The sequence below is a fragment of the Bidens hawaiensis genome, unplaced genomic scaffold, assembly GCF_021521415.1.
Source record: "Bidens hawaiensis isolate Kalapana, Puna unplaced genomic scaffold, B.hawaiensis_p1.1 tig00011471_1, whole genome shotgun sequence".
NCBI lineage: Eukaryota > Viridiplantae > Streptophyta > Magnoliopsida > Asterales > Asteraceae > Bidens > Bidens hawaiensis.
The window spans coordinates 750859-822947 of NW_027491896.1; the positions used below are offsets into that span (position 1 = coordinate 750859).

The window sequence follows — 72089 nt, forward strand, 5'->3', positions numbered from 1 at the left end:
CCTTCTTCAGCAATTCCAGAATTAACCTCAAGTGTTTTTCGTGGTCGGTCTTGTCCTTGGAGTAGACGAGAATATCATCAATAAAAACAATCACAAACTTGTCGAGTTACGCCTTGCATACTCGATTCATGAGATCCATAAATACGGCTGGTGCGTTGGTTAAGCCAAAAGGCATAACTGAAAACTCGAAGTGTCCGTACCGAGTTCTGAAAGCCGTCTTTGAAATATCTTCTTCGCGCACTCTTAGTTGATGGTAACCAGATCTCAGATCGATCTTCGAGTAGTAACTCGATCCTTGAAGTTGGTCAAACAGATCATCAATTCGGGGTAAGGGATAACGGTTCTTGATCGTCACCTTGTTAAGTTCTCTGTAGTCGATGCACATGCGGAAAGTCCCGTCCTTCTTTCGAACAAATAAGACAGGGGCTCCCCATGGTGATGAGCTAGGTCGGATAAAACCTTTATCCAACAGATCTTGCAATTGGGTGGACAACTCCTGAAGCTCTGCCGGTGCGAGCCGATACGGGGCTCGTGCTATGGGTGCTGCACCGGGGGTCAATTCGATTTGGAATTCGACTTGTCGAATAGGAGGGAGTCCAGGCAAATCCTCCAGGAAAACCTCCGGAAAATATCGCACAATCGGTATATCTTCGATTCGCTTCTCCTACGCGGGTTTCTCAACAATATGGGCTAAAATTGCCGGATGACCCTTTCGTAGATACTTCTGCGCCTTCATGAGGGTGATGACGCTGGTGGTCATGCCGCGCTTCTCGCCCTGAACCGAAATGATCTCGCCGGAAGGGGTAGTTGTAACGCCCTGGAATTTGACTGGTAAACTAAAATCAAGAAATCATCGGAAACTATACACTTTGGGTTCTGGACGATAAGTTCGGAATCCATATCATTGGAAAATCTGTTTATCTCAGCTAAAAATGTTATTTCATAAAAAGAACTTTTATGTTTGAAAAATATTAATTTTTTTGTGTTTTCGAAAAATAAAAGGTTTTTATTTAAAAAGATTCCAAGCGATTACTTGAAAAATGATTTTATAAAAATTTTTACTGGAAAGTTCTAGCTCGTTAAAACTTATGAACTCAGCTAGCCTTGACCCGTAGGTAACCCGAACCCGATAGAACCAAGTATATAAGCGTAGTGCAAGAACAAACTCCACCATTTTTCTTTCATCTCTTCCACACCCAAGCACCCCAATTCTAGAGAGAGAGTAGTGAGAGAAAGTTATTCAATCCAAAATTCGAGTTCACCAATCTGTTTATTGTTGTTTTTGGTAAGATCTTCTTGAAAATCATACGTTTTTATCATCAAATCCGGCCCCGAATCGAGCAAAAACCCCAACTTTTGTTTCAAGTGTGTTCTTGGTCAAAAATCGTCATTTTTGGTGTCAGAAAGCATACTTTTGTTGTTATAAACGTTAGGAATCAATAGCCCTATGGATTCCGAGCATTTCCATGTATAAAACATTGATTTTGGGCAAAAAATCATGAAAATCGTCAAAATCCCGTAGGTTTCTCCGTCATCCGGCTTGAAGGAGTCGAATAGGTCAATTCGGTCGAATAGACCAATCGAACCTGACCATTCGGTCGAACCATCTCCTATTCGGTCGAACAAGAGACCATTCGGTCGAACCAGTGGGCAAACGAACAGACTAACCGAATCAGAATATACATTCGACCTAATACGATTGTATTCGACCGAATGTACATCCTACTCGACCGAACGAGTCCTCAATCGACTGAACTTGTTCATCCCAGCCCCTTTTGACCGAACCAGTACCATATTCGACCGAACAAGTAGCTAATTCGATCGAACCTGCCCTTATTCGACCGAATGTGCCAGAATCAGCTTGTTTTCAACTTTAAAACTTGGTTTTTGCTCGAGGTCGCGTAGGCTTATACTCTTAGACTTAAAGCGTGTTGTTAACCTATTATGTCCTTGTCTAGACTTAGAGGATCGACGTTTGGCAGCACTCGACCACCCTAGCAACCATACTTAGCCAACAAGGTGAGTTCATAGCCCCCTTTTCTTTTAAGCTTTTCAAATCATTGGGATGGAAACATGGTAACTGTACACGTTTTGACAAAACTCATTTATTCAAACATTCTTTATCATAGACATTCTTGGCAAATCTTTTGCAAACAATGAATATTGGGGAAAACAAGTAATCATGGCAGGTTACTCATACCTTAACTTTCTCGGAAGTTGTGTATGTCTAATCAGTTATTCAGGAGTAAACATGGGAATCATTGATCGCTTAGGGAACATTGGACTTTGGAAATCAAAGTCATATGCCCGTTATACATTATCATGAAAACACATCATTCATTGGACAGTCTAGTGGTCGTGTGAACATAGGCAGTATAGGTCATACTAGTGCATATGTTTGGTCTCCAAGTGGTCGATTGGTAGACAGGCCGTCACTAGATGTGGGATTCTAAAGTGTTCGATTTAGAATACACGTGACCTATGGGGTTCTTAAAGTGTTCGATTAAGAATCCGAAGGATTTCCTAAGTGATCGATTAGGAATCCAAGAGATACTAAAGTGGACGCTTTAGAATTCTCTCATGGTATCCAAAGTGATCGATTTGGGTTACCATCATGGAAATCAAGTAGCATCGTGTGGTCTTGTGTGGGTTGATGTCAGGTCTCGTGTGATCATTATGCATTATCACCATTATCATCAAGACATGGTTACATATGATTCTTTGATATCTTTATACATATATCCTTGATATCATTACACCTGTATGCATGGGAACAATACATGGGATCATTATACATAACTCTTGCAGTCTTGGTTGAGTTGATAAGCATACCCACGCATAGTGGGATATGTTGTAGGAGTGGTGGGTTAGCCGATGGTACACCCTATACATAAACCCCTACAACTTAGCCTAGTATGCTTGTGTAGGGCTTATCACTACATTATTAGTTGACCTATCTTTATACCTTGGATTTATAAATATAAATAAGCTTAGCAGAGTGGGTTGTAGGAGTGGTGGGTTAGCCGATGGTACACCCTATGTATAAACCCCTACAACCTAGTCTGGTACGCTTGTCTTGTCTTACAAACCTTTTCAAAACCGGGCTTTATACCCAAGCATGGTAGGATAAGTTGTAGGAGTGGTGGGTTAGCCGATGGTACACCCTATACATAAACCCCTACAACTTAGTCTAGTATGCTTGTGTATAATCCCTTTTTCCTTAAACCTATGAATTCACTCATCTACTTTATGTAGTTGACGTTTTTGTTACATGTTTTCAGGAAGTGAAGCAGGAAGTAGCAAATAGCTGATAGAGGCCTTAGATGGAAGACATTTAGGATTGATGTTAGCATTATCCGTTGTAATGGAATGAATTTGCTACCTGTTGAATTGTTGAAATGTTGACATGTTTTAAATTTATGCATTTAGACTTTTAAATCTATTGTGCTCAATCAATCACGACCCCGTCGCCACGCCTCGGTTTTTCCGCCAATTACGACCGGGGTGTGACAGATTGGTATCAGAGCCAATGGTTATAGGGAATTAGGAAACCGACCTAGACTATAACCTAGGACCCTTGACTCTAGATAATTCATGCATCACTATCACATGCCCACACTTATATGCTTGCTATGTGCTTATGTGTTGCATCATTAACTGTGAATCTAGTAGCGATGTACTCTTTGGCAATTCCTTATCCAGTTATTCTTTATTCTCAATTTTAACTAATGCGCATTCTTATTCTTTTAATAGAATGCCTCCTCGTCGCTCATCCGTCAATGTTGACCCCGCTGACCTCGCTGCCCTCATAGCGCAGCAAATTGCAGCAGTTCTCCCGGGTCTGGTAAACAACATGAGGCAAGAAGGAACCTCGGGTGCACCACAAGCCCCAGAACCGAATCCCACTCTTCAGGCCGATAAGCTCTATAAGGCTTTTACCAACACTAGGCCTACAAGTTTTAGTGGAACCGAGGGAGCCGCTGATCTTTTCCAGTGGTTCGAGAAAGTCGAAGCTTCATTCAACATGTGTTCCTGCCCGGATGAACTCAGGGTAAAATTCGCAACGAGTATGTTCCACAAACGGGCTCTCACGTGGTGGAATAACGAGATAAGAACCAGGGGACGATACCCGGCCCTAGCCCTGCCCTGGGCTGAGTTTGTTGAGCTAGTCACGCAGGAGTTCGTTCCGAGAACCGAGATCCAGAAATTGGAGGCTGAGTTTAGGGCGCACACGATGAAGGGCGCGGATCACATGAAGTACACGGAGAGATTTCATGAACTCTCCTTATTGGTGCCCCATATGGTTACCCCAGCTTCTCGCGCTGTCGAGCAATACATCAGCGGTCTTCCGGACTCCATGAGGGGCATTGCGGTTGGAGTTGACCCCACTACACTTAAGGCAGCGATCGATCTCACTGCCCGTCTGACCAGGGAACAGCTCAAGTCTGGTGTTCTGCATCAGGATAAGGGCAAATCCTCCGAGGGGAAAGCGAAAAAGGGGAGCAATAGGAAGCGGAAGGCGACCAACTTAGCTGCAATCACTGATGCTACGCCTATCAACTCCATAGCCCCCGCTCCAGCCACAACAGCTCAAGGAAGACCAAGAAAGGAATATACGGGGCCTCATCCCAAGTGCAACTTATGTTCTTATCATCACCCAACTAGAGAGTCGTGCCGCAAGTGCACGAATTGTGGACGATTCGGGCACCTGGTGGAGCGATGCAGGAGTCCTGGCAACCAGCTGGCTGTGGGGAATGCTAACCCTCAGCCTAACCCTGCTCGAGGCTGCTTCGAGTGTGGCGCTATGGACCATTACAGAAATCGATGCCCCCGCGTCACCAACATCCCTCCGGCTCGCGGGAGGGCTTTTACCATTGGAGCTGCCGAAGCACGCCAAAACCCCGATGTTATTACTGGTACGTTTATTCTTAACAACAACTGGGTGTCTGTCCTATTTGATACAGGAGCTGATAGGAGCTTTGTTTCTTGCAAATTGGTTCCTTTGCTGAAATTAAAAATTTCCGAGTTGGACCCTGCCTTTTCTGTTGAACTTGCTAGTGGGGAGTCCAAACAAGTGATGTCTGTCATCCGAAATTGCACCCTTACTCTTGTCACCACATCGTTCAGTATTGACCTTATACCTTTTCGTCTTGGAAGCTTCGATCTAGTTGTGGGAATGGACTGGCTGTCCAGCAATCACGCGGAAGTAATCTGCGCTGAGAAACTTATTCGTATCCCTTTACCTTCTGGCGAAATTCTAACTATTCAAGGCGAAAAATCGGGTGGATGCCTAAGGATCGTCTCTTGCTTAAAGGCCAGTCGGTACCTTCGAAAGAAGTATCCCGCATTTCTAGCTCATGTTACTCTCAAGGAATCCGAAGACAAAAGACTGCAGGACTTTCCTGTTGTGCGTGAATTTTCTGATGTTTTTCCCGAAGATCTGCCTGGACTTCCTCCTAGCAGGCAGGTGGAATTTCGTATCGATCTTATTCCTGGTGCTCTCCCTATTGCTAAGGCACCGTATCGTCTAGCTCCGTCGGAACTTCAAGAACTATCAAATCAGCTTCAAGAACTTCTTAGCAAGGGATTCATTCGCCCTAGCTCGTCTCCATGGGGAGCCCCAGTACTCTTCGTCAAAAAGAATGACGGGACTTTCCGTATGTGCATTGACTACCGGGAGCTTAATAAACTCACCATCAAAAATCGGTACCCGTTACCGAGAATTGATGATCTCTTTGATCAGCTCCAGGGTGCTACGTTTTTCTCTAAGATCGATCTGCGTTCTGGTTACCATCAGTTGCGTGTTCTGGAAGAGGATATCCCAAAAACTGCGTTCCGAACTCGTTATGGTCATTACGAGTTCATGGTTATGCCTTTTGGAATGACCAATGCTCCCGCCATCTTCATGGATCTGATGAATCGCGTCTGCCGTCCATATCTTGATCAGTTTGTCATTGTTTTCATAGACGATATTCTCATTTATTCTCGTTCGAGGACCGATCATGAGCTTCATCTCAGGCTTATTTTGGAGCTTCTCAAGAAAGAGCAACTATATGCCAAGTTCTCCAAGTGTGAATTTTGGCTAAGGGAAGTTCAATTCTTGGGACATGTCATCAATGTTGACGGCATTCACGTCGACCCTTCCAAGATAGAAGCCATCAGAAATTGGGTAGCGCCTAAAACACCTACCGAAATCCGTTCATTTCTTGGTCTGGCCGGTTACTACCGCCGATTTATCTCAAACTTCTCCAGGATTGCCTTGCCTTTAACCACTTTGACCCAGAAAGGGGAACCTTTCGTGTGGGGACAAGATCAAGAGGAAGCTTTCCAAACTCTGAAGAATAAGCTTTGCCAAGCACCGATTCTATCACTTCCGGAGGGTGACGATGACTTTACCGTTTATTGCGATGCTTTGAATCAGGGCCTCGGTTGCGTTTTAATGCAACGAGGGAAGGTCATCGCTTACGCTTCTCGACAACTCAAGGTGCACGAGAAGAACTACGCCACACATGACCTGGAGCTGGGTGCAGTGGTGTTTGCCCTAAAAATCTGGAGACATTACCTGTACGGTACGAAGTGTGTCATTTTTACCGATCACAAGAGCTTACAACACATCCTCAATCAGAAAGAGTTGAACATGAGGCAGCGACGCTGGGTCGAACTTCTCAGCGATTACGATTGTGAAATTCGCTACCACCCGGGAAAGGCTAATGTGGTGGCAGACGCATTGAGTCGTAAAGAAAGGACCCAGCTGTACTCTATTCGAATTCAATCCAACCTTCCTTCCTTAATTCGTGAAGCTCAGAATCAAGCGCTTGTGAATGGTGATCTCAAGGGCGTTTTGTCTTGTGGAGCCGAGCAAAAATTCGAAACCAAGTCAGACGGCATCCTCTATTTTCTTGACCGAGCGTGGATCCCGAACTCTGAGCCTCTTCGGACGCTTATTCTAAATGAAGCCCACAAGTCCAGATACTCGATTCATCCAGGCAGCAACAAGATGTATCAAGATCTTAAACCCCATTATTGGTGGCCCGGGATGAAGAAAGATATCGCTTCGTACGTGATGAGATGTTTGACTTGTTCGCGAGTCAAGACAGAGCATCAAAGGCCGTCTGGGCTACTTCAACAACCTATTATTCCTCAGTGGAAGTGGGAAGAGTTAGCTATGGATTTCATCACCAAGCTACCACGGACGCCTAGCGGTCATGACTCAATTTGGGTTATTGTGGACATTCTAACAAAATCCGCCCACTTTATCCCGGTTCGTGAAGACTACACTACGGAAAAGTTGGCGCGGGTATACATTCGTGAGATCGTTTCCCGTCACGGTGTGCCTAAGGGCATCACGTCTGATCGTGACAGCAGTTTTTCTTCCAGGTTCTGGAAATCTTTGCAAAAGGCCTTTGGGACAAGTGTGAAGCTTAGCTCTTCCTATCATCCAGAAACTGATGGGCAGAGCGAGAAGACCATACAAACCCTAGAAGACTTGTTGAGAGCTTGTATCCTCGATTTCGGTAGTAGTTGGGAAGCTCATCTGCCACTGGCAGAATTTTCTTACAACAATAGTTACCACGCTACCATTAAATGCGCACCGTTTGAAGCTCTTTACGGCCGCAAGTGTCGCTCTCCCTTGTGTTGGTCCGAGACCGGGGATTCACAGATCATCGGCCCCGAACTAATACAGGAGACAACCGATCAAATTGCTTTCATTCAACAGCGACTCAAAGACGCTCGTTGCCGGCATAAGTACTACGCCGACAAACGACGCAAGCCACTCGAGTTTCAAGTTGGTGACCGTGTCATGCTGAAAGTTTCCCCCTGGAAGGGCATAGTCCGTTTCGGGAAGAAGGGAAAGTTCGCTCCTAGGTATGTTGGACCATTCAAAATCCTTGAAAGGATCGGACCAGTTGCCTATCGTCTTGAGCTGCCACCGGAACTCAGTAGAGTTCACAACGTTTTTCATGTTTCGCAATTAAAGAAGTGTCTTGTTGACGAGGCCCTTCACTTTCCCGTCGACGAGGTTCGATTTAGCGACAATCTGCTTTTCGTTGAAGAACCCGTCGAGATCATGGATCGCGAGGTCAAGAAGACCAAGCGTAGCCGCATACCGCTTGTGAAAGTTCGATGGAATAACAAACGCGGACCCGAGTTTACATGGGAACGCGAAGATCAGATGAAGGAGAAATACCCTCATCTGTTCTCTTAGTCTATATTCTTGTAATCTAATTGTCTAGAAGTCAATATAAATTTGCAGCATGTATCAAATAACTGTGTTATTCAATGAATATCATGTTGCCTTGTTATGCTTATAAGTATTCTTTTATTTGCATTCACAAATTTTGGCTACTCAGGGCTCATGCTGGAAAGCACAAGTCATATCTACTCAATCATATAAACCTTGGGGAATTTATACATCATTTAAGCCAAAATTTGTCATCATTCTAGCATTCATGGAGCATGGTTGTGTGCATGTGTGTGGTGTCGTGTCAAAATTTTCTAGCCGCACGCAATAGAGTTTATACATTGATACAAGGTGAGCTCGTAATTATAGTCCGGAATATAATTGCATCAAGGTCACAGGTGTATATGTGTATAAGCAATATGCTATTGTGCAACTAGGAGTCGTGAACTCAAGGTTCGTGTAGGGAATTATTCGACAAAGGTTGAAGGAGTGGTGGGTTAGCCGCTGGTACACCCTATATATAAACCCCTTCAGCACGAGTTGAATATGTCTGAAGCGAAACTTGGAATTAGGGACTTATAGTTAGCGTGGCAGCTGTGAGACATTAAATTCAAGAATTATTGAGGGAATTATTCACAGAAGATTGAAGGAGTGGTGGGTTAGCCGCTGGTACACCCTATATATAAACCCCTTCAATCCGAAATGAATATGTCTGATGTAAAGCTTGAGGGTGATGCCTTGTAGTGGAAAATAGTGTGTCGTCCTGTGTGTCATTGACCTAATAGGCGTCGAAGGAAACACTCAAGTAAGGTTGAAGGAGTGGTGGGTTAGCCGCCGGTACACCCTATATATAAGCCCCTTCAGCTTGATTTGGGTGGTATCTGAGACGAATATTAGAAATAGTGGCGCATAGTGGTCATCATGGGATCATGTAATCTTAATCATCGTTGCATCAAGTATACTAAAAATCTAAATTTCGGGACGAAATTCCTCTAAGTTGGGGAGGATGTAACGCCCTGGAATTTGAATGGTAAACTAAAATCAAGAAATCATCGGAAACTATACACTTTGGGTTCTGGACGATAAGTTCGGAATCCATATCATTGGAAAATCTGTTTATCTCAGCTAAAAATGTTATTTCATAAAAAGAACTTTTATGTTTGAAAAATATTAATTTTTTTGTGTTTTCGAAAAATAAAAGGTTTTTATTTAAAAAGATTCCAAGCGATTACTTGAAAAATGATTTTATAAAAATTTTTACTGGAAAGTTCTAGCTCGTTAAAACTTATGAACTCAGCTAGCCTTGACCCGTAGGTAACCGAAACCCGAACCCGATAGAACCAAGTATATAAGCGTAGTGCAAGAACAAACTCCACCATTTTTCTTTCATCTCTTCCACACCCAAGCACCCCAATTCTAGAGAGAGAGTAGTGAGAGAAAGTTATTCAATCCAAAATTCGAGTTCACCAATCTGTTTATTGTTGTTTTTGGTAAGATCTTCTTGAAAATCATACGTTTTTATCATCAAATCCGGCCCCGAATCGAGCAAAAACCCCAACTTTTGTTTCAAGTGTGTTCTTGGTCAAAAATCGTCATTTTTGGTGTCAAAAAGCATACTTTTGTTGTTATAAACGTTAGGAATCAATAGCCCTATGGATTCCGAGCATTTCCATGTATAAAACATTGATTTTGGGCGAAAAATCATGAAAATCGTCAAAATCCCGTAGGTTTCTCCGTCATCCGGCTTGAAGGAGTCGAATAGGTCAATTCGGTCGAATAGACCAATCGAACCTGACCATTCGGTCGAACCATCTCCTATTCGGTCGAACAAGAGACCATTCGGTCGAACCAGTGGGCAAACGAACAGACTAACCGAATCAGAATATACATTCGACCTAATACGATTGTATTCGACCGAATGTACATCCTACTCGACCGAACGAGTCCTCAATCGACTGAACTTGTTCATCCCAGCCCCTTTTGACCGAACCAGTACCATATTCGACCGAACAAGTAGCTAATTCGATCGAACCTGCCCTTATTCGACCGAATGTGCCAGAATCAGCTTGTTTTCAACTTTAAAACTTGGTTTTTGCTCGAGGTCGCGTAGGCTTATACTCTTAGACTTAAAGCGTGTTGTTAACCTATTATGTCCTTGTCTAGACTTAGAGGATCGACGTTTGGCAGCACTCGACCACCCTAGCAACCATACTTAGCCAACAAGGTGAGTTCATAGCCCCCTTTTCTTTTAAGCTTTTCAAATCATTGGGATGGAAACATGGTAACTGTACACGTTTTGACAAAACTCATTTATTCAAACATTCTTTATCATAGACATTCTTGGCAAATCTTTTGCAAACAATGAATATTGGGGAAAACAAGTAATCATGGCAGGTTACTCATACCTTAACTTTCTCGGAAGTTGTGTATGTCTAATCAGTTATTCAGGAGTAAACATGGGAATCATTGATCGCTTAGGGAACATTGGACTTTGGAAATCAAAGTCATATGCCCGTTATACATTATCATGAAAACACATCATTCATTGGACAGTCTAGTGGTCGTGTGAACATAGGCAGTATAGGTCATACTAGTGCATATGTTTGGTCTCCAAGTGGTCGATTGGTAGACAGGCCGTCACTAGATGTGGGATTCTAAAGTGTTCGATTTAGAATACACGTGACCTATGGGGTTCTTAAAGTGTTCGATTAAGAATCCGAAGGATTTCCTAAGTGATCGATTAGGAATCCAAGAGATACTAAAGTGGACGCTTTAGAATTCTCTCATGGTATCCAAAGTGATCGATTTGGGTTACCATCATGGAAATCAAGTAGCATCGTGTGGTCTTGTGTGGGTTGATGTCAGGTCTCGTGTGATCATTATGCATTATCACCATTATCATCAAGACATGGTTACATATGATTCTTTGGTATCTTTATACATATATCCTTGATATCATTACACCTGTATGCATGGGAACAATACATGGGATCATTATACATAACTCTTGCAGTCTTGGTTGAGTTGATAAGCATACCCACGCATAGTGGGATATGTTGTAGGAGTGGTGGGTTAGCCGATGGTACACCCTATACATAAACCCCTACAACTTAGCCTAGTATGCTTGTGTAGGGCTTATCACTACATTATTAGTTGACCTATCTTTATACCTTGGATTTATAAATATAAATAAGCTTAGCAGAGTGGGTTGTAGGAGTGGTGGGTTAGCCGATGGTACACCCTATGTATAAACCCCTACAACCTAGTCTGGTACGCTTGTCTTGTCTTACAAACCTTTTCAAAACCGGGCTTTATACCCAAGCATGGTAGGATAAGTTGTAGGAGTGGTGGGTTAGCCGATGGTACACCCTATACATAAACCCCTACAACTTAGTCTAGTATGCTTGTGTATAATCCCTTTTTCCTTAAACCTATGAATTCACTCATCTACTTTATGTAGTTGACGTTTTTGTTACATGTTTTCAGGAAGTGAAGCAGGAAGTAGCAAATAGCTGATAGAGGCCTTAGATGGAAGACATTTAGGATTGATGTTAGCATTATCCGTTGTAATGGAATGAATTTGCTACCTGTTGAATTGTTGAAATGTTGACATGTTTTAAATTTATGCATTTAGACTTTTAAATCTATTGTGCTCAATCAATCACGACCCCGTCGCCACGCCTCGGTTTTTCCGCCAATTACGACCGGGGTGTGACAGTAGTGATGAGGACTATCTTGTCGTGACATATAATCTCCTCTCGGTTCTCAGATAACCAGTCCATGCCGACAACGACATCGAAACTACCAAGTGTAAAAGGTATGAGGTCGATATCAAAAATATGACCTGACAGTTTCAACTTACATCCCGCAAGTACATGAGTTGTTTCTATAGACTTACCGTCAGCTAATTCAACAGGAAACTTAGCATCTAACGGGGTTGGAGTTAAGTCTAAGAGTTTACTAAAGGCTTTCGACACAAAACTCCTATCAGCTCCAGTGTCAAACAAAACAGAAGCAAAACAGTCGTTCACAGGAAACTTACCAGTCACCACATACGGATCGTTGCGGGCTTGACCCAACCCAATGACGAAAGCTCTTCCTTTACCATTGCTTCAGCCACCGCTGCCGCCTCCATTGTTCTCGTTCTGTTTTAGTTTGGGACAATCCTTCCTAAAATGACCCTCTTGACCACACTCGAAACACCCCTTAGTCGTCGTAGGTGGTTTATGAGCACCCTTTGCCGCTAGGTCTCCCCTACATTCCTTGGCCTGATGACCCATTTTTCCGCATCTCAGACACTTGACACGGTCACACGGGCCAGCATGATGATAGTTGCACCTGTTGCACTTCGGGTGTTTCCCAGCATAGCCGCTCGAACCCTGCCCGCTACCGTTATAATTGTTGTGACCCTGATTATTGAAGCTCCAGGTGAGTTAGGGCTTACGGTAGTGTTGTTGCTGTGGGGGGTTCGAGGATGAGGACCTTACGTTGTCGAACTTTCTCTTTCCATTACTCGGGTTGTTGTTGCTATTGTTATCAGTGCTCGGGTTGTCACGGGCTTTAGTGGTTGAACCTCTAGGTGGTAACGCACCTTGGGTCACTGCTTGATCCGTCAGTTTGTGAGCTAATCAGATCGCTTGTTGAATCGTGGCTGGTCTGGAAGACGTCACCATGCCCTGAATTTGCGGTGCTAACCCGTCAATATACATCTCGATCCTCTTACTCGGTGGATCTACCATCCGTGGACACATCACAGCTAACTCGTGAGAACGGGTGGTGTAGGCTTCAATTTCGGAACCCACCATCTTCAACGACCAAAACTCGGATTCAAACTTTGCTATCTCCTCTCTAGGACAATATTCTTCCCGCATCATATTCTTGAACTCCTCCCAGTTCATAGCGTTTGCCAATTCCAATCCCAGAATTTGCACATTTGAATTCCACCAAGTGAGAGCAGAATCTTCCAGTGTTCCAGCAGCAAATTTGACCCTATTGGCAGGTGGACAATTACACATCTCAAACGCTGATCCGGCCTTCTCAGCCTAACGCAGGAAGCCTATAGCTCCCTCAGTGCCCTTAAACGAACTGGGCTTGCAATCCAGGTAGTTATTGAAAGTACACGTTCCAGTTGGACCTCCAGCTTGATTCTGAACATGTGCGGCTAGAGCGGCCGCCGCGTGGTCGTTCAGCAGAGTTTGGAGTTCTGCTGCAGTCAAGTTGATATTACCGCGACCGTGTCCAGCGTTTCTTCTAGCCATTTCCTAGTATCACAGCATAAAATGTCAGACATGAATTCTCAGTTTCATATGCAACACACCATACATGTAATAAAAAGATAGGTAAGAAATAAATAAAAGGAACAAACATCACATCTCAACCATATATTAATCCAAATAATAATTCATGATTAAAACCATTGTATTCGCTACAAAGTATTTAAAACCAATCCTTAAAATCATGGAAAATAATAGTTTGGATGGAGACAACCCCTCCATCTAGGTGTTATCATCCTTAGATGTCATCGTCTGAGGACACCTCTGAGTGTTCCTCTGGCTCAGCCGGTTCTTCCTCCGGTTCCTCTTCGGGTTCCTCCTCGGGGTCCTCCTCGGGATCCTCCTCGGGATCTTCCTCGGGTTCCTCCTCAGGCTCTGCCTCAGGTTCCGCTGCGTTCTGAGCAATTTGCATTTGTAAGACATCGCAACGCTCTAAAGCTATCTCGGTTCGGGTCCTTGCCACTTGGAGTTGCTCTTGCAAGTCTATCATCTCAGCTTGCATTTTTCTCATAATCTTCATCTGTTGATCACTAGCATCTTGCATTTCCTTCATAGCCGCTGTCAGGCGGGAAATTTCCTCTTTAATTTCGGTTCCATCTTTTAACAGTCCGGAAACGTTCGCTCTCGTATAGCGCATATAACCAACGTCACGCTCCAAACAAGAAACAACAGCTGCGAGAACACGCTCTACAGGTTCGGTTATGGGTGGTAGAGTGTTGGGGTAAGCAGGACGACTCGAGTGAGTTAGTGGGGGAACTTGTTCACGATAGACCATACGCGTGATCATATTCGGGTACCAATCCCAGCTAACTTCGTCTTCGTACATGCCTCCGGATAAGAGATACCACTTCGGCGCAGGGGCTTCCAGTTCCGGGACTACTCGAGGTGGCGATGAGGTAGGTAGCTGCGGTTCCTTCCCATGAGCATGAGTCATCTGATCGGATGATGATGATGATGGTGGCGTCGACATCCCTACAGGTAAGCCGTGTATGCGCGCGTATGAGTGAATGAGGTGAAGAAATAAGATAAAAAAGACTACACAAAACATATGCAGTGCGTATCATTATAACTAATGGGTCGTTGCGGTTATAGTCTAGTATGCATGCAATTTCTAGTTCGCTATAACCAATGGCTCTGATACCAATCTGTCACAACCTCAAAATCCACTAACGGAGTTTTACCGTCAGAGGGTGTGAACTAACAGGATCGGAATCATTATTTATAATCAAACCATAAAAACATTAAGTGAAAATAAGTGCGGAAGCGTAAAAACATAAACCAAGTGTTGCGCCACGCAGGACGACTTAAAAACCCAAATAATAGTTTAAAAACAAGTTTGCATAAACGAAAGCGTTCAAAGTAATGCATGATCCTATACCGCGCGCCCGCCTCGGCTACCTGAGAATAACATACTAAAAGTGTCAACACGAGGTTGGTGAGTTCACAAGTTTATATAAAATAAAGCGTTTTGCGTTTTGCGTTTAGCGTTTTGCGTTTAGCGTTTTGCGTTACCAGATAGTGTTAAATCAATTATATATCGATAGGTAGCTAGCCTATACAACAAGTATTACTAAGTGTTCGACACCGAAGCTGACTGTTTAACATGTGCCTTGCCACCAGGTCTATCCCGACCATGGTAATGTGTTTAGCCAAGATTACACCCACTCGACATCCAGTCGAGCTTAGCGTTGGGTGGGGTTTGTCAAACCCAGTAGTACTACTCAACAGTGACTCGCTATTTTCCAATACTAAACGGTTCGATGTGTGAAGGACTTCAATTGTTTCGTTGCCACTTAGCCTTTACGAGTGATATATAATTTCATAACAAAATCTAAAAGCGTTTCGGAGTATGTTATCTCCCCCAAGTGAAAAGCGTTTAAAGAGTTTAAAAGGGGAAAGTGAAACTCACTGTTTGCTAAGAATTCCCAAAAACAAGTCACCCAAGTGATGCGCGTCACAGAAAACTCTCACTAGCGTTCTATAACAACAAGGAGATTTTCTAAGAGTCAGAACTATTATCGAGTCTCTAGACTCGGCACATAATACCTATGCACAAGATACGTTTCGTGTTTCGTTTGTGAATCGTGTGTGACTTAACAAGCACATTTGTGATACGTTACGTGTGTGAACAACTATCTACGTGTCAAGTGTTAATGGTGTACATTACTAGCAATTATTCCCCGCAAGGGCAATTTGGTCAAAACATAACAATTATCTAGAAATTAGCACGTTTCATGTATTTTCACAAAGTTAGCAGCTAGTTTCATCAAGACAGAATTCTACTTGAAAGATTACTCTATTCAACAGGTCATAGCATCTCAATTAATTCACCAAAAATCGTCACAAAATCATACATGAGTTAGGTTTCCAGAACATATTTTATTGTATTTTTATTATACATAGTTTACTCATAATGATCAAAACATTACAACAAACTCACAGCAGTCAAATTCATGCGCAACAGAAAGTTATTTGTTATTCCCGTTAAATGTAAAATCTAATTAATGCAAGACCAATTGGGTTAGGTTCTTAACTCAATAAGTTAACTTTCAGAAGTGGAACCAACCCATTTGGTCTTGTAGTTCATGAGATATGCTAATTACAAAACAACTTAACAGCAGGTCTCACAACTCAGATTTGCACTTCAGTTTTGTACAATCATAAGGATTAACTTTTACTCATCCAAAAATTACAAACTTGGACTTTATAGAAACTAGACTCAACATAGCACCCTGTAGTGTTAACAACCTCAACCAATTTCCACATTAACAATTCGTTACAGTTGTCTAAACATAACTTACAATCTGTCCAGTACCAGTTTTGACCTTTAATTGCATTTAAATCATTTGACTAACCAAAACATCTCCAAATTAGGCGTGGTTGGACTTTCTGAAAACTAGACTCAGAGTACTACCTTGTAGACTCATAATTATCTCAGTTTGCTTTTATATTTAACAAGTTACAAATCGTTCAAGTTTAACAATCACTGCTATCAAAACTCAGCAAGCATAAACAATCATCTAACATGCATCCTAAGCATACGACATATCTCAAAACATGTAATACACATAATTAATCATAGAAATCAGTAGTAACCCTCTAGGGTTTACAAACAATCAATGATTCAATAATCTTCCAACGTTCAAAATCACATATGATCATCAACATCAATAGCTAACACATAATCAATCATCCTCTAGCAACAATCAATCATATAAACACTTAATACATAATTTGCAAAGTTAGGGTTTCATATTTATACCTTAAAAACGCAGAAACAACCAAGGGAAACGTGAGAGATGCTTAGAAACGAGTGTAGGATGCTCCGATTATGAAGAACAAGGTCAAAACTAGGTGCTATGTGTGTGTGTGTTGGCTGCCGATCGCAAGAGAGGGGAGGGGGGCTGCCGTCGGGTAGAGAGAGAGAGAGGGAAGAGATTAGGGTTTAATATTATTAATAATAATATAATAATATGTTACATCAAGGTCCCTCAACTCTTTAGTATTACTTTTCAAGCTTAAATTAACTCATTTGTATCTTGAGTTAGCGTTTTATACCATGTTATCACATAACACATAAGTCTAACACATAATTATCACATAATTATTGTTTTGATGTTTTTCGTTTATTCACCAATGGTTTGCGTCAACTCGTTTGCGTTTCGGTGTAATCCCGAAAGACTACACATGTAGTAATTGTCAAGCGTCATTTAAAGCCTTAGTTTAAATGTAATGAGTTGTGCGTTATAGATCCAGTGATCTTAAGTTTGAATTGACTGAGTTTGAGTTAACGGAGTTAACCTGAAATTGACGAGTGTCACATAAGAAGCCCTCAACTCCACAGCCCTCTTCTCCATCTCTTCCGCCCGCATCCTGGTCTCCTCTTCAAAAGCTTGAATCAAGTTACTTTAGGTGGTAACCTGAGTCTCTAAAGCAGTGTTAGCTTCGAGGGCTTTAGCCATGTCTGCTTCCTTATGCTGAGTCTCGTCCCGAGCAGCTTTGAGGACAACATTATACTTTTTGCACGCTTCCTCCCATTGGTCAGCGGCAGCAGCTTGCCTATCCTTTTCCGCCTGGAGGGTAATTCCAGCATCCTTCAACCTCCACTCAGCAGTGTTAGCTCTCAAGCGCTGGTCCTCCACGACTTTCTTGGCATCTTCGGTGGCCCGGGACATCTCCCCCCATTGATTGACACTCTCATAAATTTCCTCCCCGTTGGCTACAGTGTTAGCTAGGACAGTGTTGAAATCCAGACCGAGATCATAGCGGGAGCGACCACGCTGAAAGGACTGTTCCGTAGGAGTAACACTGTGGCTGACGAACGCAGCACAGATGTCTGGATCATTGAAACGGGACCCTTGCACGAGAGTCCAGCGAGGGATGTATAAATGGTCATCCTCCCCTGGATTCGTCCCTCCGTAATAATCTGCACTTGAGAATTGAGAGTGGGAAGCCTCTCCACCACCCGTTTGACGCGGTGGTGAGGAAAATGAAATATGGGGAGGAGACTGCAGAGGTGAAGGTGGAGATTGACGCGGTGCTTCCTGCGTCATTGGACCCTCAGTGTTCTTAACTGGTTCCTTCCCTTTTGAACCGGACGCTTCATCAGGTATGACGATTGTTTGTGGAGGAGATGGTGGCTTTTCTGTTGACACACCCTGTTGGGGCGCATCAGCAGTTTCTGCAAATCAAATAAACGACATATTAGGTAAAGGAAAAATATACAAAGCCTGATATTTTATAAGGATCGGTAACTTACGTGTGGAGGCCACCATCAGATCCCTCACACGGTCCGCAAGGCGGACCCTCTGATTTTTAGGGTCATGCGCCCGATGCTTCTTTTTGGTAGGTTCCTCTTCGGCATCCACGTGACTGGATCCCGCATCACCTGCCTTAGAGGACTGTTGTTTCCTCTTCCGCTCCAACTCTGCTAACGCACGCGTAACATATGAAATTTCAGATGCATCGTCAGAATGATATTCCTCGTGAGATGATGATTCGTCACTCGAAGACATAATTACAATCACCCCGTAGGGGGGTTCAGACGATACGTACCTATTTGGAAGATGACCTCTGAAACCACCAGCTCGGCGCGCACCTTGGTGGGGAAGAGGAAGTAATCCCAGGTCTTGTCCAAAATAGGCAGAGCCTTCGCATCGCGAATGCACTTATGTGGACACCCCGCGTCGTCTATTAGGGCATCAATCATTGACCCCTAACCTGAAAAGAATGAAAATCATAAGGAAGAAGATCAAAAATAAAAAATGAGGAAGACGGCAATTACTTACTTTCATCCACATTCTGGAAGAAAGGTTCCAGATCCGGGTATGGCCACCAGCGGCTCATACCTGCCCATACAAGGGCTTCCTCAGAAATGGCCCGCATCGGCATTGGTTTCTGCATTATAGTGCGGAACCATTCCTGACCCTCGAATGGAGCGACGGGTATGTCCGGAAGTTTTTCGTTCGCCGGACGTCGAACCATGGTGATGGGGATGACGTCTTCCCGCATCCAGAAGAACTTAGTTCTCCATTCTTAGACGTTGTGGGGCGGCTCGGTGCCAATGACCCTCTTGGAGACGGAGGCACGGTTGTACCATCCTCTACACCCGTGCATCTTGTAGAACATGGAGAATTTGTTGATTTTGAGCACGATGTTGTTCGCCCGACATACGAATTCGAAGTGACGAATCCGCATAAAGCCAAACGGATGCACCTTTGATAGGTGTATCCCATGGCCGGATAATATGTTCCCAAAGAACTTGGTTATCGGAAACCTTAGATTCCCGTGGGAGAAATAGTCGGCGTATACCGCCATCTTGCCGGATAGAGGTTTGTTGGCAGTAGATCCGGCGGCGGGAAACTCCGGTTCTCATTCCGGTGGAATCCCATATACCATAATAAGTTTCTCGTAGTCAGGACGTTTCCAACTGGCTTTTATGGTCTCTACGCTTGGGGAAGAAGACGTCTTCTTATCACCAGGCATTATTTTTAGAAGTAAAAGAGAAACACTGAGCAATCCTGTAAAACTTGAGTAGTTTAATCAAAGATTCGAGAGAAAAAATTAAGAAGATGGAAGAATGAAAGTGTGAAAGGAAAAAAGAAGGAATGGAACCGCCCTATTTATACTCATCTCAATTAATACGATGGGGGCTGACAGTGGAGAGAGAAATCGAAGAACCAATGGGGATACGCCACGTCACGTGGGAAAACAAAAAAAAAAAGCAAGAAAGGTGAACAGTCGAGTACAGTGACAGCCGGCATTGACGTCGCATTAACTGTTCGAAGCCTGCAAAACGTCCCATCATCCTTTTTTCATAGTTATCCACTCACTTATCCTCACCAACATAAAATATCTACACCAGACGCATGAAATTCAGAAAAAACCCCAAGAAATATCTCTAAGTCCAAAGTTTCACCCGCATAAAACTTCACGTGGAAGAAACAATGAACTGTGGGAACTTATAGAGGTATGGTACCAAAAAGACCCGAATACCCTTGAAGATCACCTGCGGGTAAGAGGGGACCCCCTCATACGTCACCCGCGGGACATATGAATCACCCGCATAACTCAAGATAGAGGAACACCAATAACAAGATCTAGAGACTATACGCGGGAGGATCCAGACGCCCTCAGGAGTCATCCGCAGGGTATTGTTCCCACCCGCAAGGATGACCAGAAGGACGTCATAAGGACAGCTGTAATTAACCAATTCCTTTCTAGAAGATTTACCAAAATCCTTTCTTGGAAAACACGAGACGTGACAGCCAATAGAAAAGACACCTGGCGAGTTTGTTACAACCATGCACATGGCCTATATGGCCCGTCCTATCATATGCGGACACGTGTACATGTAGTTACGAAAGCATCTTCTAGAAAGGGACAGCTGGGCCAATCACATTCCCACACCCTTCGGCTATAAATATCTTCACCATCTTCATGAGGTATTCATTCACACATCACTTCTACTCTCAATACTTTGTACTTTCTTCTCAATCAGAACAAGTACTTATTCTCACGCCGAAAAGTGGTTACGGGAAGACACCCCCCCCCCTCTTGTCCTTCACGTAACGAGCTCACGTTGATTGTTTTGCAGGTTATCGTCATTGGACTTGGGAGATTAGGATTGTATCGTTGTTTAGTAATTATTCAGCCCATACCCTGTGAACTCATTGGATGTAAGCTCTTAGAGGATTGTTTCTTCAACCTTTATTAATCAAGAATGTTGGGTTGTCATTGGTTGAAATAAAGTTAAGCACTTTGTGGTTTTCTGATGAAACCAAATTTAAAACTGGTAAAAAGAAAATCAAATTAACTAACTTTTAGTTAAATATCTTGAATTTTTAAAGGTGTTCTTCAAGATTTTCATATGTTATTGAACTACCGCCTGTAACAAATGTCTGCCACCCTAACCACTGTTTATCGCTAACTAAACACTAATACAAAGCATAAAAGGTAAAGCAAAATGTCGTTGTAGTATAGTGGTAAGTATTGTCACACGGGTTCTGCTGATGAACAAACGTAAGGTAGTAACTGTCATCAGAGATAGTTGTTTGCCGGTACAAGCTTCAGTAGTTTGGCAAGATCATAAGCTTTAAATTCTTTCCCATAACATAGGGCAAGGTCAAGCGGTGTTTTTCCATCCTGAACACACAAAAATAAAAACAATTACTTAATTCACAGAAATAATAATATTACAATAATAATTAATAAATAAATAAGAATAACAGTAATAGCACAGTGGGATAGATTGCTAACCTTATTTCTTCTTGTCTTGTCGGCTCCATTCACGAGCAGAACTTTAGCTATGTCTCGGTTTCTACTTTGCATAGCTACATGCAAGGGAGTCCATCCTTCCTGTTGGGTGTTGTGCACGTATTTAAAAAAACAAAATACTAAAATAAATTCAAAGTTTGACTAGAAACCGAGTTAGTAGTTACATTATCAGCAACGTTCACGTCAACTTTGGATTTAATCAGTAACTTCACAGTTTGCATCGCACTCACTTGAACTGCATAATGAAGTGGAGTAGCACCATCCTGTTATTGATGATATTCAGTAATTATTAAACACAAAAAAAAAGAGAATAATGATGTGAATATTGATGGAGACGGATCCCACCAGATCTTGAAGATGAGGTTTTGCGGCTTTTCTTAACAGATGACTAATGACAGCTTCCTTTTTACCTAACACGGCTTTGTGAAGAGCGGTTTGCCCATCCTGTTTAAAAAAGTCACTGCTTCAGTTATAAAGAGGGGAGCCCGGGGGGTCATTGACTGGTTGGTAACTTACTTTATCAACAGCATCAATATCATATCCATTTGCTAGAAGGTTGTCCATGAACTTTATCTGTCCTGCTAAGGCCAATGTATGCAAAGGGTTCCACTTTCCCTGAGTTAAAAAAAAATAGTTAATTAGAAAATCAAATTTGAAGCTTAAATAACAGTTAAATAGAAACTGAATTCTAACAATCTTTCATAAGTGAGAGCATATATGCATGTAATGATGTAAAACTACGGTTTTTTTCAGATTGTTGAAACATACAGTTGTTATTTTGTGAATATTAGGCACTTCATTCTGTTGCAAGATTGCTCTTTCTTCGGGTGCTAATAGTTGTTCAACCTCTGCAATTATAATATAAATGTTTCAATCAAGATATGTTAAAATTGTGAAATATCATTAGACTATATAACCAAGATATAGCAGTAATCAAGTTTCTTCAGCATTCCTCTAAAGTCACCCACACTTTTTTCTTAACTACAAAACCACACTTTCTTCATATTGTTCCATTGTTGTGAAATTTTTTATGCATGTTAAAACTTTTTATTTAAGTGACCTAAATGAAACGGATATGAAACTTGGTTATTATATAGTGTTACATTTAACCTGAAATAGGAGGTAATAGTGAAGAAAACATGTCACTAAATAATGACAAAGTTTCATAACTCTTCCATTCCGGTCTTTCCATCTAAACAATTATAAAAACTTTCACAATGGAACAATAATGAGTACGAGTGATTTTATTGTAACAATATAATAACTTTTGATTATTAATCTATGATGAGCAGCTGATTCAAGCAGATAATGGAACAAAACGTGTACATCATTAATTAGCATAACTTATGTGTCTGCTTATGGTTTTAATTTCAAGTTTTATTAGTTGATCTGTAAACCTGGCAATTTCAGAAGATCAGTATAAAAGGGCACCTTTTGTGACAGTTTATGCATCCAGATTTTCATCTAAAGTTTATTAAGAATTTATCTTTGGGTTATTTTGCTTCCGCTAAGCGCGAATTAATGATTTTATCCCTTAAAAGATGTTAAAAGATCCAAGTTTCTAATATTTTTCAGGACCAAATGGAATTAAAGGAAAACCTTTGATTAGGTCTTCTTCGATCTGGCTAGTGGACACCTTCTCCCTATTATTTGAAATCTTTGAAGCATCGGTATCTTCCTCCCAATCACTTTCAAAATCCAGATTATTTTCTAACCCGTCCTCCGCATCCTCCTCAGTTTCACTGTCACTATCACTACCACCATCAGGATCTTCCCAATCTTGTAGGCGGCTAGACGAAGAACTTCGGTATGGGTCAATTGCACAAACTTTTGTATGTGAGTTGGCACCGAATGCCAAAAACTTGCAAGTTTTTTGTCTTAAGATAGGATGCCTAGTCATTTGTACATAACTGATGCTGCTGCTGCAGTTACATGGTGATGAAGTTATAGTAACAAAAGAAGAACAATATGCCAATCGTGTTGAAGAAAGTGTTGTCGAGCATGATAGTAGCACCATTTTTGTGTAGATTTAACTGCAAGATTAGAAAAAAGCAAACTTAACTTTGCGTTAAAACAAAATGTTTATATAGGGTGTTAACTCGTTTAATCCATTAAAGGCTTGGGCCTCTTAAATTAGTTTTAGTTTATTTGTTAAAGACTATTTATATTTAATTAGTTGTGTATAAGATGGGCCTTAAGTATTCTGTCTAATAACAGGCCCAGCTTATGATTGTTGTAAATACGTTAAATGGTTTTAGGGTGAATGGCAGTTAAGAAAAAACGGCACTTGAACAAACAGTCGCGACGTTTTTCCTTGGCGCCTCTTCATCTCTATAAGCACCAATTATCAATATCATTTGTAAGACAATCAGTTTATCAATATATATATTGTTATTATTTATTCTCCTTCAATCACACTCATATATCATTGTTATTGCTGCTGTATTATTATTATTGTTTCTGTGCAAACACCAGAATGAAACCAATCTCAAAATACAATCAAAGGAAATCGACCCCTGGGATGCGATACTCTAACATAGGGCTAGAAAAACACGTCTTATCGTGTTTAACAGGTTAGATATGACGCCCTTAACACAAGTATCAAACACAAATACGACTCGTTTAACTACTTTATATTTCAACACAGTTTTAAGTTTCATGTACCAATAAGGAATATTGATGGAGCTTAGCCTACTAATTCCAATTATTTAAAAAAAAATCACAGTGTGCTTTTTTGATTAACAGGTTTAATCGTGTCTTAAACAAACAATAAAGACGATTACAAATATGCACAATTTCAGCTTTCTTTAACCAACAAGACTTAAGAAATGATTTGAATATGCACACTTTTAGATGATGAACTATCTATCATACATATCCCTAAATGAATAAGTAAATCAACGAAAATGATGCCCATGAACACAAAAGTTAAAAGGTGAATGGATGATGAGTGCATCTCTCTTGGGCATTTCATCGAACACCTGGTATGCATTGCTCGTTGGGATTTAAAACTAAAATAAAAAGCTCAATAAGAATATTATGCTAAAACTAACTTACGAATGTAATCTTTATACACAGTCTTACAGAAGTTGAACCCAGAAAAGTAAACAAGCCCATGAGTGTGATAACATACATACCTGTAGGCGCTAGAATTGGCTACCGTTTAATTAGGTAGTCGCAATGCTATAATGGGTTTAGCTATACCCAAAATTCTCTTGCAAAATCTTGTTCGATTCTCACCGGTGTCGTTTGGCCTAGTGAGCAGATTCCAAAAATGATAGGGGTGCGTGTAAAGGAGGAGTGGGTCAGGTCGATAAACATGTTAAGTTTGGTTCAGTGTTTTCATGCTCGGACCCGACAGTGAATCGGGCGTGTTATTGGTTTACTGGCCATACTAGTTGAATCGAATTCAAAAACCGGAATTTCATAATTGTGAAATGATAGCATAATAAGGGCATGTTTGGCTAAGATTTTTGTTTTTGCTTTTTGCTTTTTAGAGGGGTAAAATGTCTAAAATGTCCCTCTAAAAACACCAAATTAAAAGCAAAAACAATTTGCCTCTCCCAAAAGCAAAAAGGAAAAACAAAAAGCTTAGCCAAACATGCCCTAAATATATGTAGTTTTATTTTGTAACTAGTTATGATTCTAACATTGTTAAGAAGTCAGTTAACTTGTTATAAAATGATAAATGGGACATGATTCATACAATAGATAAAAGGATCCAATTACAATAAAGAGTCAGGTAAGTGGGCAACAAGTGCGCCGCCACCCCTTTTTGAATGGAAAAACCGATCCTACTGAAAACAAAGTTATCGTTCTTCGGCGTCGATGACTTACTGTGCACGACCCGCTGAACTCTTTTTAGAAACGCAACAGCATCAGGGGCAAGAGACCCAAAGATCATTTTACTCATAGTTAAATGATAGACTACATAGACTACTTTTTTTAATTTACTTAGGGGTGTTTGGGATTGCTTATTTTCATCAACTTATAACTTATAAACTTTTTGAGAAGTAATAAGGTTTTTGGGATTGCCTATATTTTAAGAGGAAAAGTTTCATAAGTTACACTTTTGTAACTTATTAACTTAATGAAAAATAATAAGGAAGTAAAATTAGGAATCCCGATCCCTAACACCCCTTTAGCTTAAAGTACAAGAAAAAACAATTTTGTAGCATGCACTTAGCTCTCATGTCGATGGCTCTCTCTTTATGTATGTGACCCTATAATCGTCAAACTTCTCTTAGATCGATTAATTATCTCAAGCGTTCATCATTCCATGGTTAATCAATTTTTGGGAGTACTTGTCTTACTAATATATGATTTACCAAATCTCATTTCACTAAGATGTCACTCTTTAAGACGATATTCACTACATAATACAAAAGCCGCTCAAGAATAAATTTAGGTTTGTTCAGTCCATTTAAGAATATTAAAAATTAAATTCTAGTTTTTAATATGTTCACTCCATATTAGAAACTGGTGATCAATTATCCATACATATAGACGAATTTTCATTACAAAGAGGACATATTTGAGATTAACATCCAGGCACGGATAAGTTTTGCTTCAAAGCTTTATACTTCCCAAACATATTTGTGACTAAAATTTAGTCTTAAGAAAAGTGTTAAAATAGAAAGACATGATCATCAGTCACTAATATACGTCGCATAATAATCATTCCTAAATTCTATCAATAACTAATACATCAATTTCCGATATTATATAATCATGACATTTTATCTCGTATTTAATCTTTTTACCTTGTATTTGATCTTCTATTGAGGTCTTGCAACTAACCAGTGATCGATTGCAGACCGTCGTGTCAGTTCTGATTTTTAAAATGTCTCATAAACACAGAAGACTTAGTCCTAATCTTATATCTAAACTTTGGAAAATCTAGAAACCGAATATCATATTCTCACAGGTGATTTTCATATGTCACTTCAATTTGAAATATTAAATATGATGAAATTAAGAGATACACAAGAGAAGAGTGTTGGGTCTTAGATTCTACATAACATGTCTATTTATCATTTACACATTCTTCTAATTTAATCATTAACTACCATTTATATACCAATTTATTTATTAACTTAAACCCTCTGTATGTTTTTTTTCTATAATTAGACGTTTTAACACTAATTAATAAATACATATCAATTTATTTTTTTAGTATCATTATTAACTAACTTTTAGTTAAATACTTAAATGCTCTTGAATTTTTAAAGTTGTTAAAAATTTTAATATGTTATTGAACTGTCATCAGAAACAAATGTCTTACCACCCTGGACCACCATTTATCTTGGTCAAAAGAATAAAACAAAGCATAAATAATAATACAATATGTCGTTGTAGTAAAGTGGTAAGTGTTTCCGCCAGTCACGCGAGTGACCCCTGTTCGATCCCTGGCAACGGCGTTATGAATTTTAGATTCTTTTTCCTGAACTTTTTGACAGACCAATTGTTTGTGTTTATGGGTGAAAGAACTCAGAATCCTTAATTATTATGTACGTGCTGGTTTTAATTATAATGACACATGTTTTTGCTGTATCTTCGGTAGTCTAAATTATTATAACTTCAAACAGTATAAGCACGTCCACACACTACAACATAAGCACGTCAAACACGGATGGTACTAGGTTTGAACCTGTAGAGTCTTTGATGCTATCATATTCAGCAATGAGCTTGACCTCCTAGAAGTAAAATGGTAAAAATATACTAAGTATACACTTATTATTTATACCGAATGGAGATGGTATAATGTACAGGTCAAGCGGGTTGAGTAATATGTAAAAAAGAATGGATAAATGAGTGGTTTTATGCATATTTGATTGAAGTAGAGTTTTATTATTATTTTGTAAATAGTTAATAAGTTAAATATGAAAATAGTCATTATAAACATAATCTTGTGTGTATTTGAAGAGATGATTACGTATGAGAAGAACACAACGTTATCTCTTCCTTGAACAACGAGGTATTATTGTTGATCCCTTTCCTAGGAAGAAGGGGAAAAATGAAATTGTTGATGGTCTATACCATGTTAGAAAAATGATTTGTACATGGTGATCTCTAAAGATTTTGGAAAAACAGTGAAGAACCACTTTTGGTACAAGACCAAAGAGTATACTGTATACATAAGGTGGAATTATAGATGTCCACCTCCCGTCTTTTTATATACTTTTTAAGTTTTTCTAAGAGTTGAACATAAGTTGTGTTAAACTGAAACAAGATCTAAAATTAACTTATTTACATGTGGGTTCTCAGGGTTTTCTTAACACCATATGTTTGTATTATGCTTGCATCAATCTATCTTGAACATAATAGATACTTGACAATCTGAACAAACATTTTTTTATGAAACCTTTTGTTATTAGACGTGGCTTGATAAATTCACGGTTGGAACATGCATCGTCCATCCATCATCTGTTGTTGTGTTTCCCATTGTTAAAGTTGACTGCGCTAAATAGTCTTCACACGGTTGGATCGCTATCTGAGTGCACATTGTCACATTGATCAATGTAACTGTGATTTTGTTGCAACAAACTTTTTCAGTTTGAGCTTACTAGATTTTCTTGGTTTAGGTGAGTGTCACATGTAATACTTTATTTTCATTTCATTCACAAGTTGTTATCTTTGTATAATCGTATTCTTTTGGTGTAATACATGATAATCATTCTTTTATAATCAGCATAGTCTGCATAGAAGGAATAACAATTCATAAGAAATAAGAATAATGATGCTTCATAATTGCATAATGTGTGTAACTTCAACCAATAATTATATTTTTTCTTTAAACTACATCTTTTTCAATTAACATTTATTTTAAAACTAAGCAGCCACTACACTCCACATAAACTTCAAATTAAATAAGTAACTAACTTAAAAAGTATTAGAAGTACGTCAAGTAACTTTCACATTTATTGAGATAAATAAGTTTCTTACAATCAGTAAGTAAAATAAAACTAGAAATAAATGGTTTCTTCTTTCACATGGATAGCCTGTAAACGAACCGAATGTTCGGTGAATTGTTCGTGAATTTTCGGCGGGAAGTTCGTTTATGTTCGTTTATTTTATAAACGAACGAACATGAACAAAAAGTGTGTGTTCGTTTAATTAAACGAACAAACATGAACACATGTCTCATTCGTTCATTTATGTTCATGAACGTTCGTTTATGTTCGTTTATGTCTGTTTATTTATTTTTGCTTATGTATTAATAAAAAATTATTAAATATTATTTGGATGAGTCATTAACTTAAAGTCTTATATTTGTTAATTTGTGTTCATTTAAGTGTTTTCATTTATATTCGTTTATGTTTTTTTTGTTCATATATGTTCATTTATCTTTGTTCGGTTATATTCGTTTGTATTTTAAACAAATGAGCATAAACGAACACAAATGTTCATTTTTTAAATAAACAAACATGAACATAAATATTTGTTCGATTAAGTGTTCGTGTTCGTTTAAAGTTAAATGAACGAACACGAACATGCCCTTGTTCGTGTTCGTTCAATTCGTTTACATGCTTTCATTATTCACATTGATAAATACATCGGTCTTAATATCTAGACTTTGCTGATTTTATTTGTGTTCGTTTATGTTCGTGAACCGTTCATGAACACATTAATTTCCTTAATGAACGAACACGAACATAAAATCTCGTTCGGTAAGTGTTCGTGAATCGTTCGTGAACACATTATTTCCTTAACAAACGAACACGAACAAGGCCATGTTCGTGTTCGTTCGGTTCATTTACAGCCCTACACATGGACAATAAATTCTTAACGAAACATTTCATAAAAATATTAGGTTTGGATTACATGTCATATTCTACATGGCATAACTTTTTTTAACTGTGTACTTTTTATAAACAAAGCGAAATAACATCAATCAAACACCCTCCACCACCTTGAGAGGCATTACAAAATCCACACAACTACAAGAAAATAAAATTACACGAATTCGACCATTTGGTCTTTTTGTTTTCGATCTATGTTTAACCAAAGAAAGCCCAAAGGCTTGATATCACCTATAATCTCTACAATCTTTACTTCTTTACCTCCAAACTTTTTTTCATATCTAGCCTTTCAAATTCTACTTGACATATTTGATTCGCTTAATAAAAGGTCATTCGAGTTGCACTATAATTAAATACATCAATTAACCAACTTTTTTTACAACATAAATATAAAGTTTAACACATTGATAATTGTCAACAAGTGAGTTAAGTGTCACAGAGTTATTCTTCTGACTCTCGTGCAGCCTTAGAACTTCGTCTAAGTAAGCCTGTGTGGTTTGTTTGAACGAGTTTTTGGGCAGCGGAAGTCTTGAAGAGTAGTGTTGATTTCTTGAAGTGACTTGATTGCAAGTATTCAAGACAAGAGTTTTTATATTGCTGGAAGTTAAGCTTACAATGCTTAATTGTTTACAAGAGTTGGGTGATCTCAAATGAGACCCCATGTCACCTATTTATACTAATACAACAAGATCTAGAGAGTTCTATTCTTGATTACTCCATACAAAATATCTAGGTAGGATTTCTAGAGATTTCCTGCATCTTGAAGCTTCTTCATAGGCCTAGAAGGGTCTTGGTTTCTTCTGGGTTGAGGTAGCACGTACTAGGCTGTTCCGGAGGGTACCAGGCTGTTTCATACGCATCTGGGTTGTTCTGGAGAGTTCCGGAGTGCACCGGGCTATTTCGGAGAGTTTCGGAGCGCACTGGGCTGTTCATGATAGTTCCGGAGAGGGCCGGGCAGTTCCAGGATGTTCTGGATCGTTCTTGAGTCTTCCGGGCTGCTCTAGTTTGTTACGGATTGTTTCGGGCAGCCTTTGGTGCTTCTTTATTCCGGAATGATCCGGATGATGCGAAAAATATTGGGTAATTTGGTGGTGTGTGACATCCTCCCCCACCTGATTTCACAACGCCCTCGTTGCGAGTCTTTGGCCTTCTTATGAGTCGTAGTGCAGAGATGGTCTTCCTTTGCCGAGTTTCCGCCTCCATTGGTGCGGTGTAAACTTGTTTTCCCTTCGTAAGGTAAAGGGCATTTAAGCTTGTTGCTACGACAACGTTTGATCTGTGGAAGAACTCCATTCTGAGTACAATGTCGTAGTCATCGAGTGGAGCCACTGAGAAATCAAGTCTTCCTGCCACGGTTTCCTACGGCCATCTTCAAGACGTTAACTTCGCCTTGTAAAGTCTTGTAGAAATCGTGGCAAACAGCGAGCTCTTTTTCAATATTCTCCACGTTTGTTTTGAGTTGACCCAGCTCGTGCATAATCATTTCTTTCATATCGTTTCGCATGACTGCGAGGGCAGCTCTGAAGTTTTCTTCTAATTCAACCACGTCACTACTCAATGGTTCAACTTTCTGTAGTGATTCGTTGGTGTGCGCCTTGAATATGTCGAATTCTGCTTGGAGTGCGTCGACATGGGTTTTGTATTCCACCAGTGACGTCTCCACCTCTTCGACGCGATTCTCTATGCCTAATATGAGTTCTCTTGCAGACTTCTTTCCTTTCTTCGTCTCATCTCCAACGGTGTAGAGAGTGCCTTCGGGTTTTGATTCGGATGCCATCCCGACGAATCGACGTGATCTGATACCAACTGTCACGGAGTTATTCTTCTGACTCTCGTGCGTCCTTAGAACTTCGTCTAAGTAAGCCTGTGTGGTTTATTTGAACGAGTTTTTGGGCAGCGGAAGTCTTGAAGAGTAGTGTTGGTTTCTTGAAGTGACTTGATTGCAAGTATTCAAGACAAGAGTTTTTATATTGCTGGAAGTTAAGCTTACAATGCTTAATTGTTTACAAGAGTTGGGTGATCTCAAATGAGACCCCATGTCGCCTATTTATACTAATACAACAAGATCTAGAGAGTTCTATTCTAGATTACTCCATACAAAATATCTAGGTAGGATTTCTAGAGATTTCCTGCATCTTGAAGCTTCTTCATAGGCTTAGAAGGATCTTGGTTCTTTCGGGTTGATTTAGCACGTACTAGGCTGTTCCGGAGGGTATTGGGTTGTTCCATACGCATCCGGGTTGTTCTGGAGAGTTTCGAAGTGCACCGGGCTGTTTCGAAGAGTTCCGCAGCGCACCGGGCTGTTCCGGATAGTTCCGGAGAGGGCCGGGCAGTTTCAGGATGTTCCTTCTTGAGTCTTCCGGGCTGCTCTAGTTTGTTCTGGATTATTCCGGGCAGCCCTTGGTGCTTCTTTAGGGTTCCGGAATGATCCGGATAACGCGAAAATTATTGGGTAATTTGGTGGTGCGTGACATAAGGGCTAATTAACTTTTGTAGGTAGGATACACGAGCGATTAATATAAACATCTTCTTTAAAAATCTAATTATTTAAAACTATTAAGATTTGCAATCCAAATTGCAAGAAATTATTAGTTTTAAGTACTGCTAGATTCAGAAAGAAATGATGTGAAATTCTATTCGGGTATAAGAAGTGTCAATATGTTGATCAGATTGTACTTGTATTAAAAGTCTTAGGCTATGTACAGTGGAGGGGCTACAAATTGGGGTGAATTGCGACACGTGGCGCCCAGTCAACAAGGGTGAGAATTTGTTTTTGGGGTGTAATGGTGTAGGGGCTACAAACTGGGCCCAATTATCTTTTTATTATTTTCTTTTTATAATTAAAACAAATAAAACATAGAAAATTAAATAATAAAATAAAAATGTATTAAAATTAAAAAAAAATACAAAAAAATACATAACTAAAAAAAATACATAACTAAAAAAAAGCATAACTAAAAAAAAGATACATAACTAAAAAAACATAACTTAAAAAAATACTAATATCCATAATATTCGCGCATTTTTTCAACTCGTCGTCGTTGCAACAATGCGGCCTATTCGTGTGACCCGGCCGCTTTGAGGGATTCGTATTCTTTACTCATTTCCCGCAATTCCATCATAGCGGCAATCTTTTCGTGTTGTTTGTTGGTTTCTCTCATGGTATCGTTGAGTTCATCGGCAAACTTTTCGTGTTTTTTGATGACTTCAGTCATGGTAGCGGTGAGTTCCACGGGATTCGGTTGGTTCGGGTTGTTTGGAGGACTCATTTTGCTAGATTTTTTGAAGAATTTAAGTATGAATTGTGTTTGAAATGGATATGAAATGGAGAAGAAGGCGTATGTTATATATATATATATTGTTTTAATTAACTTTTTTTTTATATTTTTGACCGTTATTAAACGGTATTATTTAATAAAATAATAATATTCTTCACCCTCTCCGGTGACAAAAGGCTCTCGCCCCCGCCCCAATTCGCCCTAAAATCGCCCGGGGACGGGGCTCCCCCCAAAATCGCCCCCGTCTCACCATTTTATCGTCCCGTTACACATTGCCTTATAGATCTCCTTAACTGTTTGCAGAATCCAGATGTACCACATGTTTTGTTAGATTATTTATATAACTCTTACATTGTATTAGTAAAAACTATGACAAAAAGATAACACACACAATATCACCTAAAACTAAATTTACACAATCTATATTAATATACTTAATTATTATGATAATTATGTTCTCTCTCTGCTATCTTCCCGTCTCTAAACACCCATCCGCGACTAATAATATTTGCCACTCTCTTGAGTTTTTTCTGTCTATACCTCTCTTCTCTCTCTTCCACCTAAGCATAATATGTGCACGAAATATGGTCCACCATACTAACCATCCGACTAAAACCAACCATTTTCGTGTTCTAACGATTTTAAAAACCGCAACTTTAACATTTCAGTTAACTTGCTCACCAATTAAATCCAACCCGACCACAAGAAACGACAAACCTTGAAACAACAAAAAATAAAAATGAATCCCATGAGCTGATAAAAGACTTCTAGCAGCAGCAGTTAGCAACAACAATGCAAGTACCACTTCCTTTCTATAAATCCTATTCTTCTTCTTTTCAACAACAATTTGTGTCTCCTGTTCCTTAAGCTTCCCCATCATTTCAAGTCCCGAATCCGATAACCGTCTCTGAATCCTCTCATCATTCAAACCCTTCGATTCGCGTTCACAAAACGCCAACAAATCTGACTCAGACGACCTCCCGGTTTTCTTGGTAACAACCCATTCGTATGCACTTCCGAGCTGAAACAGGCCCGATATCATTGCATTGAATTTGGTTACCGACATTGTGTTTTCGAATAATAAGTATGGCATCAAGAATGGGAATGATTTGGGTGATGGGAGGATGTTTAATATTGACATGGTGACGGGTACGTAACATATTACCCAAATTGGTAATTCGGCTTCGGGTATGAACATTGTTAAGGGTAAGATCACGCAGAAGAGAGTGAACGAGTAAAACGGTAGAATCATTTTTCGCAAAAGGAAGAATAAAAAGATCAAGTTTGCTTTTTTCCATTTTGATATCTGCAAAAAGAAAAGAAAATGGGTCAAAAGTCTAACACAATGTATTATTTTGGGTACAACAGTAACACAAAATTCGTGAATTTGGATTAGTCTAAACAAGATCGGGTCAGTTTTCGTTAATGTAACTGTTATATATACACTGGTACTTTTGTTGTAAATTTATTATATTAGAGTATAAATATGCAAAAATAATAATATTGATAATAATCATAGTAGTAATAAAGTAATAATCATAATTAAAGAAAATAATATTTTGAGCTAAATGGGTCGTGTTTATGTCAACCCGTCAAAACCCATGTCACATTTAGGTTCATGTGTCTGACACGATTTTTTATATCGGGTCAGGTTCAACCGCCAACCAATGAACACCCGTTTAACACCTCTAAACGAACCTTGGAAGAAAGGATAGCAGGAAGGCAGAGACGAAAAAGTTGCATAGGGCCAGAATGCCACCGATGTTGTTGTTTCTTATAAGCTTCATAAGACTCGGGTAACTCACAAAGAACTCTAACATCATTAAGGTAAATGAACTTCCAACCGTTCAAATGGGCTCTAACCGCAATATCCATATCTTCAACCGTTGTTCTTTCAAGCCAACCGCCCGATTCTTCCAAAGCTTTGATCCTCCAAACACCAGCCGTGCCATTGAACCCAAAGAAGTTGAGAAAGTGACCGTTCACTTGTTGCTCAACTTCAAAATGGAAGCACAAGTTTATGTTTTGTAGCCGTGTCAGTAAGTTTTCATCTTTGTTCACAAATGACCATCGAGCTTGAACAAGACCCAAGTCGGGTTTCCCCTGAAATCACGCAAATGTAACACATTTTTAGAATTAAATATTTTTAATATATAACAACATAACCCTATGGGTGTGCATGTGTCCGTTTTAGGGGCTTAAATCGAACCAAAACTTAAAATTTGTTTTTTTTTTAAATTGTTTGGGCCTAATTCGGTTTACGGGCTTTTGAAAACTATAGAAAATGGGCCACATTAGTAAATTTGGGCCTGAAACATTGTGCGTAAATTTTTTGATAATTTCTTATAAATTACTTAAAGTCAATTTTTTGGTTATGAGTCAGATTGATTTTTGATTATTGAAACACTGATACTGAACCAAAACTGAATATTCAATTTTCCGTTGTTTGAAAACGGCCCTAAAATCAGTTTTTGGGTTCTAAATACCAAAAAAATGGCCCTAGATAATAAAGTTGGGCCTAAAAACTTTAGGTCTGAAAATTTCTTATTAGTTAATAGTTAATTGATTAGTACACATATAAAACCTAAGTTTTTTGGCTACACCTTTTATTAAATTCTTATAAATTGCTTAAAATCGGTTCTTTTTGTCGGTTACGGTTCGAGTTTTTCGGTTTTTGGCTATAGAAAAACCAAAACCGAACGACAAAACCGGTTTTTTGATAAACATAAACCAAACAGTCGATTATTTTTCGGGTTCGGTTATTTTGATTTTGTTCACAGCCCCCTTAGTGCGCAATGCTACAAAGAGGCTGTTTACTCACAAAATTTTATTCAACTAAACTCCCAAATGATCTGATTAAAATTAACAATTAAATAAAAGAAACATAAAGATGAAAAAAAGTTACTAAATATAGCAAGTGTGCATTACCCATGATCAATTATTAGGTTTGTTACCTTGAAGTGAGGAACTGTCAGCAACAGGAAATCAGGATTTGGCTGAAAATCAGCATCCAAAATAGCAACAAATTCATAGTTTTTAACATAATCACAGCACATTGCTGAATGCAGATTGCCAGCTTTATATCCTGTTCTAACAAATCTATGTCTGTAGATTATATTCACCCCTTTTTCCTTCCATAAATTCACTTCATTTCTTATCAAAATCTGTATAACTTCATCACTTGAATCATCCAAAACTTGAATCAAGATCCTATCTTTTGGCCAATCCAATTGGCACACAGCTGCAATTGATTGTTGATACACCTAATTACACAAAACCCACAATAATACTCAACAAAAAGATTCATAAAAAACATTAATTTTGTTGTTGACTGTTAGATTTGACCATTTGGTACTTCGTCACCTAAGGGTGCAAACGAGCCAAACTGACCGTGAGCTACTCAAGATGGGCTCGCTAAAAGCTTGACCCTAACAATAAGCTTGTTTAACAGACGAGCCATTTAGCCCGAGCCCGATTTTCACTTGTCGAGCTCGAGCCGGCTCACAATCCTATATTTATATAACTTTTATTTAATATATTAAATATATATATTTTAATAATAATTAATAATTATTATTATATGTAACATTATGATAATAATAAGTAAAAATATATAATGTTATAAAAGTAACAATTAAAATATATGCAAATAAATAAGTATACATATAAGTAAAATAATTAATAAATGACGAGTCGAGCCTGAGCCATTCTCTAGCTTGAAAAATGATTCACGAGCGTAGACGAACCGTACCTCTCTTTCATTGCACATGGGAATCTGAACAAGAACCATGGGGAAAGTTGAAGCCTTTTCAACATCACAAAACCCATCATCATCAATCAGTGGCTTTATTTTCTTGAACTTGATCCAAAAAAACCCAATCCCAAGTATGAATCTATCAACCGACTGGATCAAGAACAGCAAGACACAAAACTGGGACAACATAGTGATGAATGGAGCAATATATTCACCTCTGAATCCAATCCAACTCATGTAACACGAGTGCACAAGTCCCATAGCCTCATTAGGAATATAATTCAAGTCCCAGTTTTGAAAATAAGCAAACAACTCAACACCCAAAATAATAACAGAAATGGCAAGAAATGATTTTACAAATTTGTACATGATCTTTTCTTTGTATTTGACTTCATCTTTGGTTGAATCTGATGAAGCAATGCGGTTTTTAACAGAAAGATATGTTTTTGAAACACCCATTGTTACCCATGGAAAGAAGGATAGGATTCTTTGAGCTTTGAGCAACAGAAGCCATGAGTATTGTTTGGTGCTTGCTGTTCTTTGTTTTTCAGAATCATCAACTTGTAGTAAAGAGAAGTTGGTTGATTTGTCAAGTGTGACTACTACAGAGGTTGGTGGCATGTTCTTGGAGGTGGGGTTTGCAAGAAATTAGTGATGATATTTATGTGAATTGAAGGGCCATGGGAGTTAAGGGTTGTGAAGGGTGAAATGTGTAGAAGGATAATGAAGACTGAAATGATGGAGAAGTTTACTAGTCAAACTATGTATATGTTAAGAGAAAGAGAGAAAGAGATTTGTGCAAAATAGAAGGCTCAGAGAGAGGGGTTTGAGGTATGCAAGTTTAAATGTGGAAACCGGAAGGGACTTATATTATTATCATTATTATATTTTTTTAATCTATTAAGAATGGAGTGACGAAGGTATTAACCTTCTTATATAAGTCATAAAGATATGACTTATAACTTATTCACTTACCACCAACGGTGTCAGGGCGTTGTGGACTAATTTGGCGTCACCAGCGAAATGATGATGTCGTCCCTTAGTAGTAATTTAAAAAAAAAAACAAAAAATATGATTGATGGAGAATTATTAAAAAATTTTGAAGAGATATTAATTCTTTTATTTTATTAAAAAGTTAGAAAAAATTAAAAAATAATAATTGTGTAATGATCGAACGAGGTTTATAGGGCTTTATAACATTATGGCATTACATCATATTTTGTCTTAACTTCCCTTTGATGACATGGCTGACACGTGTCGTATAACATTCATATGGACTTATGACTACACATGGTTTTTGAAAGGGGTTTTCAGGGACACCTAGACACCCCTTATACCTTATACGTTCCGTATAGAACTATACAAGGGTTTATATGGGGCTCTATACACCCCGTATAGGAGGTGTCACTAATCGGACTCTTTAGAAATTTACACCGGAGTTTGCTAGAGATACACCACTTAGCTTATTTACACACCATTCTCCCATCTAATCATAGGCCTCATACGCAACGTATGCTGGCATACGCAACGTATAGAATAATAACTTAAGTTAGTCAAATCAAGGAAGCCATACGAGTCATATGGAAAACCATACGAGTCATATGCTTCAGAAACTATACGAGTCATATGCTTTTGTATACAGTTCGTATTATATGGAAGACGAGACGTATAAAATTTCATACGAAGCATGTAATCTAACATAAACATATGAACCGTATATGAAAGATAGTATGCTTTTAAGTAAAAGTTTAATGTATTGTGTTTATTTACTAATTGGCATCATGCAACATGTTAACATGTTTTTAAGCTTTAATTTAATTTAGATTGTTGTTGAATACTTTTGTTTATATGTATTATTAGGATGGCTTCTAGTGCCCGGAAACGGAGTAGGCAATTAGAGCGTCACCCGTTGCTATAGTTTTCTCCGGGCAGTACTGCTCACTCCCTCCTTGAGGCTCTCGTCGATATGGATATGCACAGGCCTCGCATTATCGATTGGAATATTTTGCGGAATGTATGTTCGCTTGATGAAGCAGAACAAATCATTGGGTTGCCGGGGGCGACCCCCTTTAGGCGGTTGTTTGACATAGTTCTTCCAGCCTACAAGGAGCTTTGTCTTGAGTTCCTTAGTACCTTTTCATTCAATCCGTCTGATAATTTGCATTATAATAAAGCAGTTTGTTTTAGAATGAACAAGGTCCAGCAAGAGTTGTCATTAGCAGAATTTGGCATGCTTATGGGGTTATACACGACGGAAGAGGTTGAGACAACAATGTTTACCGATGGATTGAGAGACATAACTCGCCAACAAATGATAGAGTTTTGGCCTAATATAGGTTATCGTGAGTTTGTAGAAGTTAGGGGTATGAAGCAACGAGTAACGATGATCAGAAAACCATTTCATAGGTACATACAGAGGGTGATTGCATTTACGGTTTGTGCTCGTTACAGGGGTCAAGAGTGGTGCACTAAACATGATTTATTCCATCTTTATTGTTTGCTGACCCCAGCTAACTGCAATCTGGCGTATAGCATGACAATGCATTTCAATTCTTATAAAGTAAGGAAAGGCACCGGCAGCATCTGTGGCGGGCCATACATTACAAAGATTGCAAAATCTTTGGGTTATACAAAAGATATAATGTGGTTGTCCTCCATGACTGTGTTCCCTCCGAAGGAACTCGACAAGAACACAATTACACTCATGGGTATTGCCGATGTTTTCCCCGATATTGATCTGCAGTGGTCCTTGCGGGCAGGACTTTTGTGGTTTCCGGGACAAATGCTAGAGGTGGAGGAGCGGGATATAATAGCTGCAGAGCTGTTGGCGACTAAAAATCAGGGGTTGGGGAGCGGTCAGGTATATCGTGAGGCAGTATTTAATTATATTCTAATACTAACGGTTGAAAATAAACCTTTTTTATGTACCGTATAACATTACATACGAAACGTTTATTAATTTTACTTAAAAGTTGTTCATATGAATCGTATGTTTTTCATATTATTCGTATTGTTTATACAAAACCATATGAACCGTATAATATTATATACGAATCGTATGATATCTGAAAAAGTATTACAACATACTCAACGTAATTAAGATTTGCTTTTAGAATTTGCCTTTACACCCTAGTGCCTTGAATTTGGTGAACTCTATCATGGCCTCAATCATGTGCTGCAACATAATATGCAAATCCTAAGGCCATACGCGTATGTGGTATAAGTTGTAACATAAATTGTAATAAATGATTATATATTTTGTTTTTATTACACATAGATATTTATAATAAACTAGCTTTCGAGTCCGTGTGACGTACGAAATTATCTAAATAATTAAGTTACAAATAAAACAATGCATATAAAAAATGTGTTACATCTATTTTTGTATTATTATACATAAATTGATTTTATTTATATCACAAAATGTTATTTTCCAAAATATAATGAACTTAATAAAAAAAATGTGCGTGCAAAAATACCCAAGAACACTCTGTCTATTGAAAATTTATTCTTAGTATCACATATGTATAATTGAAAGAAACTTGGTTATGAACCAATTTCAGAGAATACTTCTCATATAATATTTGTTTTAAGCTACACCATAAAAAAATGATAAGTTTGAGGGGTTATCGACTTTAATTGGCAAAAAAAAAAAAAAAATCAGATGTTAATCCGTTCAATTTTGTGAATGTTTTGTTTAACTTAAGCCTAATTTTATACGACATGCTTCACAAACAACATTTTGATCACTATTCAATGAAAAATTAATACTGACACAAATGTTTCTAATTTGATAAAAGTTAGAAGCATTGATAGGCTTGAAGGTGACATGTCAGAAGTATTTGTCATTTTTTCTTAAATTTTAATAGTCATGAGAAAAATACTCAATATGCAAAATCCCGAATCTTTTGACTATTTCCAAAGTCCTTAAAAATAAATTTGAAACTCAAGCACATTTAAAATTTAAACTTTCATTTGTTATACATTTTAAGTCAAAACTTTGAACCCATAACAAGTTTTACGATAAATTTATTTGCATTCTCAAATTTTTAAAAATATTCAGATTACCCTTTTAACCCGTAACAAATTTGAGCCAAATGTAGTTAATTAGTACCAAACGATACATTTACCAACTTTTAACCCGTAACAATCAAATTTAAATTTCATAAAAAACCCGAAGCAATCATTGACAAAAAAAAACCAAGAAATTAAATATGATAAGTTTTATTATATTTGAAAGGGATTACTATCCTTACAATGTAACACATATATGTATAGTTTACTAAATTAACTGAAAAATAAATAGATAGATTTAAATCATTTATTTATAATTTATAAATTATATGACAATATACAAAAAAAAAACTAATAGATTAATGGATTTATTTTTAAAAAATGGATAAACTTTTAAGCATATATTTATAATTTAATGTTTAAAAAATTACTTCGTAAACTGAAAGCATATTAGAGTTTTTTTATTTACAATCTTTAACAATATATATAGTATAATATGTTAATAATAACATTTAAAATTATATTTTTTCAGTATTTAACAAACATGGTTTGTTATTAATTTTTGGATTTCACTAAGTATGTTATGAAATATATATTAAAAATGTATAGTACTATAATATGTAAATAATTACTTTTATAGAAGTGTATAGATATAATATAAATATAGTTTAAAAAAATAAATAATTTAATCATGTTAAAGATATAATATAAATGAAGTGTAAAATGAAAGTGAATAATTATCGATTTATGACATATATTAGTTTTGAAGAGAAAAAATTGTGAGGATTAACCAAAAAGCAACATGTATTTACAATTATTTTACTTTATTGGAATAAGTAGATGTGATAAAATATATGTCAAGTAGCTTTTATCTCGCGTATAACGGAGTTGTTTTATATTATTCGTTTCTAATATTTATATATTTTTTGGATTTTAATGTTATTTATTGTAAGAAAGTTAATAATGTAGATATGATTTGACGATGAAAGATTTTCGTAAACAAATGAGATGTTATAACATGTTTTAAAAGCTAGATCGGTTTGGTAAGACTCATGGCCCATTTATTTTTTTACTATAAAATTGTTTCTTAATTATAAATAATTTTACCCCCCCTCGTATTACAGAGTTGTTTTACATTATTCGTTTCTAATATTTATATATATTTTTTGGATCTTTTAATTTTATTTATTGTAAGTAAGTTAATAATGTAATTAAGATTTAGGGGGTGTTTGGGATTGCTTATTTTCACCAACTTATAACTTATAAACTTTTGAAAAAGTAATAAGGTGTTTAAGATTTTTTATATTGTGAGAGAAAAAGTTCTATAAATTACACTTTTGTAACTTATTAACTTAATGAAAAATCGTAAAAAGACAAAATAAGGAATCCCAAACACCTCCTTAATGATGAAAGAGTTTCACACTTTCACGAATATATGAGATGTTATAGTTTAATTTACCAAAGTTTACCATGTATTTAAGTAACACAAAAGAATTTTTGTTTGGCGGAACTTGAATACAAAAGAAAATTAAGATGGATTAAACAAATATGTCTTAAAACAGATAAGAGTTTCTTTCCCTTCCTCGATAGTCGACACTCGACAGTACTTCATTTTTACAAGGTGTTGAAACCTAATGTTGTAATAACTTCACTTTAATAAAGTTCATAAATCATAATAATGTATCTTTAAATTTATTAGAACTATTTAACACATAGATAGTTAATAGTTTAGGGGTCAAGTTATAAAATGAAATGAGTATTAACAGACCCTAAAGCCTCTTATTATTTGGTTGATGTTTGAACACACGCCGGCAATTTCTAACACGATATGAATACGCCACGGTTTTAAGAGTGTCTGAGCTAAGATCGATGTGATTAACACAAATAAATATATAATTTGTTTTGAGTTCACCGTTTGCATATTCAACACATCAATCCAGAATCTTTCTACTCATCAACTAGATACAAGTGAATAGTTAAACCACTGTTTGAATCTTGTCAAATTTGATCGTTAAATTATACCTTTTGAAACCTTATAATTTTAATAACCTATTTGGTAAACAAAAATGTTAAAATTATACCTTTTGAAAACTTATAATTTTATCCAGATGTAGCTCAGGTTGTGTTATATATATAAATTAAAAAATTTAAACATTAAAAAAAATAAAGGTACTAACCAAAGCGTATTTAGGTACCTAAATAGTACTTAACATTTCTTTACCTTCTTTCTAAAATAGTTTTTAGTCTTAAAACATTGGCTATAATCATATTTTTTAGATCCATATATTCAACCTACAAATTAGCACTTTCATCACTTTTTATTTTTGATTTTTTAATCTTAATACATTGACTTTAACAGCTTATTCATACGTATTTATGGGTGGGTATGTTTCCATATGTGGTTTTGGTATCAAACCTTTATTCTGGATAGGATTGTTTTGGTTTGACGATGGGTTTTGGTATCAAACTTTTATGAGTTATCAATCAAACCTCTTCAGCAAAGCTGTATAAAATAATAAGATAAAAGTTTTTTTTTTAGAAAACTTATTCCTATAAAGAAATGAATTAAATATTAAACTTCAAAAATCTGAAATCTGCATGAAACTTATTAAAAACCTACAAACACAATTGATGCGCCTAAAAATAATCATATATATTTCGAGTTTAGCAACAATGACACAATATATTCCTCATCGAGGGGAAACAAATGAAAAGAGAAAAAAAAACACATCATAAAATAATAATAGTAACACCAATCCAACACAAAGTTTAGTTTTTAAGATTCCCATATACACACACATACATACATACATACACACACATATACATATATACATAAAAAAAAAATAAATAAAGTGTTCATATGTTTAAATTTTTCATTTTTAAACGTTTACCAACACATATGTAAAAAGTATATTTTCTAAACTTATTACATACGTACAAATGCCTACAAAATATTTTCACATTCCTACACATGCTTAGGTTCTACAAATAACAAATGTTGTTTATATATTCTTTAGTATGTTAAATGAATAAATGCTGCTTTTCAACCATTTTTCTTTTTGTAATTGAAAACTTTTGAAGTTGGAAAAAATGAATTTTTTATCTTGTCGATCTTTCTGTTTGCTTGAAAAAAACTTATGTTTAGAACCCTCCCCTAAATATGTTGTGTATCAGAAGTTAGTGGGAGACCTTGTTGGTAGAAATTTCCCAGTAAGTTTTTCCTGTAGAGTCAACTTTGTTGGAAAAATGTTGCTAATGGGTGTTTCCTACGTAAAACGATTGTTGCTATAAGAAACGTCCCAGAGTTTTTAATAGTGTTTTAGCATGCCAATCTCGAGTAGCTATGAACAACTCAACTTGTTAATTTACACCCTATATAACATGGTTATTGTTTGGGGATATAGTTTTTATAAATTAACAAGGCAATAATTACAAGCAAGAGTCGTGGTATTTTATTTTTTTTAATGGCAATAAGAGTTGTGGTATACTGTATACATAATGCATATCTATATATTGTAGATCATATTGATATTGAGAAAGTAAAATAAATGGACCGCCCAGCTTGAGCATGTGTAGGTGCAGGAAATGGATTGTGTAATGACAATAGGTGGAGATGTGTATATAGTGATGGATCAGGCTACAAAACAAAGGTGCTCGTGGCAAATGTATGGACTGAATGGTCATCATGCACCCTCGCAACCCAGCAATGCATGATCACTCTCATCCACAAGCCCCATGAATTATGAGTCTTGTTTTAGTATGTTGACTTGTGGATAGGCCTTAAGAAACCAAAGTACATGAACCCTTAAATAATGAATGAATGAATTTTCTTATTTTGTTAATGTATCAACTTATCAACAAAATATTAAAGTATTCATGTTCGTTTACGTTCGGTTTTTAATATACTAGCCAAACGATTCACAAATATAAATGGATATTAAAGAACAAACATAACCAAATCCTAATTAAAAGCATTGGTGAACATTCAATTTAAAGTTTAAAATACTATCATCGTTACATCTATTTTTTAAAATAAACGAAGGTTTTTAACATATGAAATCAAATGAATTTAACTTAATATTAATAATAAAAAAGTTTGAATATATATTTAAACAAATAAACAAGATGCAAGAAAATAAACGTGCGTATATGTTCAGTAACGAATGAGACATGTGTTCATATTTATTTATTTGTTTAATTAAATAAACTTTCCATTAAATGATTTACGAACTGCTAACAAACTATTGCATTGGTTTACGCGCCTAATTTTAGATTGTCGTATAAAAAATAAAAAGAATTTCTTAAATGAATAACTTTATAAAAGTTAGATTTTTTTTAATTACACCTAGTTCCTAAATTCCTAATGTTTTAAGACTTTTTTAACTAAATAGAATGTTAGGTTAAGGATTTTTATAAATTAAAGTTGGATTTTATTTTGAACTCACAATTTAAAATGGGTAACATTGAGTACCTTAATGGTGTCGGCAGGTATAATATACATAGTACAAAACTTTGGCATAATTTGGATAACTGGTTGGTATACCATCGGATCTGTAAAATTTGATACAACATATGATTTTTACCATATGGTAGAACTCGAATATGTATCTAAATTTAAACAGTAAGGCCACTCATTTAGTCATGAGTCACGTGAAATATGACCATAAACGTAATATAGAACAATATTAGAATGAAATGATGAGTAATGACGTCTTGCTTGGTTGTTTATGGCACTGCTTTATATTATTTTCAAATATAGTGATTATTATAATGTGTGATTTTTACAATTTAAGGATTTTTATATCAAGTTGATATATAATAACATCGGTTTTAAATTTAAAGAGTATAAATGAAAACTGATGATTCATAATTGTTATTGAATTGTGAATTATTACAACCTGATATAAATATTACAAAGTTACGCAACTAAACATCACTAATTGAGGTAACTAAATATTCATGACGGGGTAGAATATGTCAAGAATTATCTTCGTATAACTTCTGCTAATAATAAATAATTAGATATTTTGTTTTGAAGATAGTTTGAATTGTAAGTAAAATAATTAAATTTTTTGAGATACTTTGTTTTGTAGGTAGTTTGAATTGTAAAATAATGAGTGATTGGGTGAAGGACAGAGAAATTTTTTTTTGAGAAGAAATAAATACAAATATAAGAGAAAAGCATTTTAAAAGAAATATATATAAACTAGGTTTTATCCCCGTATTACGGGGCTGTTTTTATTTTTCGTTTTTTATATTTATATATATTTTTATTTTTATTTTAATTATTTATTGTAATAAAGTTAATAATGTACTTAGGGTTTGATGATGAAATAGTTCACAAATAAATGAGATGTTATAACACGTTTGAAAACTATTTAGGTTTGGTGAGACATATGACCCGTTTATTTTTTTTACTATAAAATTGTTTCTTAATTATAAGTAATATCTTTTTTTAAAATGAATATTCATTTTTAGTATATTCTTAATTTATAGATTTTTTATATAAAATATTTGGTGAGATTAATTTTTGATATATTAGATGTTATAACCAGTTTAAGGAAAATCTGGGTTTGGTGAGACTCATACCCGTGAATTCGGGACAAATGTATAAGAATCCTCCATTTACAAATAAAACAATTCGGTGGCTTGAAAGAATGTATGAAACAACCAGAGAGCTTTTAAAAGTGTCGTGTATATATATTTTTTAAGATATAAGAGAAAAGTATTTTAAAAGAAATAAATATAAAGATTCTTAAAAGTATTTAAATAAAATAAATATAAATATATTATTTGAAAATTGTTTTTGATGACCAAGAACGACAATTTTGTACACGCAAATACAAACAAGACCATACCCCCAATCCCCACAAGGCTCATATGTCTTTTACTCGAAACTTTGTAATTATTAAGAAACATGAATCGATATTTGGATGCCAGTTTTAAAACCAATCTATATTGTTTAGCTTCAAATGGCCCCAATAAATTATTATATGATTTTTAAAAAAGGTTTGAACACATGATTACAATTTTGTCTGTTAAGGCAACTTCAGGTCACCAAAAATATGTAAATGTGATGAACCGTGTAGTATATTAGAACACGTATGTAAATGAGCGAATGATACCTGCAAATAGATAAAAACAACTTAGTGTAATTGGTTCTTGATCAACTGTTATACGCATAGTATGCATCAATTGTTAAGAAAAACCATCATTTAGAAATTATATGAACAAAACAAAATAAAATGTTAGATATTTTTAAGAAAAATATCATAAAAAACCAATATAATTTTTATTTTTATCTATAAAAGTCTATCAACAATTTTTTGTGCAATAAAATCCCTACACAAGCTAATTTTGAACATAATTGTGAAATCCTATTAATTTAGTTACACAAGTGGTCCCTGTGATATCAGTATATTTTAGCCTTGGTCCCCCAACTTTGAAACATCACATTTTTAGTCCAACAATTTACAAACTTAACAAAATTAACATCTTTGGTTGTCTAAAATGGATGGATCTTTACTAGAAATAAGGGGCACCACCAAGCCACTTCATCTTCAACCTATACACCACTCTATATTGAGACCCACCACAGGCCCATTGGCGGCTAAAAGCGACGCACCCAACGACCAACACCATCATCATTTTCAACCATCTAACACCGCTGACAGTGACAGAAACCACCCATAGACCCACTGGTAGTCGTATAAGTGCAAAGATCTACTAATGATGAAGACGTCGTATGGATCGGAAAAACAACACCCACTGAATCTTTCTGTCACACCCTCAAATTCCACTAACGGAGTTTTACCGTCAGAGGGTATGAACTAACAGGATCAGAATCATTAGTTATATCAAACACCATAATTAAAGTTTTAAAAACAACCAAGACATCAAGTCTTAAGTAAAGATGTGGAAGCGTAAACTGTAAAGTAAATAGTTGCGTCACACAGGACGACTTAAAACAACAATTATCATGACAAAACTTAAAAGAAGTTTAAAGCATAAGAGTTCAGTGAATGCATGTCCTATACCGCTCGCCCGCCTCGGCTACCTGAGATAAACATACTAAAAGTGTCAACACAGGGTTGGTGAGTTCACAGGTTTAAGTAAATTAAGCGTTGCGTTTTAGCGTTACCAGATAGAGTTATATCAATATATATCAATAGGTAGCTACCCTATTAAGCATGTATTACTAAGTGTTCGACACCGAAGCTGACTGATTATACGTTTGCCTTGCCACCATGTCAACCACGACCATGGTAATGTGTTAGCCAAAATTACACCCACTCGACCTACACTCGAGTTTAGAGTTGGGCGGGGTTTGTCAAACCCAGTAGTACTACTCAACACTGACTCGCTATTATCCAATATTAACCGATTCGATTGTTCAGAAGGACTTAGTTGGTTTGTTTCCACTTAGCCTTATAAGTGATATATATAGAATAAACAAAATCTAAAGCGTTTGGAGTACGTTATCTCCCACTAATAAAAACGTTAAAGAGTAAAATGGGCCGTGAAACTCACTGTTTGCGAATTTATCAAAATCCGGGAAAAGCGTGCGTCAAAGAAAATCCTCACTAGTGCTCTAAAAACGAAAATGAGATTTCTAAGTGTTTGAACTACGAGTGAGTCTCTAGATTCAACACATTAAAGTTATGCATGAGATGTGTTCGTGTTACGTTTGTGAAACAAGTGCGACTCGACAAACATGTTGGTGATAAGTTACAGGTGTGAACAAGTATAGTGTTAAGTGTTACTATGGTACATCATCAGTAAAATATCTACCACGAGGGCAAATATGTCAAGCACATTGCAAACATCGGTCAAATAGTCACTTTTCATGGTTAATTAAAGAATTCAGCAGCTAAGTTACCGAGACAGATTTTAACACGTCAAGATTACTCTATTTCACTAATCATAACATGTAGATTAGATCACCAAAATTCATCACAGAAGCACACGTGAGTTAGGTTTCTATAAATATTTTTATTATATTTTATTACATACGGTTTTATGACAAGAATCAAAACAACACAGTAAGCACACAACAGTCATTATCATGCGCAACAAAACTTTCTTTACAATTCCTGTTACATGGTTAATCCAATTAATGCAAGGCCAATTGGGCTAGATCCCAAACAAAAATTATTAACTTCCAGAAGGGAATCAACTCAATTGGTTTTGTCGTTTGTGAGATACACTATTTACAAAACAGCTTACAAGAAAGCTTCCCGAATCAGACTTGCGCATCAGATTTGTAAATTAATAAAAACTATCTTCCACACATCCAAAAATTACAAACTCAGACTCTTTAGAAACTAGACTCGACCTACTACATCATAGAATCAATAATCACTTCCAAACACATCATTAATATCAAGTTACAGTCGTTTTAACATGCAATTATGATTCTGTCCAGCTTCAGTTTTCATCAAAAACTCAACAAACTACTAATTTATGAACCAAATATCATGCATGCAACCCTAGCTCATCAATAATCAACATATTTAACATGTAGGGTTTATTATCATCATGTTTAGTCACGCAAACGAATCAATGGAATGAATTAAGGGAGTGTTTAATTACCTAGTTAGTACTTTAACCCTTCAATCAAGCTTGTGATGTAGTGTATGTGTGTGTGTTGTTGTTATTCGGCCGATCCAAGGGGAAAGGGCGGGGGGGGGGGGGGGGGCTTCCGATTGCAAGAGGGAGAGGGAGAGGGAGAAGGAAAGAGTTAGGGTTTTGTGTTATAAGTTTCTTTATATATTAATTAATTATTTACATGTTACAACTTGCACCCTCAACTTCTATTTTGTATAATTCTAGCATAAACTAGTCAATCACCTCCATAATATGATGTTATACATAAAAGCACAAATTTACACATATAAACGTAACACATAATTATATCCAGCACTTGTTTATAATATTTATTGTTTGTTCACCAACGGGTTGAGTCGACTCGTGTGTGATTTGGTGAAACTCCGAAAGACTACTTGTGTAATGATTGTCATGTGTCATTTAAATCCTAATTAAATGCAATGAGAAATGCATTAACTGAAATGACATAGTTCTTGTGATCTTGAGTTTGAATTAACGGAGTTCGGATTATTAGAGTTAACCTGAAATTGACGAGTGTCACATCATTCCCATGTTGAAAGAATTTTCGTCCTGAAAATTTGTGTAATGTCGCGATGGCTGTCTGAAAAAGGCAAAAATTTTTAGTTTTTCACATCACCCCCCTATAGAAAGAAATTTCGTCCCGAAATTTAATTCATACCTCCGTTGTTGTCTGACGGTTTGTCAGTTTTCGCGGTTTTCGGTGCTTGGTCAGCCCTTTGAAAAGGCGAGGATACTTTTTTTCATCATTTGATCCTCGATTTCCAACGAACTTTAACGATGGGAATCTTGCTATGTTTGAGTGTTTTGGTTTCCCCATCCAAGACTTCGACTGGTTCTTCGATTAAGCGTAAATGTTCATCAACTTGCAACTCCCCAAAGGGACTGATAGTGTTTTGTCAGAAAGGCATTTCTTCAAGTTGGATACATGAAAAACATTATGTATGCCACTGAGTTCTGCTGGTAAATCCAATCGGTACGCTACTGGACCGATACGTTCAGTTATTCGGAATGAGCCAACGTATCGTGGATTGAGTTTGTTTTGCTTCCCAAAACGAACTACACCTTTCCAAGGTGAGACCTTCAGTAAAACCTTGTCATCCACTTGGAATTCCAGACGTTTTCGGCGCAGCTCTTTTGGTGATCCCGTGCCGCCGCCATGTGATTCCGGATTTGGACAATATTTTCTGAGGTTTCAAGTACTTATCCGGGACCAGCGATTTGGCTGTCACCCACCTCTGCCCAGCAAAGAAGCGATCGACACCTTCGTCCATACAACGCTTAAAATGGTGCCGCTTTAATACTGGCGTGGTAGCTGTTATTATACGAAAACTCTACCAGGGACAAGTGGGGTTCCCAGCTCTTTCCGAAATCCAATACGCATGCATGCAACATGTATTCCAAAGTTTGAATGGTGCGTTCACTTTGCCCATCCGTTTGAGGATGGAATGCTATGCTCATATCAAGGCGGGTGCCTAGCGCACTCTGTAGTGACTTCCAAAAGTGCGAAGTGAAACGGGGATCTCGATCGGATATGATTGAAACAGGCACTCCGTGTCTAGCCACTACTTCTGTCATGTAGATGCGAGTCAATCTTTCCATTTTACTCGATTCCTTGATCGCTAGGAAATGCGCAGACTTAGTCAACCGGTCAACGATCACCCAAATGGTATCGCATCCCGTCGTTGTTTTGGGTAATCCTGTGATGAAGTCCATGGAAATGTGTAACAGACTAGATGGTTTCTGATATTCCACCTTGACTCTTGCACAGGTTAGACATTTGCTCACGTAGGTGGCAATGTGTGCTTTCATGTTCGGCCACCAGTAAAGTACCTTTAGGTCATGGTACATTTTCTCTGAGCCAGGGTCAATGGAATATCGGGATTTATGTGCCTCGTCCATCACCAGATTTCTCAAGTTTCCGTATCGAGGGACCCAAATCCGGTTTTCGAAATATTGGACCCCGTCCTATTTTGTTTCAAGTTGCTTATCCATGCCTCGCATGAGTTCAGATGGGAGGTTTTCGTCTTTCAAAGCTTCGAGTTGAGCATCATGAATCTGATCAGGTAAGTTGGCATGAATCATGAGTTGTAATGCTCGCACCCGTCTAGGCTTAAGGGTCTCCTTTCTGCTGAGAGCATCGGTCACTACATTGGCCTTGCCCAGGTGGTATTTGATGGCACACTCATAATCCTTAAGTAGTTCGACCCAACGACGCTGACGCATGTTCAACTCCTTTTGATCGTAGATATGTTGGAAACTATTGTGGTCGGTGTAAATGGTAAAATTGGTACCGTACAAGTAATGTCTCCATATCTTAAGGGCAAACACCACAGCTCTGAGTTCCAAGTCATGGGTTGTATAATTCTTCTCGTGTACTCGTAGTTGTCGAGAGGCATAGGTTATAACCTTCTCAAGTTGCATTAACACACATTCAAGACCCTATATCGAAGCGTCACAATGTACTACAAAATTTTCTGTTCCCTCAGGTAGGGCTATGATAGGCGCACTACAGAGCTATGTTTTCAAAAGTTGGAAGGCAGAATCCTGCGCGTTACCCCAATTGTACTTAGTTCCCTTGTGTGTCAGTGCGGTGAGGGGCTGAGCAATTTTTGAAAATCCCTCGATGAAACGTCAGTAGTAGCCAGCCAGTCCTAGGAATTGCCGCACCTCAGTCAGAATCTTAGGTGCTTCCCAGTTTTTGATGGCCTCTACCTTGCCTGGATTGACATGGATACCACTCTCGTTGACCACATGTCCTAAGAAGTGAACCTCGCGAAGCCAAAATTCGCATTTAGAGAGCTTAGTTGATGGTAACCAGGTCTCTGATCGATCTTCGAGTAGTAACTCGATCCTTGAAGCTGGTCGAATAGAGACACAATTCGGGGAAGGGGATAACGGTTCTTGAGCGTCATCTTGTTCAGCTCACGGAAGTCGATGCACATGCGGAAAGTCCCGTCTTTCTTTCGGACAAATAGGACAGGGGCTCCCCATGGTGATGAGCTCGGTCGGATGAAACCTTTATCCAATAAATCCAGTAATTGAGTGGACAACTCCTGAAGCTCTGCCGGTGAGAGCCGATACGGGGCTCGTGCTATGGGTGAAGCACCGGGGGCTAAATCAATTTGGAACTCGACTTGTCAAACGGGTGGGAGACAAATCTTTCGGGAAGACTTCGGGAAAATCTCGCACAATCGGTATGTCTTCGATCCGCTTCTCCTCCGCGGGGTTTCTCAATAACATGAGCTAAAATCGTTGGATGACGCTTTCGTAAATATTTCTGCACCTTCATGAGGGTGATGATGCTAGTGGTCATGCCGCTCTTCTCGCCCTGTATTGAGATGATTTCGCTGGAAGGAGTAGTGATATGAACTATCTTATCATGGCATATAATCTCAGCTCTATTCTCGGATAGCCAGTCCATGCCAACAACAACATCGAAACTACCAAGTGTAAAGGGTATGAGGTCGATATCGAAGGTATAACCCGATAGTTTCAACTTACATCCCGCTAGTACATGTGTTGTTTCTATAGACTTACCGTCATCTAATTCAACGGGAAACTTAGCATCTAACTGTGTCGGGGTTAAATCTAAAAGATTACTAAAGGCTTTCGATACAAAACTCCTATCAGCTCTAGTGTCAAACAAAATAGAAGCAAAGCAGCCGCTTACGGGAAACTTACCGGTAACCACGTTCAGATCATTGCAGGCCTGGCCCGATCCAATGACAAAGGCTCTACCCTTAGTACTGTCTCCGTTGTTGTTGTAGCCTCCGTTGCCCTCGTTTTGCTTCAGTTTAGGACAGTTCTTCCTGAAATGACCCTCCTGGCCATACTGAAAGCACCCTCTTGTGGTTGCAGGTTGTTTAGGGGCGCCCTTACCCGTGAGTTAGCCTCTACAGTCCTTGGCCCGATGACCCAATTAACGGCATCGTAGACACTTTATACAGTCGCATGGGATGCGACCAGCATGGTGATAGTTACACTTGTTGCACTTTGGATACTTTCCAGCATAGTGATGACGAGGATGCACTGGCTCATATTAACCGACTTTACCGTGTTTTGAAAACTTTCAATTTAGAAGGTGCTACTGAAGATGCTCTATTCTTACATCTATTTCCGTTTTCACTTGCGGGTAAAGCTTCTATTTAACTTGACACTCAACCACCTGGCACGTTTACAACTTGGGAGGCGTTACGTTCAGCGTTTATCAAGAAGTACTTCTCACCTGCTAAAGCGGCTGTTCTTCGTGATCAAATTCATTCTTTTCACATGGAACCGGGGGAGAAATATTGTCATGCTTGGGAGCATTTTCAGAACATGCTAGCCCTTTGCTCCCAGAATGGTCTCACACCATGGGCTCTTGTGGAGAAATTTTACAATGGGCTGAACTACGAAACCCAAGTTCGGTTCGACACGGCCGCGGGAGGAAGTTTACTGGCGAGGAAAAATGTCACCGAGTGTAACGAGATGTTTGAGAGCTTCGCTCAATCGGACCTTGCCAAAGAGCCATATCGTGGGAATTCCACTCCCGTCAGCAGTACATCCTCATCTGTAAACCAGGTTAATCTGGATACTAGTGTGGCTACTGCTTTGGAATCACTAACTAGAGAGGTTAAGGAGCTGAAGGTTATGGTGGACAGGTGTGAGTTTTGTAGGGGTGGACATGGAACGTTGGAGTGCCCGGTGATGAATCAACAGGTCGATTTTGTTGCTGGTCAGACTAGGTTTCCGAATAATTACAGCAACAACAGTCAGAGTTGGAACACCTACAAGAACCCGAATCTGAATAATGCTAATTGGCGTCCGTAGGGTGCACCACCCGGATTTCAAAACTCTTATAATCAAGGACAAGGTCAGTATTTAAATAACAATAACACCTATGGTACTAATGTTCAAAATAATGTGCAGGATTCGAGTGGTGGAATTCGGCGTTTGGAAGAGATGATGAAGCTAATCTTGGAGAGAGATCAAGTTACACAGAAAAAGTTTTCCGAACACGATTTGCTCTTCAAGAATCAACAATCTTCTATTCTCGATATTCAAAGGACTTTTGGTGATATTGCTCGTCGTTTAGAAGAAAGGCCCCCAGGTCAGTTTTCGGGTATCCCTCAAACTAATACGGCTGCTCAATTGAAAGTCATCTCCACTCGTAGTGGTAGGGTTTTTGGTCCGGAGGTAGTTAGTAGAGAAATTAGGAAAGATAGGGACGGTGAGTTGATAGATGAGGAGATAGGGGTAGAGGCTCCAGGTAAGTCCTATAGTACAACACCAATCATAGAGCCGTAAGTTAAGAAAAACACCGATAAAAAGCCGATTGGAGTCCGACCACCACCACACACCATTGACCTAGCCTATATCCCGTATCCCGCTTGTCTAAAGAATCAAAAGTATACGAAAGATTACGAGCATTTTCTTTATATATTTAGCCAATTGAATGTCAATCTTCCGTTCGTAGAAGTCCTTCAGCATATGCCTAAGTACGCCAAATTTTTGAAAGACCTTCTTAAAAAAAAGGATAAGTTGGAGGAGCTGTCGACTGTACCGCTAAATGAAGAGTGTTCCACAGTAGTTCTTAATAAAGTTCCGGAGAAATTACCCGACCCCGGTGTTTTTACCATTCCATGCCTTTTCGGAAGTGATACGACATGTCAAGCAAGGCCGATATAGGAGCTAGTATAAACCTTATGCCATATTCTTTGTATGAAAAGCTAGACCTAGGAGATCTCACCCCCACTCGTATGACGTTGTCTTTAGCCGATAGTTCCGTTAAGTATCCGAGGGGTGTCGTACAGAATTTGCTCGTTAAGGTAGATAATTTGGTTTTACCCACTGATTTTGTTGTTTTAGATATGGAGGCTGATGAGAGAGTTCCTATTATTCTAGGTCGTCCATTCTTACATACTGTTAGGGCGGTCATTGACGTGTTTGAAGGTAAGATCACTCTTAGAGCCGGTGATGATAGTGCCACCTATTTGGCTAAGTCCATGAGACATCCGAGTGGTCAAGACGGTCTCATTGATCCATGTCACCCAGTTTACTCGATAGAATCATTTATCTCGGGCATGGATCCTAGTCTTGATTGTTCCTGTTCTGTGAGTTTAAGTGTGGGGAAGAAACCAGAGGTTTTTAGTTCTCAGGAAATGGTGAAGTGTGTTGGAGAAAGAGGTGGTGGTAAGCAAAAGATTGATAGGGTTCGTGGAGTTAGAAAGAAGAAGACCAAGATTGACGAATGGTCGGATCGTGATTCGGTCTCCTTGAGGGCATTGGAGTTCTACCAAAGTGGAGGAAGCTCCACTCGGTCCGCCACGTGATTCGCATAAACATGGGTTCTTGAGTGAGAATTCAAGTGTAGAGTTTGTATAATTTCTTTCATTTTATTTTTATTTTCTTTGAGTCACTAACGTAGTTTTTGTAGTTTTTCTTTGTTTTGTGTTTTAAGTTTTGGCTAGGTAAAAGAGAGATTGTTTGAGCTAGAGAGACGACCCCCAAGGAAAATTTATTGAAAAAGACAAGTGTGGGGATGGAGCAGCCGAGCCGTATACTTTATATTTATTTATTTATTTGCTGCTAATTATTCATGATTTATTTGTTGGGTTGTGAAAGCACTTTAATTGCATAATATCTATCGTTATGATAAGATACATTTTTAGATATGTTTGTTTTGTTTTGCCGCTTACGTTCGTGTGTGAGAGAAGGAGTTACCATTTGCTGAGCACGTTCATAGTTGGAGGGCATTCATGGAAGAAGACTTTGGCATCATGTGTCATGCGCATATTACCAGCTAAGTCTTTTCCATTATCTAGCATATTAACTTTTTTTTTTGTTTTTTATAATTTTTAGAGTTTTAATTTATGTAGTCCGACTTTATTTTATTTTTGTTTTAAGTCGTCCTTATCCTTGCATTGCGGACAATGCAAAATTTACGTGTGGGGATATGATATTTGAGTCGTAGTTTAAATTTAACTTATAAAAAAAATTAATTAAAAAATTAATAATATTAAAAATGTTTTAAAAATGTCCCTTGAATATAGTTTTTTGCGTTAAAGTAGGAGATGATGATATTTATCGGGAAATTGGTTTTTCAAACTACTAATAATATGAGATAAATAAAAGAAAGCGCACTTAACTTGGGATGTGTCGGTAAGGGCAATTTGATAAAATGGTTAAAACGGAAATCTTTTGTGGGTAAAGCGTTTTGTCCGTAGAAGATAAGTAATGAAAGTTCGGACCATAATCAAGCCTCAATTATTGGTATGAAAAGTGGAAATATTATGAATTTTTAAATCTGAATACGTTATCATATGATGCTTGGGTAGGTTTAACGTTAGATTATGCCGTGTAGCCTGTGATATAAATCTTAAACTGCTAGTTTAGTGTTTTACACCTCATTGGCGTATGGATTTATAACCCTAATTCTTGTATTGATGGGATGCTTCGGGTCCGGAGACCATGGGTCTGTATGCAATCTATTCATCTGGGTATTCACAATTCCTAAGTGGGGTTGTGGATATTTAAAATAAAGCCAAAAGAGCAAACCCTTTTAAGTCTTTAAACATGATCACAAAAGTACACAAGTACAAATACACTACAGACTTGATCATCCACGCTGTTAGCCATGTGGGGTCCCCTTGCTCGCGTCTCATTACCATTAAGAAACGGACCACAAGGTACACGCTACATGTAAGCCCTACAGATGAAATTTTGTATGCTCACCTATGGTGATGGGTTCGGGGTATTGCTTGATAACGGGGGTATGTCATGTTTTGGGGAACACTAGCTATTAATTAATTGAACCTTAATCGTATCTAATGGCTGCTTGGTAGACTTTTATGCTTAAGCTTAGGTGGATAAATAATACCCTTGATCGTCTTAACTATTCATGAAAAAAATAGAGCAACAAAAGTTTTAATTCTGCTAATTTTGAGGTTTAAGTCAAGTTGGGGTGTTCTGGTCCGGTAAAAGCTGAAAATAAACGGGTCTTAATTGTGTAAACCACTGAGAACTAATTGTTGGATCTTATTTGTCCCGATAAAGATTAAGGCATGGGTTTCAGTGGACAACAATATCGGGGATCGCGGTTTTTGCGTTCATCTATGCTTTAAAAATTAACCTATATGTTTTTAAGACTGTATTTTCCGATTCTGATCCAACTGCATACGACTTTTTCAGGGATGAAAAAAGAGTAAGTGTGGGGATATTTGATATACATATCTATTTATACATCTCGAATCCCTTGTAAAGTTGTGTTTATTTAATGTTTCAAGTTCGGTTTAGTTCGTGTTTAGTTCATCTTTTATTAATTTAGGTTTTGAGTCAAGTTTATTATATGTTTACGTGTTTTATATCTTTTGGTGTCTTGCATGTTAAACTTAATTCTTTCTATCTTTTTATGCGAAGTTTAAGTTCGTTTGGCTCGTTATTGATTACATGATTGCTCCACTTGGTGTTTGGATTTGTTTTCATGTAGATGATGATTTGTAAGCCAAGAAAAGAAGTTCTAGAAGTTACTTATCGTTGATTGAGAGTCAAGGAAGAGATCTAACATAAACAAGCAACAAATAACAAGAAAATCCGGAACCTCACCCTGGCATGCCGCTCCACGCGACGGGGGTGGCCAAGCCCGGTCGCGCGGCGCCTGGGGCTCACTGTTCACTCGTTTTTGCAAGTTTTAAGGCCCAGCTCGTCTCATATATATATATATATATATATATATATATATATATATATATATATATATATATATATATATAAACCTAAACGGAGGAGAAACTTTTGGCAGCCGATTTTGGAGATAGAACAAAGGTTTTGAAGGTATTTTGAAGCTAGGAACCAAGGAGGATCGAGAGTTCTTTCATATGGGTGTTCACGGATCAATTGCAAAGGGTTTTATTGCTCTAACTTTCGTTCCTTGTTCATTATTTATCATGTCTTTCCTCTTTGTTTTTAATACTTGTTTAGGATTGTTTTTAATAATGATTCTAGGCTAGACTTCATGTCTACCTAGGTTTGATGAACATGTGTTAATTTGATTGTTGCTTTGAACGATGATTTGATTATGGTTTCGTTATTTTAACAGTAAAAGACTTGATATTGCTTTCATGATGCATATGAATGTTTATTATCTTGGTTGATTATTAACTATTGCTTCACATAGATCTTACATCTCTTGATTGTGTTCTTTAGATTTAGGGTTTATGTTTAATCATTACTTGGTGTTTTGATTATTATGGTTGAATAGGCCTATTAGATCATAGAAGCTAGTTGATAGTTGGTTAGGGTTTTAAATGTACTGCTAAATTCCAATAGCTGTAAGGTGAGGAGTTGTTCATGTATCTTGGTCAATCGCATGATAGGATAGATTAGTGACACTATTCTTGCTTAATTGTGTTGATCCTTGTTCATGATGTCGTGTTTAGCTTATCAAGTTATCTAGGGTTTAGTGTTTCGTGAGATTGCTTGCTTTAGATACTATTAATTAACCCTAATTGATGACTGTGAAGAAATCAATCCAACTTATTGCTTAATAATCTAATATTAATTCTTTAGGATTTTACTTGATGCGATTGAGGGTCCTTTAGGGTTTGTTAGATGAATACGTTTAGAAATCAGTTTCCATATCATAATTGGTTGTCCATTGCTTGATGATTGTTGATACATGAGATTCTTACCTAGGTAGATTCCTTCTCTTATTGGTTTCGATCTCGTGATTAATTGCTTGTTTTCTAGTTTATTTGTTTATTTACTTTCTTAGTTTAATCTTAGTTTAAAAACCCCCTTTAAACATTAATAATAAATAGTCGTGTCGTAAGTCGAGTCTAATTAGTTAATTAACGTAATTTATAGAGTCCTGTGGGTTCAATATTCCGGACTTACTTAGCTTTAGTACAATTGACCGGTTCACTTGCCGGTGTTTTGTGTAGTTGAGTCTTAAGTCTAGTTTTTTTATTACTTGTTTAGTTTAGTTAATCTTCATTTGACTGTTTCTAGCACATCAAACCTCTAGGGCGTAACGCACCTTGGGCCACTGCTTGATCCGTCAGCTTCTGGGCTATTCGGATCGCTTGCTAAATAATGGTCGGTTTGGAAGACGTCACCATACCTTGAATCTGGGGCACTAGACCATCGATATACATCTCAATCCTTTTACTCGGCGGATCTACCATCCGCGGGCACATCACCGCTAGTTCGTGGGAACGGGTGGTGTAGGATTCAATTTAAGAGCCCACCATCTTCAGAGCTCAAAATTCTGACTCCATGTTTGAACCTGAGTTAACCCTTACTAACACAGATCTCAGATCTGAGTTGTATATATTTAACTTCTACTATGGATCTAGCTCGTAATTGCCATTGATCAGTAGTTAATACGTTATCTATATATATGTATTAGTTGTATGTATGTGTATAATATTAATATGAAGATTGAGAGAGATTCGGGCAGAGATTCGTTAATTAACTCTCAAAAACTTATATTAATCTGTGAACAATGTTCACGATGGACTTAGTTCGTTAACATCCCCTAACGAACTAACATCCAATTCGTTACATACATTAAAAGGAAAATAACTTAACGAATTACCCCCTGATTCGTTAAACAACCTTAACGAATCAGGAGGGAAATAACTTAGATCTAGTTCTTTAAACATCCTTAGCGAACTAGACATTACATTTAACGAAATACATGATAAATTGATTGTTTATTACATTAAACAAAACGACAAATACGTTAAAGATAAATACAAAGACTCGAGATGCAAAACCGTGCACTTACAGACGCCCCCTCGTCTTGAGCTCTTTGTCTTTAAATTACTTGAAACGCTTGGACTGCCAGTCTCTGCAACTATGAATCCCGTTCTCATAACATACACGCACAACGCGTTGGAACTGCATAGCCAGGTCATAGACTTCATTGTGCTCAATCAGAATCTTGTTCTTGTGCAGCACGTCGTTGTCGGTCTCTGTTAAATTAACCAGCCACATTGGATCGATGATCTTGATCAGCTCAGTCTTTAAACCTGTACCAAGAACAATGACTGCCTCGCCAATACGATTATCGTAGTGCCAGCGGTTGAAAGATAAATGCATGTGTTGGTTCATTGTCTTCACCGGCACACGCTTCATCGTCTTCGGCGGCTTTACTTTAAGAACCAACTTCTTCCATCCCGTATTTGGATCAATCTCATCGATTTGCTTTCGGATAGGAATTTGTGGCTTAAAATACTTAAAACCATGGTTCACCTCAAACACCAAGTGTTGGTGAAAACATTTTGCATGGTAGTCATTACCGCGATTAATAAACGGACGACACGCCAAAGTGCGCACATCCCATCTCGGTAACGAGAGAAGATTAGACATCCTTTCGTAGTATTGGACACCCTTCTCCCATTTAACAATGCATACCTTAAGTTCAGATTCAAATATCCAAGAAACAATATTACCTTGCACTTTCGACACGACCTTAAATGAGGTCTTCTGGTTGGATTTGGGTCGTGCAATAGCTTCTTCTTTCTGTTCTTGATCAACAATCCTAAATGCCTTGATGATCTTACTTGCTTTCTTGTGTCTGAACCAACTCTCAATCTACTCAAGGGATGGGTCGAGAAGCGAATCAGATTTCATATCAAAGACATTCTTGCCTTTGGAATTCTTCTCAAGATGGTCTTCTGCTTCTTTAACCGTTTCTTCATTAAATACTGGATTACCCTGATCAACATTGGTGTGTTGAAACAGATCAGGGTAATCCTCAGCAGTCACATCCTCCATCTCAACCTCCTCATTCTCATAAATATTATCCGTACTCATCTCAACAGTAGGATCATTCAGTATCTCATCATCATTAATTACCTCAACATCGGGCTCAGCCTCTAACACGGTCATATTGTCTTCATTCAGACCAAGCAAGATCACAATCTGCTCTCGTGTCAGCGACTTATCAACAAACTGCCCTACTTCAATCTCATCTCTATTCACCATACTCCTGACCATCCCCTTCTCATCCACAAAAATAACCGTATCATCCTCGATTATCTCAATTGGTTTGGCAGCCAAATGGTCATGATAAACAATGATCTATTTACCCGAATCACCAACAGAATTCGTACCCGCACCAGAAGCTGGGTCTTGAGTTTGTTTAGTCACACCACCAGAATCAGATTCATCTGGATCCTCATCGTTATTCTTGAGCTTTTTCAGCGCATCATCTTTGCATGTCAGTTGCAGAATAAGCTCCTCTTGTTCTTTAGTTTTCACCCCCTGAGACTCAACAATCTCACGAAGGGCCTTTGTTTCTTTTTGACAGAAAGAATCATAGCTGAGCAACTTCTTCTGGTTCTCCATCAGACATTCTTGGTTCATACGGTCAGCAGACATTTGATTTTCATACAAATTAAGAAGATTCAAAAGCATGTCTGTCTGACGATTCGGTGGCATAGCATACAAAGAAGGATGAACTGGTTGGATTGGTCCCTGAGGCCTTGTAATTCTCATAAATGAGATATCACTAGGTGGAGGGGGCCCCATGGACGGTGTTGGAGGAACAATAGAAGGTTTAGCAGAAGGCATTGGTATCTCAGCTAAAGCCGTTTGTGGAATCATACCAAGCCTGTCTTGAGGAACCATCGTCGTCGTCAAAGTAAGCGCGTGAGTGCTAGTAGTAAGCGGCACTGCCGGGCGTTGAGGAGTTGCAGGACGAGACGGTTGAACACCAAAAGAGATGCCAGCCCCAGCCGACACTCTCCGCTTCGAAGAACTTCCAGTTGCTAGCTCTTTCCCTTTACGTTTTCGTTCTCGTTGAGCAGAAATAGTAGCAGCTAACGCAGCTTCAACTGCATCTTGTTGTTCTCGAAGAGCTGCATCACCATTACCACCATCACCATCATTACCAACATTACCACCATGACCACCATCACCTCCATCATCACCATCATCATCATCATCGTTCCCACCTACTTCCCCCTCACGCTCGAAATCCGAGTCATCATGGATCCTGCGATCCTCGAGAGGACATACATAATCAGGATTAGCAGGATGACCAATCAATCTCTTGAATCTAGGAGGACGAGATTGACGGTACAGTTTCATTCTTCTCATGGTGTCTGCCTTTATGTTGTCCAGTTTAAACTTATCGTTCACATCATTCGGGTCGAGCACCAAATCCCTGATAGCATCGTTGACAAAAAATTGGACGAAACGCGGATACATCAAGAACTTCACCCGACGTTTTCCAGGAATACAATTTTCTTTCATATGATCGAAGATCATTTCAGAAAAATTGTAACGTTTGTTCAAAACAAGTGCTACAAATGCCGATTGTAATGCAGCGCGACATTCGTCAAACCCAGCCTTACGTCCACCAAGGCAATGAATAAGAACATGAAGTAAATACTTGTATTGGGGACACAAGTATGCCTTGTTATACATAGACGCAGTAATACTGCTAGCATAAAACAAACGTCTGAGCAGTCCCTTGATCAATTCTTTATCATATTCGCTCGGATCATCAATGGTATCATCAAACTGTAGCACTCTTTGAACTGTTTCAGCTGAGACGACAACTGGTTTTTTATTATCCACAGCAGCAATATGATCCTCAAATTCTACATATTGAGCAGTGTTCCAGAATTGACGAACGATGCTAAATCTAATATCCGGATTAGCAGTAACACCGTAATGGATATGAGAACGGCGTATAAATGCCAGCATACCACCAAAGACATCCTCATCAGGAAAGTCTGTATCAACGAAAGCACACACATTATGCCGAAGGTCATAAGGAAGTAACGGAACATCCTCAGCTGGTTGATTGGCATCTTGAGCCTGTTGATCTTGTGGTGCATCCACAGGCGGATCTTGTTCCATATTATCAGCCATAAGTCTGAATAAATAATATTGAATATCAGTAATATGTAGGTTTAGAAATCACACAAGTTTTATATACTTTAAGCATATATATGTAAACTATATGTAATTATAGTTTTATTCCGTGTGTATAATCGATGTATCGATGCGGTTAGACCCTTGGAATATTTTATTTAATTACATTATGTAAAATAATTAATTTTTGAAATGTCATTCGTTAACACAAAGTCTGATTCGTTATAAGAATGTAATGAATCAACTGATTCGCTATCAAGTAAATATTTTAACGAAGAAGAGCTAGCGAATTAATTATTAATGATAACGAACTAACTTCTAGTTCGTTTCAAATTGACGAATCTATATTTGATTCGTTAAGTGAATGATTCGCTGATCTACTTCGTGTGAATCCTTAACGAATTGGACACAGAGGAGTTCCAATTCGCTAAGGTTAACGAATGGTCAAAATTAGACTTAATCTTTGACTCTTATGTTCAAAGTCAAAATTAACAAGAACACAGTCGGTCAAAGTAGCAAATCAGAGACCAATTATTCCATAATTGACGATGAGTAGCCGAACAAATGACTCTATAAGTCTCGGAAACTCATTGCGAAGCCAATAGTACCGTGTATGAGGTTCTAAACCAACAGATAAGTTAAGTTATGAACATAGCTTAAACATCCAAAACGACCAATAATTATTCACCCGGCAATCAATCAATCAAGTTGTGATTAAAGATCACCAAGGGTGTCGGAACTCTATTCCGATCAAAATAATATCAAATTTAAGTATATTAACAGAGTACTATATCGATTAAACAGGGTTTCAAAAACCGTAAAAACCCTGATATCAAAATCACATAATTACCCTATCAAAACTGTGTCATTTTTGACGAAAATCACAAAGAAATGATCATCTATACCTTACGAACACAATGGTATACTCAAAAGTCTGAATTTTGAAGGTCGAAAAAATCAGGAAAAATTTGAAAAAAGTATCTTTAGGTGTAAGGAAGATGTGGGAATAGTGTAGGACGGTTCGTTGCACGCCGTCCTATATACACTGACAAGCACGATTCTCGAAGCAACAAATCAGCTGATTCGTTTGAAATTTAAAATTAATGAATCAGTTGATTCGTTAACACGTGTCATGACGAAACAGACTTGATTCATATCTAATTCATTAGGTTTTGTTTTAGCGAATTAAAGCCATTCGTTACAGAGTGCGGAAGCGAAAGAGTGATAACGAACTAGAATGTAGTTCGTTAAAAATGGCCTAATTCGTTAGACATAACTTAACGAATCAACTTGAGTTATTTAGTTTTAAATGAATAAATAAATAAATAAATGAATTAAATAAAGAATTTAAATATTATCCAAATACCTTAAAAGGGATTACCGAGGACCTTTATCCCGATAATCAAATACTTTAAAAACGTTTCATGTTTTCGAAACATAACCTAAAAAAAAAAATTTAAATTAAATGTAAAACGAAAATGAAAAATATTTTTGGTATTTTTGTAATATATAAAGAATGTATTTACATGAAAAGAATCCGAAACAAGAAATATAAAATCTTTTTGTGTTTTGAAATTATTGACATAAAAACTAAATATTTACCAGAAAATTATCCGAGAATTTAAAACAAGAAAAATATTTTTATTTTAACAAAAAATTTATTTATTTTTATTTTATTTTATTTTATTTCAAAAAACAGTACATATTTTTGGATTTTTGTTGAGTTTGAGCAGAGAATCATATTGACCAAATTGCCCTTCCATCACAGTTTTACATTTCAGCAATATTTTGACTGGTGTTAGGTCGGTCATTGGTATTGTTGTCCACTTAAATCTATAACAAACTTTCAAGTGTTTTTGTGATATGATTAATGGTTCAATTAAAGCACAGAATATCAGAAACTATCTGCCTCTAATCTTGGTTCAAGCGTAATTTGATTTTTTGCCATATCACCCCAACTTGACTTAAACCATTATAATGTTGATCAAAATTTGATTTATTATAGAAATTCATGAGCAATGCATTGATTTTTTGTTACTATGAGTGAATATGCACGAGTCCATCTGTCGGCTTACATACATTGTATCCCCTGGGGTCCATTTCTTAATGGTATTAAGACGCGCGCAAGGGAGGAACAAATGTATGACTAACAACGGATTTTGATCAAGTCAGTAATTTGGATTTGTACGAAGTACAGCCGTGATCAAGTTTAATGACTTTGGGTTTGCTCTAAAAGCGAGTGAAATATTCATGCATATGAATACCCAAATGATTAAGCCGCATAAAGACTCACAGTGTTCAGAACCTCAAAGCTTTTTATTTGCTTATTTTATTTTTGGGTGATCAAACAAGTATAAGGCTTGAGTATGACAGGTTATTACATTTCTGCCATCCTCACCGAGACTTTTCTAGAGACTAACACCTCTTTCAATTTGGCGTTTCTTTATGTTTATATCACATACTTTACTCTACTTGTTTGTTTTAAGACCTACCAATGCACCAATGCAGTTAAGCACACAGTCTTTTAAGCTTACTTCTTGCTGGATTTGGAGTCAAGATAGTGAATGTACTATCATTTTCTCTTTTTGCTTCAAAAACTCAAAATTTTGAGGAGCATAAAACAAAAAATAAAGATAAATTTACTCGCCCCAGTTAACTTAAGTCAATAAATAAATTGCTAACCTATCAATTCAACAAGTGAATAATAGGACCAAGACAAGCAAGCATTGTTTACAAACTTAAATAACTGACATAATTTTCAGCGAGAAAATAATATAAAAACGCATAACGAGCGCCCCAACTATTTTCCATTATCAGGTAAATGGCTATCCTGAAGATTTACAAGTAAATATCATGACCAAACATATAAAAATATATGTCCTTCAAAAGTAGATAATTGACATAATTTTCAGCGAAGGCATGCAAAAATCTTTTTGGTTTTTTCTCTATACATACTTTAAAAACACAATATTGTTGTCTTTTTCAATTTTCTTATAAACAAAATTAACTTCACAATCTTTTTGAATTTTCGGATTTTTCTGTACAAACTTAAATCACAATCTTTTTGAATTTTTAGATTTTTCTGTACAAACCTGAATCACAATCTTTTTGGTTTTTCGGATTTTAAAATATTTTTGGTTTTTCAAAATGTTTTAAAGGATAATATTAAAGAAAAGAAATCACAATATTTTTGATTTTTCTAAATTTTTTAATGTTTTTGGCTTTTAACTATACAAACGAAAAGCACAATCTTTTTGTAATTTCTAGTATTTCACCCCCTAAAACCAAAATAAACTTTAAAAGAAAGTGACATAAAATAAATATAATTATCATTGTTTAAGGATATCAGCGAGGGTCTTCAATCCATTTAAACCAAGAAAAAATTGAAAACGCGTTTTGTCAAAAGCTTTGGTAAATAGATCGGCTTTCTGGAAGTCAGTATTTACTTTCTCAAGGTCAATCAACTTCTTCTCAAAGCAATCCTGGATAAAATGATATCGAATTTCGATATGTTTTGTTTTTGAATGTTGTACGGGATTCTTTGTGATAGAAATTGCAGCCGAATTATCAATCAAAATAGGAGTTGTAAGAAATTTCAAACAGTAGTCGCGAAGATGTTGTTGTATCCACAAAACCTGGGAACAACAACTCGAGGCTGCAACATACTCAGCTTCGGCGGTTGAAGTGGAGACCGTTGTCTGCTTCTTACACTGCCAGGAAACAAGCCGGTTTCCCAAAAATTGACATCCTGCAGTCGTTGATTTGAAGTTGATCTTGCAACCTCCATAGTCCGAGTCTGAATAAGTAGTAAGATCGAAAGTATCATCCTTGGGGTACCATAACCCGATATCTGGATTTCCATCAGATACTGAAGTATTCTCTTAACCACAGTTTGGTGAGTCACTCGGGGACTTGATTGAAACCTAGCACAAAGACAAACAACAAACATAATGTCAGGCTGAGAAGACATTAGATACATTAAAGATCCGATCATGGCACGATAGAGGGTAGGATCAACGGTATCCTCCAATTCATCCGGTGATAAATTGTGACCCACGGGGAGAGGAGTAGAAGGGATTTTTCCGGCAGATATCTTGAATCGGCTCAAGACATCGTTCATATACTTGGTATGGTGAATCAAAATTCCATGCGCAGACTGGTGAACTTGCAACCCTAGAAAGAAATTCATCTCTCCCATCGAGCTCATCTCGAACTTTGTTTGCATTGACTTCTCGAACTCCTTACACAACGCATCGTTTGTAGACCCAAAGATAATGTCGTCGACATAGATCTGGACTAGGAGAAGATCGTCACCAACAGTTTATGAAATAAAGTGCAGTCGAGAGTCCCTCGTTTGAAGCCGTTATCAGTCAGATGGTCGGCGAGCGTGCCATACCAAGCTCTCGGGGCTTGATGTAGACCATACAGGGCCTTGTTTAATCGGTAAACCCGGTCCGGATAATCCGGATCTTCAAAACTAGGAGGCTGTAAAGAAAACACTTCCTCGTGTAATTCACCATTGAGAAAAGCACTTTTAACATCCATTTGATAGACCTTGATATTCTTATAAGCAACATACGCTAGAAAGATTCGAGTCGACTCTAATCTTCCAACTGGAGCATATACTTCTGTGTATTCAATACCCTCTTGCTGATGAAAACCTTGCACAACCAAGCGTGCCTTGTTTCTTACGATCACCCCACGATCATCTTTCTTACATTTAAATACCCACTTAGTCGGAATAGCTTTCTTGACTCGAGCAGGTTTTTCGATTAAATCCTAAACACCCAAACGTGCTAATTGCTGTAATTCTTCTTGCATAGCTTCTACCCAAGAAGGATCTTGAAGAGCCATACGAGGAGTTGTAGGCTCAACTTGGGATAGAAAGCAAGTGAATTTAGAAATATTTACAATACCAGTGGAATGTAAATCAGCATAAGCACACAATACGTTATTTTTACTTGACGAAGCAACTTGATGACGTGTTTGAACGCCCACATCAAGTTCTCCAATGATGTTTTCCTGTGGATGATAACCATGAATCCGAAGAGTTTGATTCTCAGGAACAACCACATTTTCAAATAAATTTGTGTAATGTTCTCCAAGCTCAGGAGTTGAAACATCACTGTCAAGCTCAATAACTTGATCATCAACTTGATTGTCATAAGAAGAAGTAGATACATTATCATCTTGATTATCATTACTTGGAACTTTAGTTGGAGCAAGAATTGGTGCTTCAACATCATTAGAACTTGAAAATCTTGGAATTTCCAAACTATCTTCAAAGTAAGCACGAACCAGGTCTTTATCAATGTTCTCAGTCGATGGAGTAAATGAATTAAATAAGCCAACATAATCAAACATCCAGTCGGGACCTTTCCCTTGAGGAGGGGTGGTGTACTTTTGACAATCCACATGATAACATTCCTCAACACAACCAGACGTGAAGTTAAATACCCTTTTCTTTGGAGATGCATATCCCAAGAAATATCCTTCGATAGCCTTTTCTTCAAATTTACCCACATCCTTCTTCAACATCGTACACGGACACCCAAATGGTTCAAAGTACTTTAAGTTAGGCTTTTGGTTGTTTAAAAGCTCATAACTTGTTTTCTTGTGTTTCTTAACAGTTAGAAATCGATTAAGCGTATAGCAAGCTGTATTCACCGCCTCATTCCAAATTGTACGAGAAGCTTAGAATCAGCTAGCATAGTTCTTGCAGCTTTAATCAAAGTTCTATTCTTTCGTTCAGCAACGCCATTTTGTTGAGGTACATAAGGTGCACTATATTCTCGATGAATCCCTTTTTGAAGACAAAATAAATCCAATACAGTGTTCTTGAGTTCAGTACCATTATCACTTCAAATTCTTCTCACCTTGTGTTTGTATAGTGATTCGATCTTAGTAATAAGGTTTTGTACCAAAACGGGCGTTTGATCTTTCGAACTCATAAATAACACCCATGAGTATCTTGAATAATAATCGGTGACAACAAGACAATACCAATCCCCAGAAATACTCGCACGATTCACAGGAGCAAACAAATCCATATGAATTCGTTCAAGAGGAGTATCAGTGGAATTCAATAACTTAGAGGGATGTGATTTCTTCTTCTGTTTGCCTTTCTTGCATGCAATGCAGTGATCAGATAACTTAAAGTTCTTCAACGAGACACCCTCAACTAAGTCATTAGCCATTAAATAATTCTTCTTTCGAACATGTATGTGACCCATTCTACGATGCCATAGAATAGAGTCCTTCTCGGTTGCTTTGGAGACAAAACATGTTTCGATAGACGTTGATACTTTAGAACTCATATTTAAGACATAAATATCATTTGATCGTGGTGATCGCATGACAACCATGTCCTCGGGAATCACATAACCCGGTTTCAAAATCAGACATTCTTTATCAGTAAAGACCGTAGTATATTGCTTGTCATAGATTTGAGACACACTCAATAAAATATGATCTACCTTGTCACAGTAGTTAACTTTCTCAAAAGTAATATGCCCATTCGAAACATCACCATCTTGTGTAATCATACCCCCAGAATTCCTAGTAAAAGCCACATAACCCTTTGAATATTTCTTACATTTGATAATAGGTTGAGATTTCCAGTACTATGACGAGAACATCCACTATCCATAATCCAGTTTTCACCAAAAATGGTCTTGGATGTACCCTACACACAAAAGAAAATGATTAGTTCAAAAAGGCAGCCCAGGCCTCAGTCTTGGGCACCTTTTGGTTTTCTTGAGAAATTTTAAACTTAGCATAATTCAACTGTTGTTCAGCCAATTGTGAATAAGTTACCGGCTTCTTAGACCTTCGTCTTAAATAAGTTGCTTGAACCACATTTGAATTTTCATTCTTGCATAACGGTGCAGTTGGAATAAACTTTGGTTTTACTTCTCCATGTGTCTTATTTACATGAATAACCTTTTGGGGATTCACGTTTGAGAACATTATGTGAGTTTCATCATCATACGATACCAGACGTTTCAGAATCTCTTTTATCAAAGGAACTGGTTTCGATTGCTCCTTCACAAAAGGATGAATATTTTGAAATTTCTGTTGTCCACAATTCCTCACAACGTGACCCTGTTGACCACTAAGAAAGCAGCTTCGCATGTCTACACGATCGCTTTGAGGTTTAGCAGTAACATATGACAAAGAGGGTTGATAACTCACACTTTTGGTAAAAATTTTAGCTAACTCATCAGATGACATTGATTTCTTCTTTAGATAAAAATCCAAATTAGAACTACTAGAAAAACTTTGCAAAGTATCCGTTCCAGTTGATTTTACAAATTGAACTTTCTTAGCTTGTTTTAAAACTTGTTTTGCTTTAATCAACGGATCAGATGTCATTGATGTTTTAGCTTGAGCATACCGACTTTCAAGTTCCTGGATCTTAGAAGTTTCATTATGAAAAACACTTTCAATCAATTCCGGTTTAATTATACTAATTGGAATGTCTTTCTCAGTAAACATCGTGTCAATTCCTTTCAACTTGAACACACGATCGGTTGTCAGTTTTGAAACAGTAGGATTGATAAAGCGCATCAAATCCTCATCAGAAACTTTAGGTTTTTCTGGTTTCTTCACCTTAACCGGTTTAACCTTAACAGGAGTATTTTGGTTCACCTGAGTTGTGTGCGAACCATACACAGCCTCCTCAAATTCATGAGGTTCACGCAGTATGTGATTAGAACTTGGAATGTTCTTGTTCTTGTGTATAATTTCATGTTCGGACACATCTTTAATGATGACTTTTTCTACATTTTCAACAAAGACTTTGTTGCTTTGAACATGAGGTTTTTGAATTGTAGATTGGGCTTTAACAGTTTCAGGTTTTACTAGGGTTGTCTTTTCAGAAATCACAGAGTCTTTGACATCACATCCTCTTCCTTTCTAGCAAAAGGATTTGGTTTGTAATCATTGTGAAAAGGTGGAGGAATTTCAACAAAACCTATTCCTTTCTTTGAATCTTTTTGCTTACTTGAAACTTCGATTATCTCATTTAGTAAAAATGAAGAGTTTCTGAATTTTCCCAATTTGTTCTTTAACTCCAAAACATCATTTTCAAGCTCGGTTATTTTGGTTCTATGTTTCAAGATTTCTTGAAACTTTTGATCATTGATTGTCATTTTAACTGATAACTCAGCCTTAACATCATGATTGCTAAAAGTTAAAGCCTTAATTTTCTCTCTTGAATTCATTTGGGAAGTTAAGGATTGTCTATAAGTGTCCTTCAATGAAACTATCTCTTTTAACAAATTATCATTTTGAAGTTTTAAGGAATCTATCTTAGGCTTGTTGAGTTCACAATCAGGACATGAAACATTAATAGAGAGTTTAGAATTTGAGGCACTAACCTCATTTTGTTTAGCCATGCAAGCCGAAGAGGTTAAGTCACTGATTTTAGCCATACATGCAAAAGTGGTTGGAAGCTTTACACTTGAATCCTCAGAATCAGACTCAGTATCAGCATCAGAAGATAACTCGCTTCCACTAGCATCTTGAAAATTCTCGGTAACTCCAAACATTGCCAGATTTTCTTGATTGTTGTTACACAGCAATCTTTGAGACCAATCATCTCCATCCAGGTTAGATAACAGTGCCTGACTTCCAGAAGACGATGGTTTTGTACCAGAAGATTTTCCCGCATCACTCCTACTTTTACTAGACGAATTCTGATCTTACTTTCTAGGACCAGTGTACTCTTTCTTTGGCTTATCACATTCCTTTGCAATATGCCCAAACTCTTGACAATTGTAGCACTTGACCTTTAAATTATCAAATCCCAATTTCTTGTTCAATGAAGGAAGATCTTTCCCCATTCTCTACATAAACTTCTTCACTTTCCTGACTATCATCGCCATGTTCCACTTTAAATTCATAAGTTTTAGATCATCGGGATCAATTTGATCATAGTCTTCATCGGTTAAATCACTTGTTGCAATCTTGCTACAAACCAAATTCTCGTATGAAGACATAAAGGCAGACAAAAATGCAAAATTTTGTTCAGCCTTCTTTATGTTTACATTTGTTTGAGATGAGAATTGATATGTAGGTGATGAATTTGCAAATCCTCCAGATGAACCAGAAACACCATAAGATCCAGTATTTTCAACTGTGTAGAAACATGCTCGTGGATCACTATACACTGTCGTTGCATTCTCACTTGCATTATGTGTGAGAAATGCTATGATAGGAGAAATGGTTGAACTCAATGGCATACTTCCACCATACAAAGCAGGATCTTGACTATCCTTTGAAGACTTTTGACATTTAAGATCGTATTCTTGTGCCTCGATCTTTTGCATAAATTCTGATGCCGTCAAATCTTCATTGTTGAAATAATTATTTTCTTTCAGAACCATCAAGAAAGTAGAGTAGGAACTCGGTAGTGCACTTTTAATGGTATCAATTTTATCAATCTCTGAAGTTTCTAATCTCATCTTATCCATTTCAGCTATCAAATGATTGAACCTTGTTATCATT

At 37.5% G+C, this 72089-nt stretch overlaps 2 protein-coding genes across 3 annotated transcripts; both read right to left on the minus strand.

The window, feature by feature from the left end:
* Positions 1-20751: 20751 nt before the first annotated feature.
* Positions 20752-24416, minus strand: LOC143538110 (ankyrin repeat domain-containing protein EMB506, chloroplastic-like). The gene is made up of 8 exons (XM_077031734.1): positions 24369-24416; positions 22831-23264; positions 22000-22079; positions 21748-21846; positions 21577-21675; positions 21396-21494; positions 21214-21312; positions 20752-21099 (listed from the first exon to the last, which is right to left on the minus strand). The coding sequence occupies exons 2-8, from the start codon at positions 23246-23248 to the stop codon at positions 20995-20997; spliced, it is 999 nt and encodes a 332-aa protein (XP_076887849.1). The 5' UTR covers positions 23249-23264; positions 24369-24416; the 3' UTR covers positions 20752-20994.
* Positions 24417-32706: 8290 nt separating this feature from the next.
* LOC143538114 (xyloglucan glycosyltransferase 4-like) lies at positions 32707-36716 on the minus strand. Of its 2 annotated transcripts, XR_013136194.1 has the most exons (5): positions 36063-36716; positions 35266-35574; positions 34010-34414; positions 32891-33617; positions 32707-32829 (listed from the first exon to the last, which is right to left on the minus strand). XR_013136194.1 is itself a non-coding variant. In XM_077031736.1 (4 exons), the coding sequence occupies exons 1-4, from the start codon at positions 36684-36686 to the stop codon at positions 32976-32978; spliced, it is 1980 nt and encodes a 659-aa protein (XP_076887851.1). In that variant the 5' UTR covers positions 36687-36716; the 3' UTR covers positions 32860-32975. The 2 variants fall into 2 exon arrangements, 1 of the variants encoding a protein (XP_076887851.1); XM_077031736.1 differs by lacking the exon at positions 32707-32829 and having other exon boundaries at positions 32860-33617.
* Between the last annotated feature and the right edge of the window lie 35373 nt (positions 36717-72089).

What these genes read in the sequence shown, in the direction of transcription:
- LOC143538110 (XM_077031734.1), bottom strand. Translation starts at nt 23,248, where the DNA reads ATGGTGCTACTATCATGCTCGACAACACTTTCTTCAACACGATTGGCA. An exon ending in ATATTCACAAAATAACAACT is followed by an intron (nt 21,847 to 21,999) that starts GTATGTTTCAAC and finishes TTTTTAACTCAG; the next exon opens with GGAAAGTGGAACCCTTTGCA. An exon ending in ACGTGAACGTTGCTGATAAT is followed by an intron (nt 21,313 to 21,395) that starts GTAACTACTAAC and finishes AACACCCAACAG; the next exon opens with GAAGGATGGACTCCCTTGCA.
- LOC143538114 (XM_077031736.1), bottom strand. Translation starts at nt 36,686, where the DNA reads ATGCCACCAACCTCTGTAGTAGTCACACTTGACAAATCAACCAACTTC. An exon ending in TGACAGTTCCTCACTTCAAG is followed by an intron (nt 34,415 to 35,265) that starts GTAACAAACCTA and finishes GCGTGATTTCAG; the next exon opens with GGGAAACCCGACTTGGGTCT. An exon ending in CTGCTATCCTTTCTTCCAAG is followed by an intron (nt 33,618 to 34,009) that starts GTTCGTTTAGAG and finishes TTCTTTTTGCAG; the next exon opens with ATATCAAAATGGAAAAAAGC.